This window comes from Vulpes lagopus, chromosome 7, assembly GCF_018345385.1.
Source record: "Vulpes lagopus strain Blue_001 chromosome 7, ASM1834538v1, whole genome shotgun sequence".
Classification (NCBI taxonomy): Eukaryota; Metazoa; Chordata; class Mammalia; order Carnivora; family Canidae; genus Vulpes; species Vulpes lagopus.
In genome coordinates this window covers 109818707-109888102 of record NC_054830.1, presented here as the reverse complement: position 1 = coordinate 109888102, position 69396 = coordinate 109818707, and the positions used below count along the sequence as shown (strand labels likewise).

General features: G+C 52.0%; 2 protein-coding genes across 12 annotated transcripts; one reads left to right on the top strand and one right to left on the bottom strand.

Moving 5' to 3' along the window:
* The first annotated feature begins 14496 nt into the window (after positions 1–14496).
* On the top strand, positions 14497–66762 carry JADE2 (jade family PHD finger 2). 11 transcript variants are annotated; one of them, XM_041761171.1, is made up of 13 exons: positions 14497–14621; positions 19981–20166; positions 24899–24956; positions 27368–27456; positions 38504–38661; positions 43426–43586; positions 44218–44429; positions 45614–45781; positions 47288–47404; positions 48655–49119; positions 57945–58062; positions 60671–60799; positions 61984–66762. In XM_041761171.1, exons 3-13 carry the CDS (start codon positions 24899–24901, stop codon positions 62781–62783), a joined length of 2475 nt encoding a protein of 824 aa, XP_041617105.1. In that variant the 5' UTR covers positions 14497–14621; positions 19981–20166; the 3' UTR covers positions 62784–66762. The 11 variants fall into 11 exon arrangements, with proteins under 11 accessions (XP_041617105.1, XP_041617111.1, XP_041617103.1 ...); XM_041761169.1 differs by lacking the exon at positions 14497–14621 and adding an exon at positions 14634–15314; XM_041761173.1 differs by lacking the exon at positions 14497–14621 and adding an exon at positions 14650–14669.
* Positions 16374–22340, bottom strand: LOC121495238 (Wilms tumor protein 1-interacting protein-like). The gene is made up of 4 exons (XM_041762484.1): positions 22236–22340; positions 17446–17522; positions 17152–17231; positions 16374–16914 (listed from the first exon to the last, which is right to left on the bottom strand). The coding sequence occupies exons 1-4, from the start codon at positions 22338–22340 to the stop codon at positions 16421–16423; spliced, it is 756 nt and encodes a 251-aa protein (XP_041618418.1). The 3' UTR covers positions 16374–16420.
* Positions 66763–69396: the final 2634 nt, after the last annotated feature.

The window sequence follows — 69396 nt, the reverse complement described above, 5'->3', positions numbered from 1 at the left end:
CGATCTGGCATTTGGGGCCATTGGTGCAGAAGACAGGGCTCTGCCTCCCACTGCTCAGGGATCCTCATGCTCAGTGAGAAGCCTGGGTGGTGCCAGTGTGGAGGGAATACAGAGATGGCTGAAGGCCTAGACTCAAGGCCTCTGGCTCCCTGACCCTGAGCTTGGTGTGGGGCAGGGAGGAGGTGGAAAGTGACAGACTCTGAGGCCATGGCCTGAGCATCTCAGAAATCAGAGGAAGACCGGAAGAGATGGGCCTGCCGCGTGAGACAGAAAAGTCCTCAAGACAGAGGTGCTGGGGGCAGCCCAGGTGGCTCAGCGGTTTAGCGGTTTAGCGCCGCCTTCAGCCCAGGGCGTGATCCTGGAGACCCGGAATCGAGTCCCGCGTCGGGCTCCCTGCATGGAGCCTGCTTCTCCCTCTGCCTGTGTCTCTGCCTCTCTCTCTCCCTCTCTGTGTGTCTGTCATGAATAAATAAATAAAATAAATAAAATCTTTAAAAAAAAAAAAAAGGAGGTGCTGGGAGCAAGTCTGGAGGTGGCTACCTGCCAGCAGGTGTGTGGACCAGAGAGCTGCCTGGGGGAAATGTGTATAGAGGTTGTGGGTGATGAAATGGCAAGTGGCAGAGTGCTCTGGCCCTGAGCTCCAGGCCCTTCTGAGTCTTTGCGCACTGTGACAGGTTGAATTGTGTCCCTTCAAAAAGCCCCTGACCCCTCAGTACCTGTGAATGGGACTTTATTTAGAAGCAGGGTATTTGCAGATGTACTCCAGTTAAGATGAATCATGAGAATGGGCCCTAATCCAATATGACTGATGTCCTTATGAGGAGACAGGTATTTGGACAGAGTCACAGACACACATGGAGAATGCCATGTGAAGACACACAGACACAGAAGGAAGACAGCATGGAAAGATGAAAGTAGAGATTGGAACTCGCAGCCACAAGCCAAGGAACACCAAGGAACACCTGGAGCCACCAGAAGTTACAAGAAGGATCCTCCCCTTGAGGCTTCGGAGGGAGCCTGGTTTGTTGACACCTTGATTTTGAACTTCTAGTCCCCAGAGCTGTGAAGGAACAATTTTCTATTGTTCTAAGCCACTTAGCTTGTGATACTTTGTCATGGGCACCCTGGAACTAACACACCCGACTGCTTCTGCTGCGTGGAATGCCTTCTAGCTAGCCCTGTCACTACCGTCATGCAGGCATTCAAAGGCGGCTTCCCCTCAAGCCCTGATGGTGAGCCTTTGTCCAGCAGATTGGTAAGGTCTGCAGGCCAGCCTGCTGCCTCAACTAGGTTGTGAGCTCCTTCAGGGCAGGGCCTGACCTGGTAGGGTAGGGCAGCATGGTTCCTGGTACACTGTGGGTGCTAAGTCAATGTGAGGTGAATGAAGTATTAGTTGAGGGGTAATGAGACCCTTTGAGACTGAGACATGTACCTACTCTTCCACAGACTGTTCTAGCTTGGGTGGACATAAGGGAATCCACAGAGAGGTTATAGCATCATCCCCACGGGCCATTCTTAGTTCCTCCACTGTCTAGCTCCTGCCTGGCTGTGTGAGCCTGAATAAATTGGGGAAATTCCTAACCCTCCCTTCTAATCTGGCTATTGGCTCTAGGAGTTTGCCACAACATAACTGCTCAGGTCCCTCCAACAAGGGGACTGTGTCTGTGGCTCGATGACTCATGCACACTGCTCTATCCCGCAGCCTTGGGCGGGACCCAGGGCTGGGGTAGTGCCAGCCAGGGAAGGCTAGGAGCTGGGACATCCCATTGCACCAGCCCAGCCCCCAGGAACGGAGTGTGCTCAAGGCTTCAGGACAAAAATCTGGAAGCAGGGAGGCAACACTCACCTGAACTGAGGTCTGAGTGGCAAAAAGAAGCAGAGAGAAGATACAGTGAGTTCAAAGGGCCTGAGGTAGGAATAAGCTTGGCATGATCAAGAACTGAAAAGAAGTCAGAGGAGGCTGGGGCATGCTGAAAGAGAGGTCAGTGGTAGGACATATGCTTAGACCGAGCTCACCTGGGTAATCCAGGATAATCTCTCCATTTCAAGGTACTTGATTTAATCATGTCTGCAAAGTCTCTTTTACCATGTAAGGTAACATATTCCAGGTTCTGGGGAACACAACATAAACATCTTTGGTGGAGAGACATTATTCTGCCCACCACAGTATCTCATCCTCTTATCTGCCTCTCTCATTCCGTTGCTACATTTCTATTATCTATCTACCTATTTGGATCTGACCATGGAATGGATCTACTAACCTTGTCACCTGGCAACAATTTATCTCTCTTACTCCTTTATCAAGTATCAACAAGTTATTTATCAATCTCTCATTCCTCCATGGCTTTCATCCTTCAACCTGATAACTGCATCGTCCCTCAGCCATCTGTCTAATGAACTGATTTTTAAATTCAATCTGTCATTCAATTATCCTCTGTCCATAATGAATTATCAGTCATCTAGCTCCATATTTGCATATGTGTCACACATGTGGACGTTCTTTCTCAATTCTACAAATAAATTCAATAAACATTCACCATTGCCTGCCATGTGCCCAATTCTAAGACAGCGGGTTGATGACACCTCCCAGTAGCCGTACTGGGCCTTTTTTCATCATTGCCACCATCACAGTCAATGCCATCACTGTCAGTCCGTACACACTCTCTAGCTTTGTTATCCTCATAGGGATCAGTCTTATATGGACTTACAAGCCAAATCCAGGCTGTTCTAGTCTGCCTTTTGTTCACTAGCCATCCTGTGTATAAATAATGCAGATTCATTTTAACTTGATCTCAGATAAAGTGTAGGTAGAAAACTCTATCTGCTGGGCAAGCATCTTATGCATCAAATAATAAATCCTAAAGTTAAATGGAAATTATTTTTAGGTTGTCTGAGCAATAGCACAGAGGATGGCAACTCCAGAGATGCTGCATCAGGCAATGTTTGGGCATGTGAAAACACACAATACACACATACATGTGCACCTGGGTACACACATATGCACACGTGCAAACAATCTCTCTTTCCTCTGTTCTAACATAGTGACACCTTTCTGGCTCATTCACACTCTTGCATGCATGTGTACACTCGGCTGAGGTGGACACTTTACCGCTGACTCATGCCCTACCTTGTTTCCAGTCTAGGAATCCTACCTCCCCACCTGAGCTGTGAGGTCTTCCAGGGCAAGGATGGTGCCTCCTCTTCCTTGCGCATGCCCTCCCAGCCTGGCTAGCGAGAGGACTAAACACTTAAGAACTGTTTGCCTTTCCTTGAGCTCTGAGGGCAGCTCGGGACCAAGGAGGTAAGGAGCTGGATTCCCAATGGCAGAGGCTCCCCAGGGAAGGCCCTACTGCCCAACACAACCCCCTCTGAATCTGCCTCTCTTGCTCTAGCTGGATGCCAGGGTAATGCAGGCTTTCCTTCTTCTGTAGCACTCTTCTAGAAGAACTGTGTTAGGTGGATAATTTGCCTGGAGCCGGCCTAGCTGGAGATCAGTTTGACAAGAATTCCCTTGTTTCCAAGCATCTCCATTGCACAGGCATCCAGCGCCATTTCCTGTCCAAGCCTCTCCCCAGGGCCCTGTCCGGAGATCTAGCACATTTGGAAGCAGGTTGCCACCTGCCAGAGCTGCAGGTCCTGGACGCCCACCAGTTATAGTGTCCAAGGCCACCCCAGGCTCAAAAGTCAGTCTGTCCACAGCCCTAAGGAAGGAACAGCTTGCTCACTAGTGCCTGCAGGAGGCTCCCAAGGTGGTTGCCCTGGAGCACTTCCCAGCACTGAGAGGCTGGTTAAGGCCAGGACACCATTAAAGAAGCCTTGACCTGAGTGAGGCCTCTCAGAGCCAGCTGCCCTTGCTGCTTCCGGTTCCACACTGAGGCTTGATTCCATTACATTCTTGACTCCATGCAAATCCGATGTATGCCCCTCCCTCACCCTGTGGTATCTTCAAGACAGGGACCTCATCTAACATCTCTGTAACCTGAAGCCAGCCCAGACCAACCACAGGAATTGTATGCAGAGCAGATCAGCACCTCTGCACAGCTCACACCAGCCTCTCAGGCAGTCTCCACTTTTGCTTCCCAGCCTAGAGCCTTCACTCAGTGGGTTTCATTAACTGTTTAGAACTTAGCAGGTAATGAATTGTCCCCACATTTGTTTCCTGAGGAGCCAGGCTGGGCCAGGTATCCTCAAGCCAAATGTTCTGGGAAGAATGGCTCCTCCAGGAGGCCATGTTGGTCAGAAACTTCCTTTCTCATGCTGGTTCCCAGTCCCAGCCTGGCCCATGTTCAAGTCCCAGCAGGCCAAAGACCAAGTAGAGCTTTACCATGCCTCTGCTGGAGTTCAAACTCCATGGGAAAGGCTCTGGAATGGACTTAAAATTCCAAGCTGGGCCAGCTGGAGATGCCCAGAGAGATCCTGATGCTGGGGACCAGAGAGGGCCAAACAGGACCCAGGCCACCCAGGAGTCAGCAACGGGGCTAGACTAGAGGGCAGGATTCTTGTCCCTGCCTTCCACGACTACACTGTAGCCCATTACTGGGCTAGGGAGACATGTCCTGCCACCCCCATGATGTTTCTGTCCCTAGAGAATTCTAAGCACCTGTGGGACATGCAACATAACCCAAATGCAAAGGGTTTTTGAGCTCCTTCAACAACCACAGGGTTGATTCTTCCTCTTCATCTCCATAATCCCTACCCCAATCCTTCCCAGCTTCACACCCTGCACTACAATATGGGCAATCGGTCACTGATTTGATGAGTATCTTTCCAGGTGCTTTGTTTTTTCTATGAAATTACATATATTTGTGTGTCTGTGTTCAGATTAAAATGTAACCTTTTTAAGGTATTTTTTAATATTTTAGCTATTTTTAGGTATTTCTTAGTTTTTTTATTTCTTAGGTTCTTAATTTTTTAATATGAGGTCATATTGCACATTGTACTCTGAAACTTGCATTTTGTTTTCAGGTGTACAACATAATGTTTTGATATTTGCAAATCTCGAAACTTGCTTTTCACTTAACACTCTTAAAGGGCTCTTTCTACATCAGACACACAAAACCACACAATGCTTCTTCCTTTGCTGCCTTCTTTTTTGCACTCTGGTTTATTTAGCCAGTGCTCTGGTGATGGACATTCAAGCTATTTCCAGTTTTTCTTTCTTCTTTTTTAAAGATATTTTTTAAGTCACCTCTACACCCAACATGGGGCTTAAACTCCCGACCCTAAGATCAAGAGTCTCCTGCTTTACCGACTGAGCCAGCCAGGTACCCCTATAATGACATTCTTAATTTCTTTTTTTTTTTTTTTTTTTTATGATAGTCACAGAGAGAGAGAGAGAGAGGCAGAGATACAGGCAGAGAGAGAAGCAGGCTCCATGCACCGGGAGCCCAACGTGGGATTCGATCCCGGGTCTCCAGGATCGCGCCCTGGGCCAAAGGCAGGCGCCAAACTGCTGCGCCACCCAGGGATCCCTATAATGACATTCTTAAACAGATCTTCTTGAGCTCACATCAGAGGGTCTCTCTGGGGCAGATTCCTAGATGTAGACTGCATGTTTTCATCTCCTCCTTCCAACTTGGGGCAATTGCAGGGTCTCATCTTTCATCTTCAAGCAGCTTACTAGTATATTTTCCGTACTAAGGGCAGTTTCCTCTCAGGAAGAATCCTAGGGCCAGCTATTAGCATCATGTCCTATGCCCCACTGCACGGCTGTGAACCAGACAGTCTTCATCTCTCTGGATCATCCTCCCTCCTCCCATCTCATCTAAGTTGCTATATCTTTTTTTTTTTAAGATTTTATTTATTTATTCATGAGAGACAGAGAGAGAGAGACAGGCAGAGACAGAGGCAGAGGGAGAAGCAGGCTCCATACAGGGTGCCCAATGTGGGACTCGATCTCAGGACCAGGGAATCACGCCCTGAACCAAAGGCAGATGCTCAACTGCTAAGCCACCCAGGCATCCCTATGTTGCTATATATATATGCAGGTCCACCTCCAGACCTTTCTTAAACTCTCTGGACCATTCCACCCCATGGGCTCCCAAAATTGCGTGTTTTTACCTTGACTATCTTGTATATACTTCAGGACTTGTTTCCTGAAACGGGCCAAAATCCCTTGAAGGTAGAATCTAGGCCTGGAACTCCCTGCCCTAAGATAAAGCCTTGCTTATATAGGTGCTTGCTAACTGCATGTTATTTCTAATAAAACCAGACTACCTCCAGCATGGTATGAATTGATCAGTAAACACATGGAAGGGTCTTTGTAAGACTGCCAGATGAGATTTTTTTTAAGACTTTTATTTATGCATGATATATATATATATATATATATCCAGAGTCTCCAGGATCATGCCCTAGGCTGAAGGCGGCGCTAAACCTCTGAGCCACCGGGGCTGCCCCAGATGAGGGGAGATTTGCTTCAATTTATCAGAAACCCTGGGGAGGGCAGCCCAGGTGGCTCAGCAGTTTAGTGCCACCTTCAGCCCAGGGCATGATCCTGGAGACCCGGAATCGAGTCCCATGTCAGGCTCCCTGCATGGAGCCTGCTTCTCCCTCTGCCTGTGTCTCTTCCTCTCTCTGTGTGTCTCTCATAAATAAATAAAATCTTAAAACAAAACAAAACCCTGGGGAAAAGCAAAAGGGTTTTGCTTACACTGTTCAGCTTGACTTGGAGCCAGTGCTTTTGGTTCTTGATGGTTCTTGGACTGAGTCAGACCCCTCAACTCCACTCGGGGCGTCTCACACTTTGATGAGTGTCTGGTCAAGCCGGCCCGTGACTTGGCCGGAGGTACTGCCTGCTGCCAGTTTCTGGGGAAGTGTTTAGAGGCCCCAGGGATCTTCTTTGCCTTCTGCCATCTGTGGCCACTGGGCTGGGTCTGAGAGTCTGAGAAGAGACAGGTGGCCTGGCTGGCACATCATCCAGACATCTCCTAGGGCTGGTCAGTACCATCTCTAAATCAGCTGGCAAAGACTCCAGAGGGGTGCTTCTCCCAGGCATGCATTTGTAGCACCACAGAAAGTGGCAAGACTGGATCTTGCCAGGGCAGTGTCTTAAGCCACAGATGCGGCCCTGGGCAGCTTTCCTATCCATCCCAAATCCCACCTACAGCCCCTGCCTGGAGCTTGGGAGGCAGAGCTGCTGGATTTGTCCTCTCATGAATGCCAAATTATGTGCTTTGCACAGGACTTGGCACAGGGTAGGTAGGCAGGAAATATTTACTGAATGACCAACAGAATGAATTTCTACAGAAACACGATGCTCCATTTCTATAAACATACATATTGCAGAGAACTTCTCATTTTCAGGTAAAATCTTGGAACAAATTATAACAACTCTAACTTTTCCTGCTCTCTCTTGAACCCACTTAATCAAACTTTTGTGCCTGCCACTTTGTTGACATGGCTCTTATCAATATCACCCATGACCTCAGCATGGCTGAAACTAATATCAGTTGTTAGTCTATATCTCACCTTACACAACTTGGTAGCTTTGGACATACTGCTTCCCTCCCTTCTGAAACTCTCTTACCTTGGTTTCCAGGACATTCGTATCTCTCTGGATACCACTGCTTTCTTTTTACTTTTTTCCTCCCAATTAAAAAAAATTACTATTATTTTTGAAGATTTTATTTTCAAGTAATCTCTACACCCAATGTGGGGCTCAAATTCACAATCCTGAGGTCAAGAATTGCATGTTTACTAATGAGCCCACCAGGTGCCCCTCCCCCATTTTTTATTGTCATAAAATATACATAATATAAATTTTACTATCTTAATCATTTTTTAAGATTTTATTTATTTTATTCATCACACACACACACACACACACACACACACACACACACAGAGGCAGAGACACAGGCAGAAGGAGAAGCAAGCTCCATGCAAGAAGCCCAATGTGGGACTCAATCTCACATCTCCAGGATCAGGTCCTCGCTGAAGGTGGCACTAAACCGCTAAGCCACCTAGGCTGCCCTATCTTAATCATTTTTTTAAAAATATTTTATTTATTTGTTTGACAGAGAGAGAGACAGAGAGCACAAGCAGAGGGAGCAGCAGGCAGAGGAAGAAGCAGAAGCAGTCTCCTCACTAAGCAAGGAGCCTGAAGCAGGGATGGATCCCAGGATGCGAGGACCATGGCCCGAACCAAAGGCAGATGCTTAACCAACTGAGCCACCCAGGTGCCCCATCTTAATCATTTTAAAGTGTACAGTTCAGTGATATTACTGTTGGGCAACTATCACCACCATTCATCCCTGAAACTCTTTCATCTTGCAAAACTGAAACTGTACCAATTAAACAATGAGTCCCCAGCTCCCCTCTCAACCTTAGCCCCTGGCAAACACCAGAAACTTCCTTCTGTATCTATGAATTTCACTGCGCTAGACATCTATAGTATTTGTCTTTTTGTGACTGGCTTATCTCACTCAGCACTAGGACCTAAAGGCTCATCCATGGTGTAGAATGTGTCAGAGTTTCCTTCCTTTTTAAGGCTGAATAATATTCCATTAGATGTCTATACTGAATTTTGCTTACCTATTCATCTATCAGTGGACACTTGGGTGGCTTCCACATTTTAGCTACTGAGAATAATGCTGCTATGAACACAAGTATACAAATATCTCTTCAAGACCCTGTTTTCAATTCTTTTGAGTATATATCCAGAAATGGAATTGCTAGATCATATGGTAATTCTATTTTTAGTTTTCTCAGGAATGGCCATACTGTTTTCCACAGTAGCAGTACTATTTTATATTCTCATTGACAGAGCACAAGGGTTTTAATTTCTCCACATCCTTGTCAACACGTGTTATTTTCTGTTTATCTAAGATAGTAGCCATCTTAGGGTGCCTGACTAATTCAGTTAGTATAGCATGTGACTCCTGATTTCAGGCCGTGAGTTACCACTCCATGTTGGGTGTGTAACCTACTTAAAATAAAATAAAAGGGGGCACCTAGGTGGCTCAGTCAGTTAAGCAGCTGCCTTCTGTGCAGGTCATGATCTCATGGTCCTGGATTGAGTCCTGCATGGGGCTCTGCTCTCAGTGGAAAGTCTACTTCTCCCTTTGTCTCTCCCTCTCCCCCACCACCCTCAGCTCCCGCTTGATATCTCTCTCTCAAATAAATAATAAATAAAATCCTTTTTAAAAAGATTTTATTTATTTATTCATGAGAGACACAGAGAGAGACAGACATAGGCAGAGACAAAGACAGAGGGAGCAGTGGCCTTCCTGAACGGAGCCAGATATGGGACTCGATCCCCAGACCTGGGATCACACCCTGAACTGAAGGCAGATGCTCAACTGCTGAGCATCAACACCCAGGTGTTGCAATAAAGAAAATATTTTTAAAATAAAATAAAATAGGGCAGCCCCGGTGGCACAGCGGTTTAGCACCGCCTGCAGCCCAGGGTGTGATCCTGGAGACCCGGGATCAAGTCCCACGCCGGTCTCCCTGCATGGGTCCTGCTTCTCCCTCTGCCTGTCTCTGCCTCTCCCTTGCTGTGTCTCTCATGAATAAATAAAAAAAATAAAATATTTAAAAATAATAAAATAAAATAAAATAAAATAAAATAAAATAAAATAGGGGTGCCTGGGGGGCTCAGTTAAGCATCTGACTCACGACTTTGGCTCAGGTCATGATCTCTCAGGGTCATGAGATTGAGCCCCTGGAAGGGCTTTGCACTCAGCATGGAGTCTGCTTGAGATTCTCTCTCTCTCTCTCCCTCTGCCCCTCCCCTCCTTCCCGCCCCCTCCAATAAATAAATAAATAAATAAATAAATAAATAAATAAATAAATTTTTAAACTAAATAAAATAAAAATATTTAAAAGTAGCCATCCTATTGGATGTGAGGTGGTACCTCACTACAGCTTTGGTCTGCATTTCCCTAATGATTAGCAATGTTGAGCATCTTTTCATGTGCTTATTGGCCATTTGTATCTCTTCTTTGGAGAAATGTTTGAATACTTCCTTTTTAACAATATCTTGCTGATTCCTCTTCATCTTCTAGACCTCTTAACCTTGCAGGGGCCAAGGGCACTGTCCTTGGACCTTTTCTCTTTCTACACTCACTTCCTTAGTGATCTCAGCCTTACAGCTTTATTTTTTTTTAATTTTTAAAAAAAGATTTTATTTATTTATTCACAAGAGACAGAGACAAAGAGAGAGAGGCAGAGACACAGGCAGACGGAGAAGCAGGCTCCATGCAGGGAGCCTGACATGGGACTCGATCCTGGGTGTCCAGGATCACGCCCTGGGCCGAAGGCAGGCGCTAAACTGCTGAGCCACCCAGGCATCCCATTTTTAATTTTTTAAAGATTTTATTTATTTATTCATGAGAGACACACAGAGAGACAGACATAGGCAGAGACAAAGACAGAGGGAGAAGCAGGCTCCCTGCAGGGAATCCAATGTGGGACTCAATCCTGGGACTCCAGGATCATGCCCTGATCTCACCCTCCTAACCTGTCTTACAGCTTCAGCCTTTCTGCTTTTATTCTGTTCTCCATCTGGCAGAAAAGTAACCTGTAAAAAAGTAACCTGTAAAAGCCAAAGGCAGATAGATGCTTAACCACTGAGCCACCCAGCATCCCATCAAACAGCCTCATAGCTTTAAATACCAGCCACCTGCTGACATCTCTGAAAAGATATCTTCAGCCCAAAACATGCACCTGGGCTGAGGCTGTCATCTCTAGCTGCCTACAAGAAGGCTGCTTTTGGACATCTAGTAGGTATCTTAAGCTTGCCACATGTAACACTGAGTTCCTTATTTTCCAAATCTATTCCTTTCACAGTCTCTGCATCTCTGTTAATGGCAATTCTGTTTTTCCATTGGTTCAAGACAAACCTTTTGTTGTCATCCTTGACTTCTTGTTTTCTCACACCCCATCAACAAAAGTCAGAGCTATCTTTATAATATATATGGAATTAAAAAAAATTTTTTTTTAATTTTTATTTATTTATGATAGTCACAGAGAGAGAGAGAGAGAGGCAGAGACACAGGCAGAGGGAGAAGCAGGCTCCATGCACCGGGAGCCTGACGTGGGATTCGATCCCGGGTCTCCAGGATCGCGCCCTGGGCCAAAGGCAGGCACCAAACCGCTGCGCCACCCAGGGATCCCCTATATGGAGTTTTTTAAAAATATCTTATTTATTTATTCATGAGAGACATACACACACAGAAAGAGAGAGAGAGATAGAGAGAGAGAGAGAGCGAGAGGCAGAGACACAGACAGGCAGAGGGAGAAGCAGGCTCCATGCAGGGAGCCCAACGTGGGACTTAATCCTCCGTCTCCAGGATCTGGCCCTGGGCTGAAGGCAGCACTAAACCGCTGAGCCTCCCGGGCTACCCAATATATACGGAATTTGATCACTTCCACTGCTACCACTCTAGTGAACGTTAACATAATCTCTCACCTGGTTTATTACAGTGACCTCCTAACCTGTCTTACAGCTTCAGCCTTTCTGCTTTTATTCTGTCCTCCATCTGGCAGAAAAGTAACCTGTAAAATCCAGTGTCAGATCATTTCACTTCTCTGCTCAAAACCATCTTTATTATGCCTAGCAAAAGCCAGATTCCTAACATTGCCCTATATAATCTCTTCCTTATAGTTTTATATAATAAGCACATTCCTGCCTCAGGACCTTTGCATTTGCTGATCTCTCTGTGGAGACAGTGGTTCTTTTTACTTTGTAAAAAGATGGATTTCTTTTTCATGGATTCTTTTGGCAATCTGTGCTGCCTGTGGATTCCTTCTGAGTCTAATATCTTTAAATCCATAAAATTTCATAAATTTTTTTCATAAATTGTAAAGAAAACAATTATATGGAAATTCAACTCTCAAAATATTTTTAAAATGTGTAATTCAATAATATATGTGTTTCTTATTAATTCACTAAATTATAAGAGCTAGCAGCATAATTATAAAGTAGTGATAACTGTAATGATATTTTAAGATATTTGCAACAACCATAATGTGATATGAAAATATCTGTGATTTCTACTAGCAATAGTGTCACAGGTGCTGCTACTATCACTGTGATTTGCTATCTGCATTCATAACTGAAGAAGATGCTAAATGTTAATTAGTGAAAATAAAGATATAATTTTTCCTCCATCTAAAGTCAAGACCCCCTGAATCTCTATCCACAAATCTCTGGAAGGGGCTGTCTGTGGACTCCATGTCAAGAACCTCTGGCTTAGAATGCTCTTCTCCCATAAGTCCTCACAGCTCATTTCTTCACCTCCTTTTATTCAGAAGCCACCTTCTCAGACAGCTCTTCCTGAGGACTGTATTTAAATTTCATGACCACATTCCCTATCCCCCTTTCCTACTTAATTTTTTCTGAATAGCACTTATTTTCAATATAATATTTTACTTTAAAAAAATGCATCTCTCTTTCCCCTAGAAAGTGCATTCCATGAGAGTAGGCATTTTTGTCTGGCATTTTTGTGCTGTGTCCTCGGTCCCTAGAATGGTGTGTGATATACAGGAGCCACTCAACAAATATTTGTTGAAATATTTGAAAAAAGGTGAATGATTCTGTCTCTAAGAACTTTATGTTTCTTCTCATTTTTTTCCTGTAATAAGTTAATGATTTGTAAGACTTTTACTAAAGATTAAGGAGTTATAATTAGCTCCATTGCTATGATTCTGTTAACATTTTCAAGGTTAAACTTAAACAGTAGCAGAGAGCAGTGGGAATCCAAGGATTCTAATGGAACTCCCAGTCCTAAACAAGAAGTGCCTTCCAAGGACTCCTTAGGGGACCTGGGTCTCACCCAAATTCAAGGAACCTCCTTAGAGGCAAAGTGCTGCCCCTAAGATTTTTTCTTGCTATTATAGCAATCAGGCCCCCAATCCTCAATCAAACCAATAATGCTAATACTTTTTATTTCTGGCAGGGTGGTAAAAAGGAAAACACATAGTCTTGGGGTTGTCCGGACTAGGTTCCAATTCTGCTATCACTTGCTAGCTTGTCTGACTACTGGTAATTCACTAAACCTTTCTGAACAGGTAAAATGGGATTTTTGTGAGGATGAAATGGGATGACTTGCATACTGCACAGCACAGAGCAGGTACTCTATAAGTGGTCGTCTTGTCCCTCTTCCATCTCTCTAGGACATTTTATAACTACCTGCCAAGGTTCACGGGATCCTGACGGCTGGGAAGTAGGAGCCTGTCCAGTCTTTTGGTGCATGTAAGTCCCTTGCCACTAGACCCAATCAGAGAGGTTTCTTTAGACTGTGCCATTGTAAATTGGTGCCTCCATTCCCACTTTAGGTGTGTGCTTGAGACTGCCATCTGGACCTTGACCTTGAAGTCCACCATGTATGACAGTTTCTTTCTGCACTTCTTTTTTGCCCTAACTGGGAGATCTTGTATATGTCCTCATGGAGGGCAAGACAGAAATCATTGTCCTCCAGTTTTTCAGTGTTAAGAACTTTCAGGGAGCCATTCACCTTTCCAAAATTTAAGCACCAGGGCAAGTGCTAATGTGCACCTTGCACTCTGAGCCAGGCCCTGCTTTACACATATAAGCATGTATACACACATACCCCTTCAGGAACCCTCTAGCCATCCTGTTCTGCAGAAGAAGAGATGGAGAGATGAATGCGCTTGCTCAGATCAAGTACCTTCTCAATTGAGAACCCTAGAGTAGAATCCAGGTATTTAACCATTTTGTTACACGCAAACAGCCTGTGACATGTTTTCTGGCACTGAGTTTGGGCTTGAGAAAATCCTAACAACTGACCACGCAGAGCTAGAGTCAGGTCTAACCAGAAGGTGGTACCCCAGTTCCTCAATCTTGCTAGATAAGCCTCCCCAGACTTTGTGAATGAAGGCCAAGGAAGAAGAGGTTGCAGTGACTCCCCTTGAGCTCATATTTCTTTCTTGTTGCAAAAAGTGCTTATTTCTGCATTCATCATCTCCCTCTTTGTTGTGTAGACAATCTACCCTGCCAGAGGATTTGTGCTGTTATTAGGAGTTTGTTTATTATTAGATTTATTTCTCCTATAAGCAAATGTGTTCACAACATTCCATCGGGGGATATTTTTAATTGTCACATAAATGTCATCTTACTTAAATTGAGTATTTATCTTTACATACACGGGTAGTGGGGAGGGGGAAGGAAAGAAAGAATAAACAACTTTAAGTCTTGGAGAGGGACAGGTCTCCGTTCACAACTCACCCATGTGTCTTCAAAGCCAAAGGTGAGTTGAAAAAATTATTGGATTATCTTTGAGGGGCAGCCAAAAGGGAGAGGGAAAGAAAAGTTGGCAACGATGCTTTTGGGGATGTGGACCCAGGCTCCCAAGTCTCTCTACCAAACCCAGCCTGAGACCAGACCTCCTCCTCCTCCTCAGCTGGGAGCATCCGGAGAAGGCTGCAGCTTGCCCCCCACACCTCCCCATCCAGGAGGCCAGCCCAGCTCCTTCCTCGAGAGAAGGTGAGCGCGGCGGGCGCAGCGGGTTGGGTGGGTGTGGCCCGCGGCTCCGGGAACCGACCCAAGGCCCCGCCACCGCCCGCGAGCCGCCCGACAGCCCGCCTGCCTGGCGAGCGCAAGCGCTTCTTCCAGAAACTGCGAGGATCCGAGCGCACTGTTTGTGCACCACAAGGTCAAGTCGGGAAGTGGAGCCGGAGGAGGAGGGGCGAGGAGGCGAAGGGTGGGGAGAGGGGCGCCCCGCTTCCTCGCCAAGTGCCAGCCCTTGGAAGTTGCCACCTCGGTTTTTAACCCTTTAGGGGTAATGGGAAGGTCGAGGTGGGGGGAGGAAGGGGACACCGCGGGGCAAACTCCTACAGGGACAGGGACAGGGACGAGCAGCTACCCACCCACCCATCACTGCGTTCCCCACCCCCCGGAAATGCGGGGCAGAGCTGGGAGCCCGGAGGCACCCGGGCGGGGGAGGGGGCCACGAACCCGAGAGGGACCCTCTCCACGGACCGCCCCTCCTTCTTTGAGGTCGCCCACAATTTCAAGTTTCCCCCGCCCGGGATGTTAGTTTCCATCTGCTGTGGGTGGGGGAGGAGGGCCGCGCCCCCTCCCCCAGACTCGTGCGCGCGCCCCTCCCCTCCGCTCCTGCCAGCACTTTCGGCTCACTTCTGGCGCTGCAAAGCGCCACGCGATTTATTCGATTCGCATTTTTAAACTAGCGATTCGGGAGCAGGGCCTAGGGCGAGGGTCTTCCAGCCTTGGAGCCCCGGGAGGCGGGGTGCTCAGTGCAAACCTCGTTCCCTCCGCGAGTGTCGCCTTCAGGCTGTTATTTGCAAAGAAACGTCTTTTTGACGCAGGGAGAAATGGCAAATTTTAAGTACGTCATTAATATGGCGCCAAAAGATTTTTTTAAGTATAAGCTTGCTTTTTTTTTTTTTTTTTAAGGTTGCGGGGGGCGCCGCCCGGGTCTGGGGCGCGAAGGGGGCGGAGTGTGAGCAGAAAGTGTGAGTGAGAGAGTGGAGGGGCGGGGTATCTGTGTGAGTGTGTGAAGTGTGAGCAGACCTGATGGGACTTGCACGGGCGCAGCCGCCGCTCGGGCCCGGCCCTGGGGACAGGGCGGGCTGGGGGCGCCCCAGAGCCCATGGGGAGTCTGGGCCCGAGGTGCAGGCAGACGGGCAGACCGGCAGAGCACCCTCCCCCCGAGGCCTGCAACGCTACCTGGACCCGCTGCCGGAGCCAAACAACTGGGCGGGGGTGGGGCGGGCGGCGGGGGGTGTCAGGAGTGGAGATCCGAGTGAATAAGAAAAAAGTGGCTACTCCCCCTCCCTCGCTCCTCCCGCCCGCCCCCACCCCACCCCCACCCCAACACATTTTTTTTTTTCTAAAGAGATCACAAGGAAGTCTTGGTTTAAAAAGAAACAGAAACATACACAGGGGGATTGGTGAATGGTGCCGACCGCGGCCATCGCAGTTGGAGGCTTTTTTTGGGGGGGGGCGGTGAGTAGCGTCCATGGAGTTACTTTGCGCCCATTTCTAGCGGCAAGGGCTTAGGTCCAGCGGGCTGACCGTCCCCAGCAGGGGTGCGGGGCCGGGGACGCCACGGGCCCGGCCGCCTCCCTCGCCGCGACCCCGGATGGATGCGCGCCCCCCGCCCGCCCGCGCCGGCCCCAGGAGCTCCGGGTTTCGGGAGCATCCTTCCCGCGCCGGCCCCCGCCGCGGCGCGTAGTCCAGGGCAGCGCCCCTCGGAAGGGCACCGCGGAGGAAGGTAAGATCCAGCCCCCAGCGATGGGCCCTGCGCATCTCCACGGCGTTATTTTGTGTTTTTGCAACAGATCTGCCAGCGCTCCTCGCTCCCTCGCTCTCGCTCGCTCTCTCTCTCTTGCTCGCTCGCTCCCTCTCTCTCCTGCTGGCTGCCTGTTCTAGGAAGCCAGGGCGCGGAGGGGGGGGATGCACAGCACAGGGGAGAGAGATTGCGCATGTTGGTCAGTCCTGTTTTAAAGAGTACATTGCGGGGAGGCTGAGAGGGGCGCATGCAACAACAACTTTTGGAAGGGTGAGCTTGGCGACCTTCTTTATTAATGACTGCGGCAAAGCGCCCCCGGGCCGGTGAGGGGGCGCGGGCGGGCGGGGGCGCGCCAGGGCTGCAACTTGCCCCGCGGGCTCCGGCCGCGCGGAGGGGCTGCGGCGGGAGACAGCAGTGGTGGGGAGGTCGTTCTGCCGGGGACGGGGGTTCGGAGGACCTGGAGCTATCTGCCCTCCTGTCGCCCTGAGTTTCATTTTGTTGATACGCAGCACGTCCGGCCTCCGAACCGGGCTGAGCCGGTGCACATGACTCCGCGCTGGGCTCACGTGCAGCGGGTCCGGTCCCAGACACCTTCCGGGGGCCACCGCCTCCGCCCTGTCGCCCCCTCTCTGGGCTGGGTGCACGCGGGCGCTGCACGCGGGGGCAGCATGCTCAGCTCTCGGGCGCGGAGGCTCTGCACAAATTAAACAGTGTTTTGGAGGGGCGGGGGACACCCTTTCCAGGTGAGTGTGCCGGGTGTGCAGCTCCGGCGTACGGGGCGGGGGCTGGGGTCGGGGGCGGCCCCCCCCTGCGGGGCTGCGCGGGAGTCCGGCGGGGGAGAAGCGCCGGGAGAGTGGAAATGTACCGGCTGTGGCCGGAGCGGCGGGTGCGCGCCCGCGGGGCGACGGCAGGGGGCGTGGCCCTTGTTTACCTTCTCCCAACTCTGCCGGTTCGCGTCCCGCTTCGGGGACGGTACTGCAGTCCCCTGTCCTCCGCCTCCGTCCCTGCGCCCTGGGTGGTACCGGGGAGATGTAGGCAAGTGGTAGTCCCAGCCTGGGACATACACACCTGACCCTCAAATAAGTGACATTGCAGCCCCAGCCCCCACCGAGCACCGCTGCAGTCCTTCTCCCGGATCCCCAGCCGCGCCCCGCCCCCGGCAGTGGCATCTTCCCGGCCTCACCTCCTTCCTCCCTCTTTCCCTCCCTCCTTCCCACCCACTCGCCTGCGCCTGCGGAGCGGCTCCCTCCCGCTTCCTCCCCGCCTGGGTGCAGACTTGTGGCTCCCTCCGGTCCTTCCCGCCTATCCCTGGGCCCGAGACACTCTTCTCCAGGCCAAGGGATGAGAAGGGGTCAGCTTGGCGATTCGTAGCCGTTACATCAGAAGATGGGGATGTCTGCGAGACAGGCAGGAAGGCTTGGCGGTGGCTTCCAGAGGCCCAGGACACCCCCCGCACACCCGGTCTCCCGCCCCACGCAGCTGCCCACTTCACTGCCCCGGAGGCCCAGTTCCTCTACCCGCCTCACCCAAGCACCCCGCCCCCCCGCCCTCGGCGTCTAGCCCGCCGCCCGGGCCGCACCGCGTCTTGCCCTTCCTTCGCCTGGGCCGGAGCCCCCCGCGGCCACCTCCGGCTCCTCCTCCCGGCTCCCGCGGTCGGAATCACGCCGGCGCGCCTCCAGCCTGCGCTCCCGCCGACCGCCTCCAGGGGCAGGCTGGAGGCGCGCCACCCCCTCCCAGTCCTCTCAGCCTCCGCCGCGGGCTGGGACGGTTTTTTTTTTTTTTTTTTTTCCCCTTTTCTTTTTTTTTTTTTTTTTCTTTTTGTAACCACCTTGTCTGCAGGTCTCGTGCCCGGGGCTGGTGGGGGCGGGAGGGGCCGTGTTTCCCTTTGCCCCGAGCCAAGGGCGCGCTGCACCCGTCGACTCTGGTCTCTGCGGATTTCCAAACCTTGCTCGCGCGCTTAGCACCTCTCGCTCATCCACTGCGGGCACAAAGTTTTTACCCAGGGGCTGAGTTTGCAGGGGGTCGTCGGGAGGCTTCCCGTCTGCGCTCGGGAGCGGCGCTAAGGGGGACTGGGGAGCGGCGAGAGGGCACGACTGGCCTGCCGCCCTGCCTTTGTTGGAAGGGGGAGGAGCCCCGAGCTTTGAGCCCTGACTCGCCGGCAGGACGTCCCCTTAACATTTTATGTTTGCAAACTGAATCAGGGGCCCAGGTGGTGGTATGGCCGCCTGGCCCCTCCTCCGGCAGTGGCATTAACTCCCTCCCTTCACTGGTAGTATTCCCAGTAGGACATTTGGCAAAAGGGCCGTGCAAGGAGCTGCCAACCGGACCTGGCCCTGTTTCCTGGGTTCCCAGGGTGCTGGCTTCTCCCCTACCCTGACTTCCTCTCTCACCTTCGGGCCCCAAGTGAACGCACCATCCCTCCAGTCTCTTCTTCCTCAGGCGGGTTGGGACTTGCAGAGCGATGTAACAAGCAGAGGAGAAAAATAACAACAGAATAACTGTAAGGGGAAGGAATGAGTAATAAAGCCGACCCAGGCAGGGAGGATGGCTTTCATGTTTAAGAGATGCTATTTGCTTTTTAGGTCACAGGCTGCAAAACAGGCTTTGATCCGAAGTGGGCGAATAATTTATTGAGAAAGTTTGCATGGTAGGGGGGAGAAAGGGGGTGTTTGTTTGATCTGGAGTCCTCTCAGTTGTCCCAAGTGCTGTTTGTTGGGTGTTGTTTGGAGTGGAAAAGCATTTGGTTCTACAGCAAGTCCCTAGAAAAGGGAAGTCCTCACCCCAGGCAGCAGGACTGCAGTGAATGTTGGTTTTGAAACTGTTTGGCCAAAGGTCTCTCCAGCACTTTTGGAGATGAAGTGTTTAAGGACAGAGTTGTTTGGACTTGGGATGCAGCAAATGTTTTCAGAACATTTCCCATCCAGCATGCTTCTCCTTTGGTTAAATTGTATGGCTAAATGGCCAGTAACACTAGTTCAAGAGAGCTTCCTCCTGGCTTTTATTGACACCTGACGTGGGACTGCTGGTCCCAGCCCCCAAGGTGCACCCCAGAATCCTGAGGGTAGACCTGACTACCACATCCTTGAGGTGCGGTGGGGTGGGGTGGGGGATGGGTAGAGTGTTCTGGTTAACTGGAGTTCCAAGTAATGGGGAGGTAGTTGTCTTATATCCGAGACCAGATTCAGTGACTTCCGGTCCAAATTCTTCACGACTCATCCAGCATACTCTTTTGCAGACTTCACAGTTAGTTCTGCCCTAAAGTGTTTGAGAGGAAAGGCCAGGATTGTGAGGAGGGGGTACCCCTGGCCTGCTTTGTCCTCTGTCCACATAGGACGTGTGTGTGTGTGTGTGTGTGTGTGTGTGTGTGTGTCTCACACAGTTTAGGAACCCAGGAAGGTTCTCAGATAACCCATAGGAATCTGGAGTACCCCAGCCACACTCTGGGGTTATAGGCCTGTGCATGGTAGCCCAGTGGGGGGCAGGGTACCCCCACCTAGAGTCAGGTAGCCTGGGTTTGAATGCTAGCTATGCATTCGCCAGCTGTGACAGTTGCTTTGTGCCTTACTTTATTCATTTGCAAGTGGGGTTACTAGCAGTACCTTGCCATGATGGGTAGCTGGATTAAGCAGTATATTGCATAAAGGTTAAACCCAAAACTAGGCATGTGGTAAGCATGTGATTAGTATTGGTGATTTCTATTATTATTAATGATGTGGAGAGGGCCCAAATGCAGCTTTGACCTTTGATCTCTCCCCTTTAGGCTAGGCCAGAGAGCCAGCTCCCTTCTCTGAAGAAGGGATTGGAAGGACCCTGCAGTTGCCAATGGTCATCCTTCTCTGGGAGCGAGCGGAGTGAGCTTTGCCCTCTTCTGAGGTGGAGGGTAGGGTGAGAAGTTGCCAAAGGACAAAATAGACAAAGCCCCATTCATTCTTCCAGGACCCCCTAGGTATGTCCCCAAAACTGGGTTTGGGGTGCTGGGTGTGGGCAGTATGTTCCAGGGGAGCTGGGTACCCTCTGGGACACTTGGAATTGCAGGTGGGCAACGGTGAGTGTCGGAGGAGGGCTTAGGCACCCTGTGCCTGGAGAAGCAAGTTTCAGGACCTGTATGTACAAAATCATTTTTGTAATGGCAATTACCGTCCCCGGAAAGGCATTAAAGTTAATGAGAGATAGGAAAGAGTGGGGCTCTGACCCCCACTTAAAGCGGTTTAAGAGCGTGCAGCTCTTGTTTTCTGAATGTCTGGCCTTCCCGACACAAGGAGGCTCTGAGGACAGGTTTTCCAGCCGAAATATCATTAAATTGTATTAGCATCTTATTACACACACGCCTAAGCGGTCTGCCTCAGACAGGGAGAGTTTTTGTTTCTCTTTGAAAGATTGTGTCTGGAATGGTAAATTGCCTGCTTGAAAGCTGTTCCCCCCACCTCCTTTTTTTAAGGAGGAAGACGGAGTCCTGCTGTGTGTGGTGGCGGGCAGGGCAGGCCTGGTGGCCCCCAGAGAGGAGAGGCCGGAGGCCAGGTTGGGATGTTTTAACTGCCCAGGGAGCGGCTGCGCTAGCAGACCTGAAAGGCCCACTGTTCCCAGGGTCAGCTGGAAGAGCGTTAATGGAAGCCTAGGGTGTTTATTTGAGTTTATTTGCGGAGAGGTCTTTAAAGGGGGCTGGCATTGGGCATTGGTGTTTCAAGTCCAGACCCAAGGCCCCCACTAAGACCAATGGCTAGTGCTGCCAAGAAAACATCTGCCACCAAATTGCTGCCCTATTACTGAGTTGACATTGATCATTAGCCAGGAGCCCAACCAAATAAAGCCTCCTGGAAAATGTGTGAGGTTAAGATGGGGAAAGCAGGCTGTGAAAACAGGACGAAATGTTGGCCTGGGGTGTTTGTTCCTGCAAGCTGCAGGCAGGCCAGCTGGGCTGTGCGCTCCCCACACTACTCCAGGGAGGGGACAAGAACATACTCGGCACTCCCTGTATATATCAAGCCCCTATTGTGTGCTGGGCATGACATGATGGAGCCTTGGGGCTCCAGCCGAGATCCAGACAGATGCACTCCTTACTGTCCTCTCCAAAGGAGAAAGACATTCAACAAGTTGATCTATAGACGGTAATTGCGGTGGATGCTCTGAAGATGTTGAATAACGATGTTGTGGGCTTTCTTTAGATAAGGTAACTGGCATAGACTTCCTTGACATTTAAGCTGAAATGTGAAAGATAAAAAGTCAGACATGCACAGACTACACAGAACCTTCCAGGCAGAGAGCACACCCTGTGCACAGGTCCTGAAGCATGGAATATTTGACTTATTTCAGGAGATGAAAGAAGACCAGTGTAGCTAGAAAGTGGTGAGGAAGGGTATAGTGGTCCGTGTGAACTGGTTGAGGTGGGGAGGGGCCAGATCATGTAGGATATTGTGGCCAAGAGGTTGATTTTTGTCCTTTGATCAGCAGGAAGCCTTTGAAAGATTTTAGAAAGGGGTATGACATGATCTGATTTATGTTTTTTTAAAGGTCATTCTGGCTGCTGTGTGGATTCTAGATGGTGGGAGCTGGGAGATAAATGGGAAATCCAGGCAAGAGATGGGACTGGTTTAGGCCAGGGTGGTAGCAGTAGGGACACAGGGAAAAGCGATGGCTTCACTATACATTTTGGAGGGAGAGTCCACTGGATTTGCCACAGGTTGGCTTTGGGGCAGAAATTGCACAGAAAGGCTGTGGGCTGCTTCTCTAAAGGAACTCTAGGACACCCACGCACCCAGAGGAGAGCTTCTTCTCTTTGCCTCCATGCTGGGGATGGTGTGGGAGGTGCAAAGGGAAGGAAGGGGGGTGTCTTTCTTTCCTAGACTCTCTTTTACAGGGAGTGCCTCAGAAGCACTCCTGTCCCCCCCCCCCAAAGTAAGTGCCTTATGACACTGGGGTGTTCTCCCAGTGGAAACCTTGCTTTGGGAGAGATTGAAGGGATGGGGGAAAGAGAAAACCAGAGGTCAAGACCCAGTTGTCAGTACCCACCAACCCAACCTGGATTTCTGCTTTGGTGAAGGAGTCCTCCAAGTCTCCTAGCTCAGTTGGAAGGAAGTGGTTCAAGGGACAAAGGGCTTTTCCATAGGAGAGCCCAGGCCTCATTTGGAGCTTTCTTAGCCACCACCAGCGGAGGCTTACCTGCGGCGAGAAGGTCTTTGGAACAGACTTGGTTCAAAGGAAAGAAGCTTCACTCACAAAACAGTAGCTTCCCTCTAAAGCCTAGTTATTATTCCAATTAAGCCACATGAAATCTGCTCCCTTAATAACAGCCTACCCAGGAGAACTCTGGAGTGTTTCCACAGAGGGCAGGTTGGACAGGGAGCCGACTGAGGGTGGGGTGCAGGTCTGCACACTGACAGGTCTCTTGGGACAGGGCCCTAGGCAGCAGGAAACCGCATTACCAGAAGGGCATTAGCAGTCAAGGAGTCCTGTTCCTGGTGGCCTTACCTACTGTACAGGAGCCCCTTGTAGGTGCTGGTGGGAGGTCTCCTCACCTCGCCCAAGATTATCATGGTATAACTAGCACCCGTAAGGAGAGCCAGCCACTGTGCATAGGGCTTTATGCTGCTTGCGTTTATTCTCACCAGCTGATGTGTTTAGTTGGCCCTCTCAAAGTGTTTTAAAAATTCTGAGTCAGTTGCCAACATTGGAAGTTCAGGAGACTTCTGTAAAAATCCAGAACAAATTCTTGTCCTGTGGAGGTATGTCTTTTCCAAGGTCCCTGGTCTTTTGCGAGGTAGAGCTAGGATTTGAACTCAACACCCCTGAATCCAGAGCTCCTGCTTTTCTCCTTTGGGAGATGCTGGCTTGGAGGTACCCTCTTTGTTGGAATTGGAGACACGTGGGATCCATGGGCAGGATTGCAGGAAAAAACAAGTGGCTGTGTTTATAGCACTTGTCTTCCTCCTCCTCTGTCTGCCACCTGTGAGAGTGCTGGGCTGGTAAGATGCAGGCCAGCGTCAGGGCCCTATCATAGTCCTCTTTGTCACACTCAGACCCTGGGGAAAGCAAGGATGCCAGCTGTGGGTGCCAGAGCGCTATTGCCCCATTCCGTCCATGACCTGGGCCACAGGGCTGCTCGTACTCTGCTGCACAGAGCCAGAGTAGTCTAAAGGTCAAGGGCATATGTTCCTGAGCCAGATACACTTCTTACAAGCCCTGTGATCTCAGGCAAGTCACTTAACTTCTGTATTTCCTTTTCCTCGTCTGCAAAAGGGAAGCAGCCATCATGCCCACTGGCAAAGAAGGGCTGTTCTGGGGGCTCCCTGAGATCCCTGTGTACTAGGGCATCCTGCTTCTGCCACAATGAGTGTTTAGCAATTGAACTTCCTGGCACCCGTGCAACTGGTGTCCTCAGGGTTCCACCTGCCCCTTTGGAGCTGGCTGCGAGCAGCCCTGGTGACTCTTTCTGCCATCCTGATCCTGCTGTTAGGGGACCCCGGAGTGGGGAGGAGCTCTTGGCTGAAGTCAGGTCTGAGTGAGGCAGGAGGGTCCTGGTTTGTTCAGAGGTCAGGATAGTCACGCCCCACCTTAGAGAGCTAATGTTCTCTTGTCTCTGCAGGGCCACAGGAAGATAAAGGGAAACCCAGGGCTTGGCACCAATAGGCTTGGAGTGGGTGGCAGTGGCAGGCGGCCCGTGTGAGCCCAAGCAGAGATGGGGAACCTGGTTGGCCTGTAGCTGGGCTGGGCAGTGGGACTTTCTCTTTGCTGACACTGGCTCTTTGCCCTTTGTCACGGGCAGTGAGGCAGCCCAGGTTCCAGACTAACAGGGACGAGGTAGAAAATGCTTCAGGTCCCGAATCCCAGATCTGTTCTCACACTGGGACTCTGCCACTGTGAGAGCCCAGGCAGCTGAACAAGCCACTTGGAGTATGCTTCCCCTCCAAGAGGAGACCGAAGCAGGCGCTGCCACCCCAGACTCTGTAGGATCCGAGGAAATACTGGGTGAGAGAGCCCTCCCCACAGGCAAGAGCTCACAGGACACAAAGGCAGCTCAGCGTGGGCTCAGGGATAAGACCATGTGGATTCAAAGCTCAGTTCAGACAGTGACTAGCCGGACAAAGTCTTGCACGTCGCTAGTAAGGGAAGCCAATAGCTCACAACTTCCAAGGTTGTTAGGAACATGAGCTGAGCCAGTGTTGGCAGCAGAAGGAGCTCAGTGTGGAGAGCTGCCTTTCTTACCTTGAAATACTATAAAATACTATAGTTAAGATAAAGTTGGTTTGTAGTCGTATTAGGAGAAGGACATTACAGGAGGGAGGACAGCCCAGCCTAGGGCCAGTCACCCTGGGCCTGGTGCGTCTCAGGGATCCAGCTTAGAGCCTCCCTGTCCTTACTCGTTTTCCACACTCCTCTGCCCACCACCCTCAGGATGTGCCCTCAGTGCTGTCTGAGCTGGCTGGTCTCTAAACTCAGATGGCACAGTCCCTCTGGAAGAATCAATCTTGCTTCCCCTTTCTGGCCCACTCCCAGGGCTCCCGTGGGTGGGTAGAGAGAGAGTGTGAGGCTGGCTGGGGAGAAGGTTAGGGCAATGCCTTGTTCTCATTCTTCCATTGCACCAGGGTGAGTATGGGGAGGTAGGTTATTGGGCAATTTTTTCTGAGAGACTCAGGATTTCCCAAGCCTCCCAGAAGTATAATGGGGCCTGCCTTTTGTTGCAGATGGAAGAGAAGAGGCGAAAATACTCCATCAGCAGCGACAACTCTGACACCACTGACAGTAAGGCCTTCCATTTGGGGTTCCTACAGGGAAAGCATTTGAATAATTCTCAGGCCCACAGGCCCGGATGGGGGGAGGCTGACCCATGGTCTCAATGTTGATGAAAGCATAAATCAGGCCAGGCCATTATGCTCCTAAGATGGTCCCCACACTTCCGTGGTCTCCAGAGCCTTGCTGTGTTCTTTACCCCCTAGGTCTCAATCCCATGTGTTTTGTTCTGGTTGGAAAAGATCATATCCCCTTTGGGTCTTTGCATTTGCTGCTCCAGGCTGCAAGAAACACATCCCTCTCTCTCTGGCCCTTATTTTAAATCAGGATCCTATAGAAATTCTCTACACAAGAGACAGAAAAACTATTAAGTTTTTTTTATAATTACCTAATAGAAATATCATTTCCTAATTAGCAGAAAGCTCCTTGATAAGAGGGGTTATGTCTAACTCATTGCTGTGTCCCCAACTAAATCAGGTATATAATAGATGTTCAGTAAATGTTTGTCAGAGGCAATAGAATCTTAGAGGTAGACTTGTAAGTGGGCCAGGTGAGGAAGCCGGACATCTTCTGAGGGTCGCAGGGATTGTGGAGGAGAAAAAAGGGTTTAAAGAGCCTCTTCTCAAATTTGGGGGGAGATAAGGGAGGTGATAAGGAGATAAGGTGAGAGCTTTTCTCATACAGCTCTTCCCAGATGCCCCAGGAACCTGGGCCTGTGTGAGCTGGTTGAGTAAGGAATTCCATTCTGCCCTACCTGTGGAGGCGAGGTACACTGCCAAGAGGATCCCACCTAGCACTGCACCCTGTGGGGAGCCCACACTGCCAGGGAGGCTGGGCCTGGAGCCCTGCAGCTCTGCACCTCAGTTTGTTCACACAGGTGGTGAGCAGCTGGGATCTGGGAAATCTCCAAGGCTGCTTAGAGCTCTTAGAGTCCCATAGCTGCTCCCTCAGCCCCCAAGAGTCTGAGGACAGATGTACCAAGGATGGCCTGCCATTCCCAGCCCCTTCCCTACCTCCGGGTCTCATTTCACTGTCCTTTGGGGTCTGTGTGCTCAGCTTGGCTCTGGTGTCTAACCTGGCCATCCCTTCCTCCCTGTGGCAGGAGATCACAGCATCCGGCCCGGCCCTCTGTGGCCGCAACCACACTGGCTGTGGCTTGTCTCGGTAGAGCCAAGAGGAACTGCATCCTCTGCTACTAACTTCGCTGCAGGCAGAGGAACCCCTGAGGGTCAGGCACCCACAAGAGCAGGTGTCTGGGCAGCTGCAGCAGAGCTGCGCCAGGCTGCAGCATTCTCCCTTCCCTCCAGCCACTGCCAACCCCCCACCAGCATACCTACCCGGGGCTGCTGCTCCTTGGATCCACAGGTAGAGGCTGCAGTCCTATAGTCCAGCAAGGGCCTCAGAGTCCAGCAATACTAGCTAATGTTCCTTGAGGCTGCACTCGGTGCTGGGGACTCCGCTAAGCCTTTACAGGCATGGCATCACTTAATTCTCACAACTTTTTGCCCCCAGAGGGGTTAAGTCATTTGCCTGGGGAGACAAGCTAGTAAATGGGTTTATCTTATTTTACTTTTATTTTTTTTAATTTATTTTATTATTATTATTATTTATTTATGATAGTCACAGAGAGAGAGAGAGAGGCAGAGACACAGGCAGAGGGAGAAGCAGGCTCCATGCACCGGGAGCCCGATGCGGGATTCGATCCTGGGTCTCCAGGATCGCGCCCTGGGCCAAAGGCAGGCGCCAAACCGCTGCGCCACCCAGGGATCCCCTTATTTTACTTTTAAAATCTTTCTTTATTTTTTTTAGATTTTATTTATTTATTTATTTATTTATTTATTTATTTATGAGAGACACAGAGAGAGGGAGAGGCAGAGACACAGGCAGAGGGAGAAGCAGGCTCCACGTTGGACTTCATCCCAGGTCTCCAGGATCACACTCTGGGCTGAAGGTGGTGCTAAACTGCTGAGCCATCCGGGCTGCCCAAATGGGTTTATTTTAGAGCAGCATTCTTGCCACTGGCCTTTTGTGCCTCTGTATATTCACTGGGCATCGTCCCGGAGTATCTCCACTTGGGGCAGGAATAAGCGTGGCCACAGAAGGCCTTCTTCACCAAGGAAAAAGCAGAGGACCAGAGAGGGCAAGGGACTTGTCGAAGGTCACATAGTAAGTGGATCCTGAGTCCTGGTTACTGCCGTTTTATCTTCTAAGCCCCTATGCTTGGTGAGTGGAGGAAGGTACTCCTGTCCGCACTGATCCCTGGAGAGGTCCAGAGCAGGGACAGGCGCTCGCAGAGGTTTCCACCTTCTAAACATTCGAACCAGAGCCTGCCTTACAGGTTTCCTGTCCTTGGAGATGGATCGGTGGGTGGGTGGTGTTCCTGGCCTTCCAGGGGCCCCTCATGGGCTGTGTTCTCTCTGCAGGTCACGCTACATCTGCATCAAGATGCTCCAAACTGCCCAGCAGCACCAAGTCGGGCTGGCCCCGGCAGAACGAAAAAAAGCCCTCAGAGGTGGGTAGTGACAAGTGTCTGGGAAAAGCTGAAGCCGTGGTGGGGAAGCCACAGGAGTGGAGCCCTGTGGAGACCAAGGGAGTGCGCCCTGCAGGTGTCTGGGGGTGAGCATTCCTGGCAGAGGGCGCAGGTGTGGCTAAGTGAGACGAATGGGAGGAGGGGGTGTGGATGCCAGTTCCCCCAGCCGTGTAGGTTGTAGTAAAGATGTTCCAGTTGGGCTACACGAGAGGAGCAGCCTTTCAAGGATTGTAAGCGGGGTAATAACAGAGCCTGACGTTTTAATAAAAGGAGGATTTAAAGAAGTGGCCCTGGCCGCCTTGAGGAGAAGGGACCATGCTGGCAAGGGCGGGAGCAGGGAGGACTCCTGCGGTTGTCCAGGGGAGAAGCAGTGGTGGCTGAATGCCGAGTAGTGGCAGTGGAGGAAGAAGCAGTCAGATTTGGGGGAGGCTAAGCCAAGGGCACTGGGATATGTTGATACACGGGCGATGGCTGGGGCTCTCAGGATCATCCAGTTAAGTTATCCGCTCCTTATGCCCGTGTCACAAGCATCCACATTCTAAATCTTCCTTACTTAGACCTGGGATGTTTCTTGTGGCAGGTTGAGGTGTTTGTGACTTCTCGAGCCGTAGAGAAGAGTGCCAGGAGTGGGTAGTGTTGAGCACAAATGGACATCATGATCCTGCTTTTTTGTGGCCCCTGAAAAATCACCTCTAGGGGCCATATCACTCCTTCTTAGGTCCTCAAAGCATTGCACCGAGCACAGAAGAGGCCCTTTGCACAGAAGCTGCAAGAGCACCCAAGAAGCTCAGGGGGTTTGAATCTGGCCCTGAACAAGGTTCAGCCTACAGAGGAGCCAGTAGCTGGGCTGGGCGCTTCACTTTTTTAAATCCTTCTCAATCCTTGTTACAATGGAAATTAAGGATCCCGGGGTAATATAGCCAACACAAGAGGCTCTTGAAACCAACATTGCCAAGGGTGGGAAGGCCCAGAATCTTGAGGCAGAGTCCTTGACATGGGATGGGGGAGGGTACCTTTGTTCTGAGCCTGGAGCCCTCCCTGCTAACCACAGGGGCAGCCATGGCTGTGGGGGCAATCCTGAGCAGCAGTAGTTAGCCAGCCCCTTGGGGACAGTGGGGGCATCTTTTGCAGAATCTTGCATTTGAAAAAAAAATCCCCACATCCTCCTTCCTTGAGCTGGCCTACCCTAGGACTCTCCTTTTGTGTGTGGGTGTGTGTGGTGAGGGTTGAGACCTGATGCCTCGTATCCCCATCCCCCAACCTAGTGTCCTCCTTTGGCCCCATGGGGGAAGGGTAGAGATAGAAGGAGATACCTCTGGAAATGCAGTAAGGACTGGAATAAAAGTTGGGTATTAGGTGGACACGGGATGCTGTTTTGAGGTTCCTGGCACCACCCTCTTGGACTAACCCTGCTCAGTGGGAAGATGGATGTGCTCAAGAGCGCTGGGATGCGGGAGGCCTAGTGTGCTGTAGAGCTCTGGGCGCCTCTGGGACTCCTCTCTGCTCCTCCACCCTCACTCCCCTCTTGCCTTCCTACCCCCTTCTTGAGAGCCACTGGGGCTCTCCAGTTGCTATGGTTGCATTAGTAAAACAATAGCCACCTTTATGTGCCTGCCCCGTACCCAGGAGACAGGAATTCTCTGCCCATTTTGGAGATGAGAAACCTGTCTCAGAATCCTGCCTGCCCCTTCTTTCAGTGGCTGCTCAGGTTGGAGAAGAGTGGGGCCATTCTGGGGGAGCTCCTGGGGCTGGCTGGTTCCCCCCACTCTGCCTGCCCTGCTTTTTCCAAGCACCAGGAGAAGGTGGAGCCGTTTCTCAAGGTAGAGATCCCAGGGGCAGGATTGCCATCTGTACTCTGGATAGGCCAGGGGCTGGGAGGAAACAGGTGTTGGTGAAGGCCAAGAGGAAATAATGATTTGCATGGGGCTGAAAGCTCCACTCCCTCTTGGGTTTTCCAGCACAGAGCCTTTGAACCTTTCTTCACCTAAAAATAGAGTCACATCATTGTAGGGGTGCTGATGCCAAGCCCTGTTGGGGACTGGTTGTGCATGGCCCCGGGTTCGAGCCCAGAGCCCTCTGCAGGCAGCCCTGAGGCCTAACAGAAGACACCATCCCTCAAGTCCTGGGCTCCAGGAGGGCTGAAGAAGCCCTCCCTGCCTTGAACAGTCGCCAAGGACAAGCTTTTCCTTCCACAGCAGGCTGGAATGCAGCCTGTGAGGTTTCCCTCGTCCCCTAAGTGAGGAGGCTGAGCCATAGCCAGCGTAAATTCCAAGTGATCGTGGGGCCGAGAGGAAACCATCAATGAAAGCTTCCAAATTATTTGGCTCATGAGAAGGCAGAGATGAAAAGCAAGGATTTGGCTGCAGATAATGTTTGCACTAAATCTCCTCACTGGGCTGTTCCCCTCTCTTTCTGTGAAGGGGTTGGTGAGGAGGGCCTTTATAGTCTGCTGGGCCTGAGGGCAGAGGGCTTTGGTCACCCTGGTGAAAGGGGATCTGGGAACCCCACCTATCCAGTCCCCAGGAAGTAAGACATCTGTGGGGTGGTTGCCAGGCCGGTCACAGCGTGCTCCCAGTCTGACCCAGGGTCCCAGCCAGAGTACTTGTAAATTGATGTGCATGGTGCAGTCCCCTCCCTGGTGGAGAGCCCCTGGTTCCCTTAGTCTCTTCATTTCTCCATGTGGACAGTGATGGCGGGATTTGATGGCCAGGAGTACTTAGCATAGCAGCAACACCAGTGTGTAGTTCAGCCAAAAGCCACAGTAAGGACTGGGCTTGGGTTTATGCCAAACTGGGCAGCTGCCCCTGTGATGACCTGCCAGGAGATGCCCTTCTCAATGAGTCTAGGGGCTCCCTCCACATGGGAGTGAGGTGCTGTGGGGCAGGAAAAAAAAAGTGCTCTGACCAGGAGTCAGGACCCTGGACAGGGCTGACGCCTTGAGGCCCAGCTTCACTTCTGGCCCCTAACCAGTGGGTGGCCTCCCTCCGCCAGAGTGAAAGTGGGGGTGGGGGGAATACAGGCTCTGTATCACAGCTGAAGGGACAGGCCCAGGGTTCCTGGGAGGCTGGGTTTCTGGTGAAAGTGCACCAAGTCTGAGGTCAGTAGCATCCTTTTGGCAGTAGAGGAAAAAGGTAGAGTTGACCCCAAGGACACGGACTGCTCCCTTCTGCTCTGCCTGCCTGTGGGATCCCAACAAAGCCGAGGTCTGTTCCTTAAGGCTTAAACCAGCAGGCCAATCCCTAAGGAAAGGAAGGCATCAGCCTGCCCTGGGAAGGCGATGCTGGGATATAAAGCATGCCGAGGCCATGGGTTTCTGGCCTGGCTTGTCTGACCAGACAGCATAACCATCCTCGGTGCTTACTGTGAGTCCTATCTCTGAGAATATGATGGAATCATGAAGGTTATTCTTTTTTTTTTTTTTTTTTTTTTTGAAGATTTTGTGTATTTATTCGTGAGAGAGAGAGAGAGGCAGAGACACAGGCAGAAGGAGAACCAGGTTTTCTATAGGGAGCCTGATGCAGGACTCAATCCCAGGACCCCAGGATCATGTTCTGAGACAAAGGCAGACGTTCAACTACTGAGCTACTCAGGTGCTCTGAAAGTTATTCTTTAAATACTAATACCAAGCCCCCGTCCCACCTCCCCCCCAGAAATTCTGACTTAAATGGGCTGAAGTGGGGCCTCAGGTACCTCTACTTTATTTAAAGCCCTTTTGTTGGAAGCCAGGTTTAAGAACTACTGCTACAGTCCTTTCTCCTTAGTTTGCTAAGACAGGAGGTCCTAGTTTGGTCTTTCCTGGAAGGGGGGCCCTGAGGTCAGGGAGGAAGGGGAGGATTTCCAGTCTGGTTCAATGACCTAAGCAAAGGCAGGGAGTGTGGGTGAGGGCAGTCTTCCAGCTGATCCCTCTCTGCCCCCGGTAGCCGAGGACTGAATGTTTCTACCAAGCTGTCAGCCTAGCCGGGGTACGAAGGACAGTTCAGGAGGAGACTGGAGGCCAGCCCTGTGGGTTGGAGGCTGCCATTTGAGGCCGTGTCTTCCTCAGGGCTGGGACAGAGGCAGACTGAAGAGCAGGCCGAGCAGGGCCTGTCTCCTGGGCAGGGTTTTCAGGAAGTCTGAGAGTCCCTGGAAATCAGCCAGTGGGCAGAGCCCTGGGTCTCAAGGACCCGAGAGCTACTGACAGTGATTAAACTCAGCAAGCACTTGAGAACACCCAACAGGCCCAGCTGGGTGCAAGGGAAGAGGGCAGAAAAGGCAGGCCCTGTCCGTGGGGAGCTGGTCCTTTGACTGGTAGCAGGATGCAGGTGCTACACAGGAAAGTGTCTGTTATGAGCGGTGCAGCCAGCTCTGCCACGGAGGAGCTCTGTGACTTTCTCCCTGAGCCTCCAGGTCATCATCTGTAGAGCCCTGCCCTGTCCCCTGCCATGGACTTTCTGTTTGGTGCGAGTCACTATCTTTCCTGAGGCCTGGGGAGCTTGAAGGTGGAGGAAGTGAGTGTAGGTAAAGCTGGCCTCCTAGGGATGGAAGGACGCCTTGATGGTGGGTAGGAGTTGGGATCCAACCGCAAGTTTCCTTTGTAGGCCCTGGTGACAAATAAGTATATTCCTAGACGAGAGAAGAGGGCCTCTCTGCAGTTTCCACAGGGCCCTTTACCAAGTCTCAGCTTCTTCCCCTTGGGAACAGGACCTGAGAGAGAAAGGTGATCCTTGCGCATGAATAGTCTCTGTCAACACCAGGGTGTCCCCCAGACCCACGGTCCATGAAAGTTCCTATAGAAGTCCCCCACCCTGAAAAGGCAGCTAGTGAAGAGTGAGGATGCAGCTTATTGGCTTGACCCATTGTTTTTAAGAGTGGGGGCCTTCTACCCTGGGTGAAGGCATGGGTGGCCAGAATGTGTTACGGTGCAAAGCCACAGGATAAATTTGATGTCTTCCTCGAGGAGCACAGGTGCCATCCAGATGTTTAAAATAATGTATTTTATATTAAAACAGTGATAGCATATGTTGTAGTAAAAGGCAAAATGCCGACAAGCTTGAGAGATAAAACAGAAATCCAAAAAGATTTCATGCTCGTCCTGTGGTTTCAAGCCGTGTTTGCAGCCAGCAGTTCCCCCATCGCCCTGTGGGGCAGGAAGGCAGGCAGTGAGGGGGAGCCCTTCCACTGGGCCCAGTGCCTGCTTTCTTAGATTCCTGCTGCCTTCCTCTGGGGTGGGGGCCGAATCCACTTCTAGTAGTTAGAAACGTTGCTGCTCCCGCCAGCTGGAAAATCCTCCTGGCCTCTGGGGCTTGTCTTGCAAAAGAAGTGTGTGTAATATATTCTTTTAAAGAGCAGGAAGTGCTGTTATCCTTGTGAAAGAGAAAGGGTGTGTGTTTGAGAGAGAGAGAGAGAGAGACACAGAGAGAGAGAGGTCTGACCAAATTAGCCCCGCGGTAGCTTGAATGGGACTGGGCAGAGGGTGGCTATGACACCCCTTCTCTGGTGTTTTATGACTAATTTAAGTAAGTTTGCTCTTGGCTGAGATACTCTTTTTTTTTTTTTTTTAAGATTTATTATTAGCAAGGGGGAGAGGGAGAGAGAATCCCATGCAGACTCCACACTGAGCAGAGCCTGACAAGGGCCTCGACCTAAGGATCCTGAGAACATGACCTGAGGTGAAATCAAGAGTCTATCGCTTAACCAGCTGCAACGGACTCCACCACCCAGGCGCCCCTGGCTGAGATACTCTTTATCAGCTTCTAGCCCAGGAGAGATTTCTTTAAAAAAGCAATACCTGGCTGGTTCCCAGGCAAGACTGCAGGGGTTAAAATATAGCGCAGATCTCAACTAAGTGGTTTGCTTCTTTGAGTCGCAGTTTCACTATCTGTAAAATGGGGATAATAGGGATTAGGTGGGGTTATATGTATATATACAAAGCTTGTAGCATAGGGCCTGATTTAATAGGACAAGTACTTTTTTTTTGAGATTTTATTTATTTATTCATGAGTATATTATTCATATACTCACATAGAGAGAGGCAGAGACACAGGCAGAGGGAGTAGCAGGCTCCATGTAGGGAGCCCGATGTGGGACTCGATCCTGGGACTCTAGGATCACTTCCTGGGCCAAAGGCAGACGCTCAAGTGCTGAGCCACCCAGGTGTCCCAACAATTTTTAAAATCAACTGTAGTTTCTAATGAGATGAAGTGTTCAGGGAAAGCAGTTGTGATTTAAAATGAGTTATGCAGTCTCATTTCACTTGGCTCTTTCAGGATAGACTACTCCAAATATCCTTTGGGGGATTTGGAGGAGGGTGCCACTCCTAGCTTTACGTTGGGGCTCCAAGTGTGGACAGAGGTCAAGCAAAGGCCAATCTTAGCCAAAACTGTTTTCATTGACTTTGGGACCTAAGCAAAGGCAGGGAGAATGGGTGAAGACCAGTTTCTGAAGAGCACCTGGAAGACTCTTTGGGGTCAGTCCCCCTGCCTCCACTCTCCCTACTAGGAGGAACAGGAAATTTTAGAGTTTAGTCCTGCTTCAAAGCCTGGGGTTCATTCATTCATTCATTCATTCATTCACTGCACAGCATTTCTTGAGCACTTGCTGTGTGCCAGACACCGTGCCACAGCCAGCTACGGCGATAGACAGAAGACATGTAGCCTCTGCTCTTCTCAGCTGAATTTACTGGAGGAGATGGACATCAAACAAATAATGACACAAATAATCCTATTTTGTAATTATATTAAGTGGTGGAGCCTTTCCTTAAGTAACTGAACTTCCTCTCAGTCTCTCTTGGTCTGAAATACACTATGATACAATAATTCACTCTTGAGGAAAGGAAGCAGAGACCAAGGTCCCAGAATGAAATGTTCCAACAGCATCCACGGATCTCATGGTCCCAGGCAAGAACTCTGCTCACGGGACAGTCTCGAGGCCATGCATGTGCAGTGTCCCTACATCTGAACCGAGCATGGTCTTCGGCTCCCCTCCGGAGCTACGATGGCTCCTTGGCACTTAGACTGGTTTTTAATGTTTGAGTTTTAGACCTTTAAACATTCTTCATACTGTTTGAAGAAGCTACAATTAACATCTCCCAAGCAGCTCAGCAGAACTTGGTTGCTAGGCAGCAGACCTTTAAAGACAATTTGTCAATTTCTGCCATAAGAGAGAAAAAATAGTAAACATTCACGTCCTCAGAAAATTACTTGTCTTCCAACTTTCTGGCCATGGCAAGGTCTCTGGTTCTTCGGTGTCCATTCTGTTCTCTTATTTAGTTTTCATAAATATTTCAGAGGCGTTTTAGGAGAATAATTGAGCCTTTTTCAAGCTTAACCTCTGGCAGTTCAAAGCAAAAAGGATGTTTGGGTGACAGTTAGGTTGCCATATTTAAGGACAGGTTTTATATAAATGTCCAGAGGCTCTTTGGGAAGGTACAGAGTACCCAGCTCTGCCCAGCCATATGTAGCTTTGGGCAGCAACCCAAGATCTGGTGGCAGACTGTGAAGGGTCTCAAGCCATTCAGCTTTGTTTAGCACCTCACATGTTCAGCCTGTGGCCCAGCCAGCCCTCACTGAACTCACCACCTTCTCATGGGGGTTTAGTAGGAAGAAACCAGGAGATTCCAGTATAGGGGCTGTGGGAGTTCAGAGGAAGCCCAAAACTCTGTCTGGGATCAGGAAGGTTTCCCAGAGCAGATGTGGACCAGACAGAGCCCTCCAAGATGAAACCGGCCAGCACCACTTTAGCAAGAGGGCAGAGTGTCCCAGTAGGGTGCTCCTATGTGCCAAGGGTAAAAAGTACTCCACACACTGCTGTGTATCTGTGTGGCCACAGGACCTGGTAGGCCCTACAGCTCAGCCTGAGGGAAGACTGTGCAAAACCACTGAATGGCTTGGAATTTGCAAAAGCCACCATCTGATTTGCACATTCCAGCCTTTTGGGAAGCTGTCTCATTTGGCTTGGAGAGGGGGCATTGAGCACGTGGCCAAAGGGGGCAGGGCAATCTGTCCAGGAGTGCTGGCTGGCCCCAGAGTTCAGGGCCTGGGATCCCTCACCCCTTCCAACACGTAGGACCTTGCATAGGTCATTTAACCCAACTGAGTCCCAGGATAGGGATGATTGGAACATCTACCTCACAGAGTTGGTGTAGGGACTACTATTAAATGAATTCAAGAACATCCCTCAAACTGGTACTGGGTACACAGTGCTCTTTAAGTGTTGGCTGCTCCCATTATGACAGTGCTTCCCACACTTTCATCAGTCCCCTGCCTGAAAGGGCCACTTGTGTCCAGTCTGCCACTTGCTCCCTGAGTGACCTAGGATGAAACATAGAACTCTCTTGGGGCTAGACTCTTTCTTCCCTTTCCTTTTCTCTCCCCCCCCCCACCCCCGCCTTCCTGAATCTCTCTGATTCAGTTGAGCCTGGGATCCTTTCCTTCCTGCTGAGTTGTCAGTGCCATGCCTATCCCTAGTTCAGGGTCCCCTCTCCCCAGCTGGTGTGGCTTGGCCTTCTGGTCTCTCGAGCTCCAGCTTTAAGCCCTGCAGACCAGAGGCTGTGTGTTGCTTTATTAAAGTCCCTGTGCTCGAGGACTTCAGCTCTACATAGACACACAAGGTATCTTACCTTGCCAGTGTGTAAAAAGCACTGCTGAGGAGCCAGCTGGGGGCTCAGACTCATCAGGGAATTTCCCAGAGAGGCCTTTTCATTCATTAATTTATTCATTCATTTGTTCATTCACTGAGTCACTATTTTCTGTGCAGCTACGATGTGGTAGTCGTCAGGCCCAGCACTGAGCACATAGCAGACAATGGGACTGCGGGGCGGGGGGGGGGGGGGGGTGTGCCATGGCGGTGGGGGCCAGGGGGGATGGCAAAAAACAAGCAACAAGAGTATACAAGTTAGTTATTGGGAGTGTAAGTGCTGGGTGGGAGGCGAGGAGGGATGTGGGAGTGGGAAGTGGCTCTATCGGATAGTTGGTGCTCCCTGAGTCAGGGCGGTCAAGAAAGGAGTCCTGAAGGAGATGGTACTTATATGACAGCCCAGGATGAGGAAATAGCAGAAGCTTTCAGACATACCTATGTGTCTCTGGAGGGGCACTTGGTGACAGTAGTGAAGGGTTGATTTCTGGGGCAAGATGATGGGCTGGCCCAGATGCAAGATTCCCCATGGCATCAGAGCGACATGGCTCTGGCCTGTACCACTTGGTTTACCTGATCAGTAGAACTTGAAGGCCATGATGAATCTACTGTGGGTTCAGTTCACCCTACCAGGTCCTGCCCTGGGGCCCGGAAGGAAAAAATCCAGCCCCCAGTCCTGCTGGGCTGGGCATAGGCCTCAGCTAGGAAAGGCCCAAGCTAGCAGAGGGGGACTTCTGAAGGGCAGCACAGAAGCACCCACTACTTGAGTTAGTGTTCTTGTATCAGGCATCTTATTGCTTGCTAATAAGATATGCAAATTATCAGGGCTGTGAAATCTTTGCCACATTTCATCTTCTGCTTAATTAGCATTTAATCGTAATTTCATTTTAATTTTTTCACACTGGCACCCTAATTAAATGTTAGGGTGTTAGTTTTAACAATTAAATTATATTGGCAAATAGAGTCTTCAGGAAACTTGACCTTTTCCAAGCCAGAGCCCTCTCCAGCTAGATGCAAATGTTAATTAGATTTCTGCAAGATGCTGCCTTGAGTCCCCTTGGTGTACCCATTTCAGTGGTTTCCTTGTTGTGGCCCCAGATTCAAATGAGACACACACACAGCTGGTGAATTGGCCCCTGGCAGGCAGAGGTTACCACTGAATGGGTTGGTCATGGGCTTCTGGAAGGCCAGTGATACTGGTGTTTTTTGTTTTTTGTTTTTAATATTTTATTTATTCATGAGAGACACAGAGAGAGGCAGAGACATAGGCAGAGGGAGAAGCAGGCTCCCTGCGGGGAGCCCAGTGCAGAATTCGATCCCAGGACTCCGGGATCACGCCCTGAGCCAAAGGCAGACGCAGACTCTCAACCACTGAGTCACCCAGGTGCCTGATACTGGTGTTTCTGGGGAAGAGTAGATTTAGGGTTTGCTCTGAGGCCTACAGTGTTTCCAGAAGTGGTTTCTCAACTTGTGATTTTCATTTGGTGATCACTGGGAAAGTTGGTGCCTAAGCAAGTCACGTAGTAATCTAGAGCTGCCACCAAGTCTTGAACAGCCCTTTGTGGGAGGCCACAGTGAGGTCAGACAACGGGGAGGGAGAGGCATTGCCAGTGGCAGCTGGGGATGGCCTTTAAGATTGTTCTGGGGTGGGAAGGCGGGCGTGACAGACAGAACATTGGGAAGAGAGGGTTCTCCTTGAATTAGTTGTTGCCCAGAAGAAAACCAGAGCATGGAGGTGGAGGCATTCATGGCCTGGCTCTGAGATTTGGATGGGCTTGATTGGGAAGGAAAGCAGCCCTGTCCTCCTCTGTCACACATACACAGGATGGCTCCATGTTGCCCTGGCTGAGCAGGGGACACAGTGAGTGTCCTTGTTATTGAGGGACATTGGAGACCCTGACCCATAGGAAGCCATTCCGTAAGCTGTGGCGGGGCCTGGCCTCTCCCTCAGCTGTTTATATAAGATCCTGGTGTTTCCTGCATCTGGAGTTGGTGCCCTACACTCCTTAGCACCTCCACTCATACCTCTGGTAGCAGTAGAAACATAATTCTAAACCTTCTGTAGAAATGCCTCAAGCAGTCAGTCCCTTAATGGTAGCAGTGCCTTCGCAGAAAGCCTTTCTACTGTCTGATTTTTCAGTCAAGAAGTTTTTCCCCTTCCCTCTGAGGTCCACTCCCATCTCTCATTCAGACTCTGTCCTTGAACAGATCAGAACACAGGTAAATTGAGTTCAACACATTTACTGAACATTTACTGTGTGCAGAGCCTGTACTGAGTTCAGAGAAGATGGGTCATTGTAATTGTTGCTTTTGAGTTGGTTTCTTACTTGTAAGCCCGCTTGAATTCCATTTACCTTTTCCTGCCCTGGCTGTGGAGCAGACCACTCTGAGGCCCTCTTTCCACTCCTGCTCCTGACAGGTTTTCCGGACAGACCTAATCACAGCCATGAAGATCCCAGACTCCTGCCAACTCAGCCCGGATGACTACTACATTCTGGCGGACCCGTGGCGGCAGGAATGGGAGAAGGGCGTGCAGGTGCCCGCTGGCGCAGAGGCCATCCCAGAGCCCGTGGTGAGGTAAGCCAGGCAGTCCGGGCGCGGGGGCCCTAGGCAGGGGAGGCTGGGGCAAGCGACCTTTGTAGCCTGTCTCTATTCCATCTTAGATTCTTTAGTCCCATGAACCACTGAAGAATTAAAAAAATACTGGCAGTTTATCTTTGAGGCTGAGGGCCCGGGATTGAGCTCAGCTCTAGAGCCAGATGGCTTAGGTTCAAATTGCCACTCACATTCAGTGTGACCTTGAATGTTATCTCCTGAGCCTCAATTTCCTTGTCTGTGAAATGGGAATGGTAGTAATATCACCTGTTTCATCCAGTGGTCAAGATGACGTAAGGTAATGATGCATGGAAGACACTTTACACAGGACCTGACACACACACAAACGCTCAGTAGAAACTGGCCATGGATTAGCCTGATGTTACTCCAAATGGGGTCCCATAAGCAGATCTTACCAGGGAAATCTCCAGGCTTTTAAATAGTCTTTAAGACAGGGCTAAGCCACGCTCTTGACTTCTGAAACAATTTCAAGGAGTTTTGAATTGGAAGGAGTTGAATGCTGGCACACAGCAGATGTTCAGGAAGTAGTTTCTGTGACCATCCTCAGGAGGATTCCCTACCAGGGCTAGGTTGGGGCTGGGTCAGGGCTGTCAGGGATACATCTTCTCCAGGCTATGTAGCCTTCTGGTGTTGTGGGTTGGAAAGACCACTGGTGCATCTTGGCTGTGGCCCCTGCCTCCAGTGACAGAGGTCAGCAAAGTGTGGCTTTTGCACCTTGAGAAACCCTCTAAGTCTTGTCTCTGGGTTGAGAAACCTGATGTTCTGGCCTACCCACCACACTACTTGGCCTTGGCAGCCCCATGCCTCTTTTTAGGCCCATTTTGACCAGGCTTGGGGGCAAAGATTGCAGTCTTCATCGTCCTTGACATTGGCACTGTCGCATCCTGGCAGCCACACCTATGAGTGGCCCACAGACCCCCAGTGCACAATTGGTGCCAGGCCTATGCTGGGCATGGGATTACAGAGGCAGATCAGACTCTGAAGCCTGCTTAGGTGCTCCTGTGAAGATTGGCTGCTGGGCAGGGTTCTTCCTGTGGTTCCTGAGGGCTAAGTGCCTGCCAACACTTGGTGTCAGGCCTCTGAGAATCATGGTACTTCTAGGTACCATTCTCTGGACCATTCTAGGTACCATTCTCTGTTATCCTCTGGAAGGAGAATATCTGGGATTTGTGCAGGGAATGTATACTTACATCTCCTACCCAGGGCCAGAAACATGGGTTAAGTCCCTAGCCAGTTTCACACTTTCATGTCTGCAGACTAAAGTACTATTATTAACCTATTTGGACCAGTTTTCCCTTCTGTACAATCAGGCTAATAACAGTAGCTGCCTAATGGTGTGGTGGGGATGAAATGAGAATGCACATGGCAAGGGCCCAGGGCAGTGAAGGGGAGGGGCAGGCCACCCAACTGAGCAGAGAGGTGAGTCCTGATTAGGCTTGGCCCAGCTGTCTGTCCTCCCTCCTTGATGTCAGTGTCAGGTGGTTCCAGAAACATCCAGTGGCCTCGGTAATTAATTACAGATGCTTCCACACCAGTAACGTGGCTTCTGTCTGCCTGTGCAGTGCTTTATCTGTTGACCTCAAGAGGAGAGCACGTGTTCAGACAGCTCTGGCTCAACTAGGTGCATTCCCCACATATGCACGGCTGCTCTAAGCTGACAGGAGCCAGACATTCCTGGCCTGTCCATGCTCTTTGGAGAAGACCAACTAGAGGCAGGGAGGGCTGTTCTCTTGGAGAAGTCTCACCTGTCTCCCACCAACCCAGTCCTTACATCTTCCTTGGCACCTCCCACTGCAAGGCCCTTCTCTGGAAGCCAGCCCAGCCACCACGGTCAGAATTGTTACAGCAGCTCTTCCTAAGAATTTCCTGGGCTGAGCCTGTTACATTCATCTTCTCATTTAATTATCACATCTGCCCTAAAAGTACATCTTACTGTCCCAATTTGATAGATGAGGAAGCTGGGAAATTCTGGGGAATTCCCTGCATGATCGTCAGGGCCTGTGGGGCTGGGCCAGGAAATCACAAGCCACGGAAACCAGCCCCAGGTTGCCCCTGTGAGGCCCAGAGACAGCGTGTGCCCCGATCACACTGGCATGCTGGCTCTGACTGCCCTCCCTCCTGCTGCTACCCTGGCCCCCTCAGCCTCCCACTTTGTGTCCAGTCCTCCCTGGCCTTTGGGCAGGTCTGTGCACCTCATGGTCTGAAATTTATCTGGGTAATGTGAACCTGTCTTACCCCCTGATCACGAATTGAGTGATAGCCTATGCTGCTCCCTTAATGTGGTCAAAAGACTCAATCCAGGCCACGACCAACCTCTGGTGTAGGTGTCATCTTTTGGAGTAAAGATGCTCCCCAACATCCCAGCCCCGCCATCTGCTTCTTCCAGCTGACCTTTGTCCTGCTGCCTACAGTTAAAATTCAGTCTTTGGCCTAGGGTCAGGTCAGTCCACACCTGGGAGGATAGCTTTTGCCAGAGCCAGAAGAGGCTGAACAGATGAAGATGAGAGCCCTGGGAAGCACAGGAAAAGCCTTTTCTTTTCTTTTCTTTTCTTTTTTTTTTTTTTTTGATTTTATTTATTCATGAGAGACACACAGAGAAAGAGGCAGAGACACAGGCAGAGGGAGAAGCAGGCTCCATGCAGAGAGCCTGATGTGGGACTCGATCCTGGGACTCCAGGATCACGCCCTGAGCTGAAGGCAGATGCTCAACCACTGAACCACTCAAGCGTCCCGGAAATGCCTTTTATTGTGTGAGCCCCTGGACCCTAGATTCTCTGAGGAAGAAAGGAACGTGATCTTGGCCCCAAGAGGTCTGGCCAGGTGGCAGCTAGCAGAGCACACAAGTGTAGGATGTTAGGCCCCTAGGTGGTAGGGCAAAGGTTAAATCCAAAACCTGATTGAGCATATGCTGGAGGCACAAACAAAGCAGAATCAAGACAAAAGTAGTCTGTGTTTTTAAAAGACTGTATTAATTCCAATAAGATCCTCAGGAGATTTTGTAGGACTGAGAGTATCAGTACTGCATCCATTCGGAATGATCTGTTTTACAGGATGGAGGAAGTGTTGCCACTAGTCATTACCTGAGACGTACCTGAATCTGGGCCTCTCATGTGGGAAAGGATGGCACTGAGCAATTTTCCTTGCTCCTTGCACCCCTCAACCTCCTCTGACCCTCCCTCCTGGTCTGGAGGCCATTTCCACTTCCCTGCCTTCTTCTTCCTTCCTGTCCCTGTGGGTGACACCTGGGCCACCTCCTGGAGCCCCTGAGCCCTCCCCAGAAGAGCTCAACCATGTGACTGCCACCCTGTCCTCCACTCCCAAGTCTGCGCTGAGCCACAACCCCGGGCAGCCCTGCCTTCAACCCCAGGAGGCCTCTTGGGCAAGTGAGGGGCCTCTCAGCCCTGGCAGGGCTGGCCAGATGGAAGCCAGGCTCTGCAGCAATAACCATGGCAACCGGTGGGGGGGGTGGGAAGAGCTGGCATTTTGAACTGGCATCAGGAACTCGGGCAGCACACAGCTGAGCCAAGAGGGGAAACTGTGCCCTCCCAAGGCAAAAAGCCCTCCTAGTCCATTTCAGAAGGAATAAAGTGATATCCAGAGGACTTAAAATACGCACTCACACACCTGTAGTGCTTACTGTGTGCCAGGCACTGTTATAAGAGGCTTAAATATATTCATCCATTTAACCTTCGCCAACCGTAGAAGGTAAGTACTATTATTACTGTTAGCTCATTTTTTTGGATAAGGTCAGGGGCACAGAGAAGTGAACCAGATTGCACACTGAGTGGTAGATCATGGGCAACTGGGCTGGCTCCATCAGAAGAGCGTGCCACTCTAGATCTTGGGGTTGGGAGTTTGAGCCCCACGTTGGGGATGGAGTTTACTTTAAAAAAAAATGTGGATCAGGACTTTGAGTCCACATTTTGCAGCCAGGACCCTTCCAAGCTGTCTCAGGAGAGCTGTGGCACAAGGGAGGGCTGCCCTGGGGTATGATCCTGGCACTGTTGTAGGCATATCTTTATATCCGGGGCGGGAGTCACCACAGTGAGAAACTGTTCAGGTTATATCGTATCTGGGGAATGATCAGGTGTGTTGGGAGACACTGTGTCCTCTGAAGAGGGAGACCTTTTCCATGGAAAGGTCCATCCTGGGCTGCAGCACTGTACTCAGGCCCCTTCTTACTCTAAAGGAGGCCTGGCCTTACTTCTCCCTGCGGGACACGGGGACAATCTCTGGCCACCTCCTAGCCTTGAGGGATGTAATGAAGGACCTGAAGCCTCACTGGTTCTATCCCACTTGTCCCAGAGTGGCTGGTCCTGGGCACTGCCCAGGAGAACACGTGGACTGCCTCCTATATAGGCCCAGGCAGGGCCGATCTACATCAGGGAGCTTAGGCTAAGCCCAGATGCCCTCATGGGAGGACCAGTAGAGGTGTGCTTTGGGCAGGATGAATGTTCATGGGATGTTAAGACAGTGGGTCAGCACCCACACCCAACCCACACTCTGCCCTTTGTTCTCCTTTCCTGCCTAGCCACAGTCCTTTGAGTTTCTGCAGCCTCCTTTAAAGGGAGGAGGTAGTGTCAGGAGATAACCTCCAGGCTTCACATCTCACTTGCCCACCAGTTCCTCGGCTGGGCTGGTCAATGTCACTGGAGACGCCCAGACCCAATGAGGGTGGCAGGCTGAGAGTCCCTACCCTTACGATACTCTCTCTTGATTTCCTAGGATCCTCCCGCCGTTAGAAGGCCCCCCTACCCAGGTATCCCCTAGCAGCTCTGAACTTGGCGAGGGCTCTCAGCCTGATTGGCCTGGGGGCAGCCGCTATGACCTGGACGAGATTGATGCATACTGGCTGGAACTCATCAACTCGGAGCTCAAGGAGATGGGTAGGTGACCTCCCAGGCTGAGTGTGGGATCAGGCAGTTTTCTTCTGAATGCCAGCATCCTCACCATCAGAAGGGCAGTGGCCGCGACGGGGCTCTGGTGCCACATGGCTGTGGGAGAAAGTCCCTCCTGCGTTACTGATTGGAGAATCTATTTGATGTCTCTGTGCCTTGTTTTCTGCAGCTATCAGCCGAGGGCAATAATAGCATGTGATTTGCAGAGTTCTTGAGGAGTAAGCCTATTAGGCTAAGGGCAAGTGAGCGCAGAAGTGAAGCTAGGATAACAAATGGGGTGGAGTCAGTTAGTATGGGCCTCCTGGCTAGAGCCTGCCAACGTGTCCTAGGAAGGTCCGCCCTTGCATACAGCTTCATCCCAGAGAGATTTCCTTGTTACCTCCATGAACATGTGTGAGTGGTCACAAGCCAGCCATCTGAAGTCACAGCACAGTGACCGGCCCCAGGGGTCTGTGAGACTGAATGAATGGTTCAGCCTATCCTGTGTCCAGATGATGAAACTGAGGCCCCTGACAGTGGGTGCATTTTCCCAGGTCACATAGCAGACGAGTGGAGACCCCTCCATCTATCTGTCCTGACAAGCTGGGCTCCTAACCCCCTCCCCCTGCTGTCCTCACAGAGAGGCCAGAGCTGGATGAGCTGACGCTAGAGCGTGTGCTGGAGGAGCTGGAGACCCTGTGCCACCAGAATATGGTGCGGGCCATCGAGACTCAGGAGGGGTTGGGCATTGAGTATGATGAGGATGTCGTCTGTGACGTATGCCGCTCTCCTGAGGGCGAAGATGGCAACGAGATGGTCTTCTGTGACAAATGCAACGTCTGCGTGCACCAGGTGGGCAGCCCATCAGTAACCACTCTCCACCCCTGGCCTTATCTGCTGCCTGGCCAGGCTGCTGCCTGCAGCTGGTCCTCCTGGCTATAGGCATGCAGTAGCACTGTGGCCACAGGATCCTGAGAAGAAGGACAAGGGAGGAGGTAGGGAATGGAGAGAGTGCCCCATGCCTCAACCCTGTCACCTAGACTTGAATAAATGCCCAATGCGTAGTCTTTCCATCCTTTTCCTGTAGGCTTCCCTCAGACTCTCCCTGCTGAACATCCTTCCTTCTTTGTCCTCCTCCTCCTTTCTCATCTGAACTTGGAGGCCGCTCAGTGCTGCGATGGAGAGCAAAGCCTGGAGTCAGGCTGCCTGATTACAGATTGTGGCCCTGTCCTTTACAATCTGTGGGACTTTGTCTTAACCTCCTTGGGCCTCTATTCCCTTAACTCTAAATAAAAGTAAGCTGTTGGGAGGATTCAGTTACTTCCTACGAGTTATTTGCTTAGAAGAGTATAGTACAGGCTGTAAGTATTTACCACTCCTAATCTTCTCAACCAGGTGTGTTGCCTAACATGCTCCCCTCTTGATCTTGGGCCCCAAAACTCCCAGGTTTGGGGCATCCCTGGGCCTTATTTGCAGAAGACTTGCCTGGAACCCAGTGGACCCACTCTGGCCCTGACTTTGAGCACATACAACAACTCCTTAGCCTCTGCTGCTGGAATAACCCCTGGGGAGCCCAGAGGGGCTTCACCACCTGTCAGTCAGGTGGGTAGGCAGTGTACCCTTTATTCATTCATATCCCTTATGCCAGTAGCTCTAGGCATGACCAGGAGACCCCTTCACACCTCTGTGAAAAAAGAAAGAAAGCTCAGGGCTTCATCTTCAGACAGCATACAGACCCAAGTTTGTGTCCAGCTTCTAGGAGTTCATGGATGCTTCTGAAGTCCGACATTAATAAATGGTGGAATAATAAGGAACCTCTGGCTAAAGTGACTGTCCTCCAACAGAGGGCAGAGCTGAGCCCTTCCTCAGAGAACCAGAGTCTTTGCTTTAAGATCTCTGTGGAGGCCAGAGCCTGCTAGCAGTAGGGCTCCGGAGCACCTAGCTCGGGCCAGGACCGGTACCATTTGCAGCTGAATTCTGACCAGATGTAGATGGTCCAAAGCACCTGACTGGTGACCACCCTGCTTTCTCCCTAGGCATGCTACGGGATCCTCAAGGTGCCCACGGGCAGCTGGCTATGCCGGACATGTGCCCTGGGTGTCCAGCCAAAGTGCCTGCTCTGCCCTAAGCGAGGAGGAGCCTTGAAGCCCACCAGAAGCGGGACCAAGTGGGTGCACGTCAGCTGCGCTCTGTGGATTCCCGAGGTGGGCACATGGCGGGCAGGGAGGAGCAGCCCTGGGGAAGTGGGTCCGCATGGAGCTCAGAACTCCGCAGAAGAGCACTGGGAAAGAAGGTGACAGGCCTCCATAAAAAGGGGTATCTCGTGTGTGGCACCTGAGAAGAACTGAGGCAACAAGCCACAGGTGGACTTGGATAGAATTCAGGTGGTATTTCCATGGGTAGATGGGATTATGGGCCACTGGGGAATCCAGGTGGTAGGTCTGAGAGCTGGGCAGAAGTTAGGCAGCAGAGTAGAGAGGGAAGCATGTTGTGGGTCCTTCCAAATCCAGGCAGTGGTTCTAACCAAGGTCAAGGCTCCCTGTTTCAAAAAAAATAAGCCTACTGACCTAAAAGGAAATCAGGCAGAGAGCTAATGAGAAGCGAATGGTGGGTCTGTTGTGATGGCTGTGGGTGGGATAGAGGGTCTGAGTCTGGGTGGGTGGGGGGAACCATGGGTGACAGGCTAGGCCTACAGTGAGTTAGGGAGTTGGGGCACTGGGCTCCTGGAAAGTCATCCTGTTTTATTTGAAAACGAAATGGTGACATTCCCCAGAGTTTCTGCCACAGCCCCGTTGTGTGTACCAACTCGAGTGTGTTGCCCCACCCCATGCTGCCTGTGCCTGCAAGTAAGCCAGGTGGCCCTGTCAGCGTGTGCCCCTCCCCTTCATGGGCTTCCAGCCTGAAGGTTCTTGCAGGGACCCACCTTGTGGGCTTCTGTGGTGATAGAGGGTGTTTTGACAGCGGTAACATGCTCCCAGAGCAGCATCTTGAAAGTAAGGACTACCTCTGAGCTGTGCCTTGGGCTGGGCACAGCAGAGACAGAACCAGCAAGCACCCTTCCATCCCCTGGGAGCCCTTTGGTTCAGGACCTGGAAAGGAGCCCTCCTTCCATCTTCAGGCATGAGCAATGGGGAGGTAGATGTACCCTCGGGGGCTGAGGGGTGGGCTGTGCTCAGCAGACTTAGGTATGGTTGTTGGCTTATCCCTGTAGGAGGAATGGGAAGAATCAGACAAAGGCATCCCCATTGGCCAGGCAAGCCCTGGAGGCCCCCAAGAAGAGGTGCTGCCTTGGAGTCTTTACTTGCTCCCCAGAAATATGAACTATATAAGTAATGTTCTGATAAGAATTCTGAAGGTGCTGTTAACAAAGGGGTGAGGTACAGAAGACACCGGGATGCTGTGTGTACTAACGTGTGTGCGTGTGTGCATGTCTGCATGCACAAACACACTCTGGAGCCTCTCTGCCTTGAGGCCCACCCCACCACAGGCGCGCACACACAGTTAGTTACACAGACTGATGTGCGCTCTCATACACAGTCACAAACAATTTAAGACTTGTCACAGGTGAGCCAACACTAGCACACTCTCTTAGTGGTCAGCTTTGGAGTTAGGAAGGTCTTGGGATTCAGGGGCTCTCCCCCTGGCCTGTGTGCCCACTGCCTGGTTTCAGCAGACAAGAGGCCTGATGCAGCTCCCTGTCTCCTGCCCAGGTCAGCATTGGGTGCCCCGAGAAGATGGAGCCCATCACCAAGATCTCGCATATCCCAGCCAGCCGCTGGGCTCTGTCCTGCAACCTCTGTAAGGAGTGCACAGGCACCTGCATCCAGGTACAAGGTCCTTCACCCCGCACCTGCCCGGGAACTCATGCTGAGGTCAACTGTGTAGAGGGGCACATCGTGAACGTTCCGGAAAATGGGCAGCTGCCGCCACCCTCCCCTTGTCCTCATGGTGCTACAGACAGAACCATAGATGGGCCATGGAGGCCTGAGACCAGAGCCAGACCCAGAACCCCACCTGAGGGGCCTTCCTCCATCACCACTTCTCGAGGCATGGGGCATAGGCCCTGGGAGCAAAAGCTCACCACACTGTTGTAGTACTCAAGACCCTGGCTTTCCCCAAGAGCAACTATCTTTGGGATTACTAAATATGTTGACCTCACTTCTAATCTCAGACTTAACATGTGGGAGGAATAGGAAACACTTTTCCTGCAGATGAGCTAACAGGCTTTCCCTGTACAGGGCAGGGCTGCACCAGTCTTTCCATGGCAGTGGTTCCCAAATTCTGGTGTGCGTCAGTATTACCTGGAGGGCTTGTTAAAACAGATTGCTGGGCCTATCCTCAGAAGGCCTGATTCAGTAGACCTGGAATGGGCTGGGAATTTGATCCTCCAGCAAGTTCCCAGATGATGTGATGCTGCTGGTCTTTGGGTTGAAAAGTAGGGGTTCATTCTTTGTCTTCCTCATTTTTCTAGCAACAGTTGTCATTGCAAACACTAGATGTGCCTCCACCCATTTTTAAGACTTTCAAATGTGAGTGCAGCATAAACGTTTATTAATAGTTGGGTGGGGTATTGCTGAAACATTTATCAACTGCCCATAGCCATCATCCAAGGCTGGGAGGGAGGAGCAGGTCCTGAGTTGGCCCCAGCTGCCTGGGCAAGAGAAGGAAGGGGCCCATGTCTTCCCAGAGGACAAAGGAGGTGCATGACTCCCCATCTTAGATCGTCTTGCAGAAAGGAGGCAGTGACCCATCACCATCCTCTTTCTTTTGATGCCTCTTGTTCCAAAGTGATTTTGCCCACACAGTAATGCAGCTTATTCCCAACGGTTGTCAAACACCTGACTTCATTTTCCTGGGATATATATGGTGCTGAACCTCATTTCCTTTCAGGCTCCCCCAGTTCCCCTTCAACTTGCAAGAGCTTCCATACCCACAGGATGTTGGGGGTCCATGCCATTTTATGTCGGGTCTCGCCAGCATCCTGGATTCTCGGTGGAACCCTGGGGGATGTCCCACATCCTCTTCGCTCCTAGCAGGGCTCCCTTCATGCCTGACACTTCCCCTCCTCTCCCTCCAGTGTTCCATGCCTTCCTGTGTCACAGCATTCCACGTCACATGCGCCTTTGACCACGGCCTGGAAATGCGGACTATATTAGCAGACAACGACGAGGTCAAGTTCAAATCGTTCTGCCAGGAGCACAGTGATGGGGGCCCTCGGGGTGAGCCTACCTCCGACCCCGTGGAGCCCAGCCCAGCCAGCGAGGACCTGGAGAAAGTGACCGTGCGCAAGCAGCGGCTGCAGCAGCTGGAGGAAGACTTCTACGAGCTGGTGGAGCCAGCCGAGGTGGCTGAGCGGCTGGAGCTGGCTGAGGCGCTGGTCGACTTCATCTACCAGTACTGGAAGCTGAAGAGGAAAGCCAACGCCAACCAGCCTCTGCTCACCCCCAAGACCGACGAGGTGGACAACCTGGCCCAGCAGGAGCAGGACGTCCTGTACCGCCGCCTCAAGCTCTTCACACACCTGCGGCAGGACTTGGAGAGGGTGAGTGCCCTTACTGTCGTCTCGTCTGCAGGCCTTGCCTGGTGGGCATCCTGGGAGGCCTTTCTGTCCCACGCACACTGTCCCCTAGCAGCCATGGCTCTCCAGGACTCAGATGATATGCTCTGGCCAAGGAAGGGGCCGTGAGCCTACAGTTCTCTGACAGCGTGGGGGCTACAATAGGGAAGCATCTAGCCCTTGAGTCTCTGAGCCCCTCTTAGTCCCAGTGCTTTTGTTAGGCCTGAAGGGTGGGGGTCCTGCTAGGGTCCTGAGGCTATAGGGCATCAGAGCTGGGGCACAACCCAGACTTCCAGCGTCTACTGCCCTCTGTCCCTGTCTGTGGCCTCTCTGGGCCGTGCGTGTTCCCAACACATGTGCTAGACCAGGGCAGGAAAGACAGGTGTTAACATAGGGCGTGAGGGCATACGGGTAGGCCAGAGACACAGTGGCCTGTATGGAGTAGAAGGATGGAGCTCAGTGGGTGGGCCAGAATGTATGTGGAAACTGCTGAATGTTTTAAGTAGGGACTGTCCCTCTGTAGCTGCAACTTCCAAACATTCCCCCTGGAGAGGGAATCAGGGGGCCTGCAGTGGGTGGGTTGGCCCAATGGCCCCATCCCCTCAAGACTAGGTGCTAGGAAACAGAAGGTCTTGGCTTGGTCCAAGGTGGTAGTTCAGGGAGCTGAGTGCTGTTCTGGCCTCTCCTCTTTGGGACATTCAGTTCTAGAGTTCCAGAGCACATGGGGTCATGTCACAGTGTCTTCCACACATGGCACAGGCACATGTGCCTCCCCTTCCCCCGGGCCTTATTAGGAAATAGCCCTGAGTGGAAACGTAGAGGGGCCTCTATGTGGCTGGAGACAGCTGCCTATTTTAGGGCCATTTCTGTTGGCAAGTCTGTAAAATGGGTAGAACAGTTGGGCAGGTGTTGTGCTATGTTGGGGGGAACGTGAGGTGGAGGCGCTGAAACTGGACCTGGCTTGCCCGATCTCCTTTAGCCTACTCCTCTCCCCTGAGACCTGGTCAAGGGAAAACAACCCCACTGGCCTGGGAGGGAGCTTACTGCCTGCCAGCAGGGTCAAAAGGGGAAGGTGGAGAGTGGGGACAGCAGATGCCCCTTGCTCCAGCCAGGCCAGAGGGCAAGGCCGTCTACATTGCAGCCACCACTTCCTGGGCAGCCCAGCGTCCTGTCTCGTGGCAGTGGCATCAGGTACATGAGGACATGGAGTACTTTCAGTGACGAGAGCTGCTACCAGAGTTGTCCTCAGGCCACCCCTGAGTCTGTACTCTCCATGTCTCCAGCACAAACACCCTGCTTTTACTCCTGCTATTTCCCAAGTGACCCCTCAGGTCAGATCTCCCAGGGATCTCTGCTGGTCGGCACATGGTCTGGCGCTGGCTAGGCAGTGTTGGGAGGCCAGGGTACAGGGTGACTTATTTAATCATCATCCTAGGAAAATAGACAGAGTAGCTCCTCCTGGCCCTAATGAGCTGATGAGAATACTAGGGCTTCAGAAGATGAATGACAGGAAACCTAAGAGGAATGTGTGTTTTCTAGAGTTTGACTTGAATTTGGACCTGAATGGGGAGGCAGGGTTTGTCATCAGGATAGTTGTTGGCCTAACCTCCTATTCTTTTTTTTTTTTAAGATTTGATTTATTTTTCACAAGAGACCACAGAGAAAGAGGCAGAGACACAGGCAAAGGGAGAAGCAGGCTCCATGCAGGGAGCCCACTGTGGGACTCAATCCCGCGACTCCGTGATCACACCCTGAGCCAAAGGCAGACGCTCAACCACTGAGCCACCCAGGCGTCCCCTTAACCTCCTATTCTGTACATTTCCTGTGCAAAAGCATCCCCTTATCAGCCTCACAACCTCTCTACCTCATTGTCAGCTGGTACAGGTGTGGCCAGGGACCAAGGTCAAGGGCTAAGATGCCGCAGGTTCCCAGGCAACCAGAGCTGCCATGCAGATTTCTCCAGTAGAGGGACAGAGCCCTCCAAAGTCAGGTGTGAACCAGCCTACTTTTCCTCCAGGAAGAGGAGGCAGGGCCAACTTTCCAGGGCGTTGGAGGGCCCTGTCAGCATGCTGCTTCTCCAGCAGCCCCCGAGCTGGACTGGCAGGCACCAGCTGAGAGCAAGGCGAGGGAGCGCGCAGTCCTGGCAGGCGGAGGAGAGGAAAGTTAGAGTACCATGCGTGCCAGCTTGCCCCCCTGCGAGTCTATCCTCAGGGCCTTTCACAGCCACGCGTTGGTGGCTTGTGTGAGCGAGCAGGGCTGAGAGCTCTGCCACAGGGGAGGCTTTCTGCAACGACCCATGACTGCTGGTGGCCCGGCCATGGCCCAGTGCCAGTGACCGAGAGGATCCAGCCTCTCACTGGGCACTAGGCCAGCTTGGGCTGAATCCATCAGGGAGGCAGGGTTGGAGTTGAGACTGAAGCCTTGGGCGGCCTGGGTTTGCATCCAGTTCTAATGCTCCTCAGTGCAATGCCTTCTGAGTTTCACTTCTCACTCCTCTTGAGTTTCAGTTTCCTTTCTGTTAAATGGGAGTAATGAGGTAGCTGACCTTGGAGTCCCCGTGGAGGTGGAAGCACAGTGACCTCTGCTGTTAGCCATGGTTATTGTTGTCTGGTGCTGCCTGGATACGGGCTCCAGGGAGGATCAGGAGCGCAGGCCCGTGCTAGGACCTGGGAATGAATCAATCACAGGGCATCCTCCCCATCCCTGTGTCGTCATCCCCCATCCCCCAAGGCCCAGCAGGGTTTTTGCTGAGAGAAGCAGAAGCCAGGACCACACTGCTGCCACTTCAGCATGAAGTCCCATTTTATGGTCAGCTTAGAAGATGCTATTTCCTAAAATTTCAGCCGCAAACCTTGGCCCCGGCAGGCAGCTCAGGAAGGTATGGCCACTGCTGGCTCCCAGAGTTATTCGCAGCTGACACAAAAATTGCAGCTCTGATGAGCAGCCTGTCAATGCCAACTGGTGTCCCCTAGCAACCGTGCTGGCAGTTGGGCTTGCGCAGGGCTTGGTGCCCAAGGCTCTGGGTCTGGTTACCATGAGTTTACTCGGGAGCATGACCTGGCTTGAGAGGGTGGGGGCAGCGCTCAGAAATACAGCCCTCTCCCTGAAGATAGACCTGTGGATCTCCCCTAGGCCATGTGTCAGATAGTCCCATGGAGCAGACTCTGTCCTCCCACACACTTGCCACCCACCTGCTTCCTTGTCAGGTTGGCCATACCCTGTATCCTCTGTCTTCAGTGCCTGAATTGGCCTCCCACCGAAGCCAGCCTCATCCCCAGTAGCCTTGGCCTCCAGAGCTATGGCCCCCTCAACCCCTGTGTCTCCCATCTCTAGGTTGCTGCCCACCCATTAGGGCCTCCACCCCCACTGAAACCTGGCCCCACTTCCCCTGCTGCTTTGTCAGTCACCTGCAATCTCAAGTGCCCCTCCTCCCCCACGGCCTCCTGTCTCCCTCCTCCTCCCTCCCGCAGGCTCCCTGCACATGTGGCTGTGCTTGTGCCTATGTGAGGGCCACATACCTGGCGAGCCTCCCCTGGTAGCAATCCCGTGGTCCTGGGCGGGCCAGCCCCACCGAGATTCCTGTCAGCCGGCCTTGTTCTGGGATGTCTGGGGCTCCCCAGCCTAATCCCTGTCTGCACCCCTGCTTCCCCTCGCTCAGGGCTCCCCCTCCTTAGCCCTCAACTTCGCTTCCTATTCCTCGGACCAGATCCCTCCAACTTCTGGGCCGTCAAGCCTGTCAAGCCTGTCAAGCCTGTCGAGCATCTCTATCGGTTCTCTGCCCTTTCTCCCGTCCCACTGCCCCCAGAACACACTGTGCCGCATGGGAATTGTCCCGCTCAGTCTCCAGGATTTGACTCTGTTTCACTTTCTCCCATCTCCAAAAGCACATCCTCCCTCCCTGTGTCCTTCCAGTCATGGCGCTCTCCCAACCCCATCCCCAGCTCTCCTTTCCTCTGCCACTGCTCACTCTTCCTTGCTTCTTCCTGCTCTGGCCAGGCTCCTGCCACCACCTTGTTCCAGGACTATCTGCCAGGGTTACCAACAGCCTCCATCTCCCTACATCTGGTGGCCACTTCTCCATCTTCATCCTCTGGCCTTCTCAGCAGTGGTGGCCACCCTCAGACATGCGTTCGGTCTTAAAATACGTTTCTTGTGGACACTCAGACCACACATCCTCCCTTAATACCCCAGCTCTCCTGCTCCCTCTGTGAATATTCCTTGGCCCTCGTGATTGTCAGTTCACCACACTTGGGCTGACCTCTCAGTGGTCTGCTCCACAGCTCTGCTCCGTATCAGGAGGCTGGTCCAGCCCACACTTCCCTTCTGACTTCCAGCATCTCATGCCCAACACAACCACAGGCCCAGGCCTGCTCCCCCCACAGGCTCCCTGGTCTCCACAAATGCCTCAACACCAGGCAGTCTAGCCTAAGATAACTGGCCAGGAGCCCTCCTTGCTCTCCTCCCCTCTCCTCACCCACATTCAAGTTCACTCTAAAATTTACTTATACCAAAGCAACTTCATCAAAATATAAAACCTGCTTTCATGACCGATCCCTAGTTTGAGGCAACTTTGTTACTTGATTCATTCTTTCACTCTGATTTTTTTTTAAGAGAACTTTTTATGTTTATAATCAGAAAAAACAATAATGACAGTGTCAGGAACCTGATAGCCTGGGAAAGCTTTCTAAGGTGGTATCAGTACTAAGTGTCCACAAGCCATCACAGAAGAGGAATTCTACAACATTCAGTAACATGTAACTCTATTAACCAACGGTCTTGAGAGAAATCAGAGAATTGTGGATGATTCCAGGGTGAGATGGGAACAAGGGGGGTCACATCGTGGCCAGTGTATCAACCACAGTATGTTGGCATTGTTGGGATTCTCACAGAAAGAACCATTCCTATCTTCCATAGCAAGAGCCTCCAGACACTACTGATTGTGTCATGTACCTTACAAGGGAAAAAATTGAGCACTTACCTGCACTATATTGTATTTTTCATGTCTCATTCATCTATCACTGCATATTATGAAACAGACATAATCAGAATTTCTAACAGGATCAAAGAGCATACCAGTAGAGGGGTACTTGGCTGGCTCAGTCAGTAGAGCTTGCAATTCTTGACCTCGGGGTTGTAAGTTGGAGCCCCATGTTGGGTGTGGAGGTCACTTAAAAATAAAAACTTTAAAAAAATATCTGTATAGATATGGATATATATCCATGTATGCAGTGCTATATAAAACGTACATTTGAGGATTCAGCCCCTAGAGACTTGACTATTCCCCCAAGCCTGGGAATCTCTGTGGGTTTTTGTTTGTAAGTAGGCCCCACATCCAGTATGGAGCCCAATGTAAGGCTTGAACTCACAACCCTGAGGCCAACACCTGAACTGAGATCAAGAGTCAGATACTTAACTAGCTGAGCCACCCAGACACCCCACTGTGTTTTTAACCAGCCACGCAAGGGATCTCAATGCCAGTAATCCAGCTGGGTTTGCCTTAAGAAAATTTTTTGTAAAGTTTCAGATGATTTTGGATTTTAATAGGAAGTGATTATCTTTGAGAGGGACATCTACAACTGTGAGCCTCATCCTATCTTTAGAGATTAGTGTTAAGAGTAAGTTTGAGGATAGCATGTTTGGAAAATTTTTATTTTATTTTTTTTAAGATTTATTTATTTATTCATGAGAGACACAGACTGAGAGAGAGAGGCAGACACAGGCAGAGGGAGAAGCAGACTCCTCACAGGGAGACCAATGTGGGACTTGATCCTGGATCCAAGGATCATGACCCGAGCCGAAGGCAGGCGCCCAACTGGTGAGCCACCCAGGCATCCCTGGGAAATTTTTATTTTTTATTTTTTTATTTTTTTTTTTAAGAAGTTTTTTCAAATATTTTTTTTAATTTTTTTTATTTATTTATGATAGTCACACACAGAGAGAGAGGCAGAGACATAGGCAGAGGGAGAAGCAGGCTCCATGCACCGGGAGCCTGACGTGGGATTCGATCCCGGGTCTCTAGGATCGCGCCCTGGGCCAAAGGCAGGCGCCAAACCACTGCGCCACCCAGGGATCCCTGGGAAATTTTTAAAAGCCAGACCTTGACTGATCTGTTTTTAGGCTGGACACGTTGACTGGTTTGTTTTGAGGCCTCCAAAGATTCCATCTGTCTTCACCCCCACTGTCTCCATGCACACCAGGCCACATGGCTGCCAGGAAGGAAACAGACCAGGATACAGGAGAATAATGTTGGGCTGGTTGGATACAGTAGACAGGGAAGCCCTTTTACAAGGTAATGTTTGAACCAAGGACTAAGTCCAGCCTTGGGAAGAACCTTGACTATATACCAAGGCCCTGAGGCAGAAATAGGTTAAACACAAAAAGGATGAGACTGGAGGGCAGTGTAGCTGGAGCCTAGAAGGCCATGGGACATGGGCTGAGAGGTGCCAGTGGGAGGCCATATTGGGCAAGGCTTTGAACTGGGCTCTGATTTCTTTTTTTAAGTGTGATAGGAAGGAAGCTATGTTAGTTTCCTAGGCCTTCTGTAACAAAGCATTACAAATTCAAAGACTTATATACAGCAGAAGTGCATTTTCTTACAGTTCTAGAGGCCAGAAGCCTAGGATCAAGGTGTCGGCAAGGTTGATTCTGTCTAGAGCCTCTGAGGGAGGATCTGATGGCTTCCAGGCCTCTCTCCTAGCTTCTGATTGCTGGCAACCCTTAACATTTCTTGATTCATAGACTCCTGATTCCATCTCTGCCTCCATCATCACATGGCTCCTATATGTCTTTACATGGCCTTTTATAGTGATACCAGTCATTGGATTTAGGGCTCATTCATACCCGGTAAGACCTTATCTTAACTGATTATATCTGAGGTTCCAGACAGACCTGAAATTTGGTAGGGGGCACTGTTTAGTCCAGTAGGAAAACCAGCAGAGGTGTTGAGGGAAGAGGATTTACATTTCAAGATGATGGTTGGGGATCACAGCGGGGTCAGAATGCCTGCCTCTCCGGTGGGGCGGGCAGATGCAGGGGACTAGGCAGTGGAGGGAGCTGATGGGAATGAGTTCCATTCACCAGGGACTGATGGGACTCGGGTAGGCTGGCTCTGGGGGCGAGTGAGGAGGACCTGGGTCCTGAGGGTGACTCCAGGGTCTCAGCACGTACACCCCACCCTGCCCCCAGCAAAGTCCCTCCCAGATTCCCCTGCCTGGCCTTATTCTGAATCCTCATCCCCAGCCTGTGCCCCTCTGTGTGATCAGCTCCCACTCAGCCTGGCTGCCCCTTCTCCAGGAAGCCTTCTCACCACCCTCAAGTCTGGGTCAGGGCTGCCTGGTCCTGTCAGTACTTGCTCTACATCTCTCTGCCCTGCTAGGTAGGAAGCCCTCAGGAGAAAAGGACCTCCCCGACTGTATTGCCCACTACTGAGCCCAAGGCCCAACACCACATGAGTTCCCAGAGCCACAGCTTGTACTTAGGGATGTGTGGCTACGAGGAGGTCCTGAGGACATCCAGGATTTGAAAGGAAGCAAAGACCCCTAGGCTGGGCCAGGTTGCTGCCCCTGGGTAGGGTCTCGGATGGCCTGTGTCTTTGGTGTAAGCTGGGTGCAGACAGCAGTGTAGAGTGCTGCTGAGCCAGTGTTCTGAGATTTCTTTCACTACTAGGTTCAGGAAGGAAGGGAAGGATGCCCGTGTCTGCAGAAAGATATAATCACAGCTGCCCCCCAGGCCTGGAGAAATGGAGGTCATGTTGATAGGCAGGGGCTCTAGAACCCACAGGTCTCCCCTAGGTAGCTTAAGGACGTGAAGCCTGAACTCAGCTTTGAAGATGGAACCCAGCCACAGACAGAGGTACTAACCTGGTGGGACCCAGAATTCCGGCTCACAGCTTCTGGCCAGCTGTCTCAGCTTTGGAGACTCCAACCTGAGCTGATGATGATGCCAGACCAAGGAAATGTCTTGAGGGAGGGGGCCTGGTCTTAGCTCCAGCAGTGTGATATATTCTGAGAGCAGCAGTGAGGGGATGGCACACTGGGGCAGGGTGCCAGGTGGACGGGGAGCAGCATGCCCCAGGCTACAAGTGCTTCCTGAACAGCTGCAGAGTGGGTCTGTGTCCCATGAGCTAAGCAAACTGGTCTCCCAGGCACTAGATACTACTCTTCCTAGGGAGTCGGAGAACCCCCTGCCCTTCCCCTTAAGGACTTCTGTCTTGGCCAGAGCAGGTGTGGGCTTGGCTCGGGTCCTACTGCAGCGGGTGGACATGGGTCGGCCTCAGCAGGACCCAGGTGGGTCAGAATCTCTTCTGCTTTGTGTAGCATGGCCATTTGTGTCTCGGAACAGGAATTGGGTTTGCCATAGTGCTTATGGCTATGGAATATCTTTGATGGAAAAGGCCTCGGACAGAGGGCAGAAGGATGGACTTGGTGACCTTGCCAGGCCCCCGCGAGCCTTGGGGCGCTGTGTGTATAGCGGAGGGCACAGCCACATTGGAAGGGCCTTGAAGAGGGCAGCATGGCAGACTGGGCCGGGAAGTTAAGGCCAAGAGGAGAGGCAGGTGGGGTCACCAGCCTGAGCTCACTAGACACTTTGCCCTGCCTGCTCTGTCTCTGTGGGTGCCACAGGGTCAAGGCTATGCTTAGCCTGTGTTTTGGACCAGAAAACGGTGACTCAGGGCTGAGGACACACTCAGGGCTTAGGAATTGATTCCCAAACATCCCAGGTGGGTTAAACAGTGGTAGCCCCCCAAAGTTGGGAGGTCAAAGGTAGCTGCCCTGTGAGTAAAGTGGGAAGTTTCTCTCCTATCTCCTCAGGTGAGAAATCTGTGCTACATGGTGACACGGCGTGAGAGAACAAAACATGCCATCTGCAAACTCCAGGAGCAGATATTCCACCTGCAGATGAAGCTGATTGAACAGGACCTGTGTCGAGGTAGGCACCTTCCCTGCCCACCACCAGCCCCTGCTCAGTGCACACACTCTCAAGGGGCTGTGTCCCAAGCGGGGGCGGGCGGGCGGTGGAGGGGAGGGCTGTCTTCAGGGCCTGGTGGGGGCACACATATGAAGCCAGGGGCCCCTGGCCCATCCAGGGACCCTTCATAACCAACTAATAGGCCAACCAAGATGGGACTTCCCAGGGTCCTGGGTGTGTGTTGGTGACAAGGAGCCAGACATGGGACTGTGGGCATCAGTCTGTCCTAATGGGCCTTTCTGGTCCACTAGGGACACCTGGGTGGTTCCAGGGCCATAGTGGTTCAGGAGTAGATGCATGTGAACGGTGTGGCTCTAGGCTGCTCTTGGGACAGGAAGGACCGGAAGTGGTGAGCTTCCCTGAACTGTGCCTCCATGTTGATCCTGAATCGGGCAGCTGCCCCAGAGATGGAAGAGGACCTATGTGTTCTTTATCTCTGACCTCATCTCATATAATTTAGATGTTGTACGAACAGGGATTTTTTTTGTTTATTTTTGTCTTAAACTCCTGTTGTCACAAACACTGAAGAGATCTGTAAATCAAAGGCCAAAGAAGCTTCAGCATTGCTGTTATCTATTAGTTGTGTGGATAATACCAGACACAGGGCCCTTCCCAGAGTGTTTACATGTGAAAAGGGCATCACTTAACTCAAAAAATGGTGCTCTGATATTGAAGTACATGTAGCTGGATGGAGAGAGATGATAAGTCAGGAGCTGCCATGGCCAGTTCAGCCTCTGGGTCAGGCTGGGCCCGGAGTGGAGAGGAACCAGAGCTGCTGGACCAACCCCAGAACGAATGCCTGAGGACCTGATGCCACCCCACTTTGGCCCAAGCCAAGCTACCTCGTGTGCACTTTGGGATCACTACTCACTCTGGCCTAAGAAACCAGCACTGCCAAATACAGGTGTTGGTTCAGAGCGGATCATGTCCACACAGAAGGCAGAGTTTACCATGCATCCCCAGGACTGGCAGCTTCCTGGCCGCCACGGTTATGCAGACTCCCTCTTACCTGGTGATTTTTTTAGTGAGCATGACCTGAGTGTAGACGGCATGCCAGGCCCTGCTGCAGGGCACATTGCCATGGGCTGAATGGATAGAGCTCCGGTCCTTGTAGAGCTCACCATCTGGGAAAATAAAGGCAGGTGGTACCCTAGGGGCTGCAGTGGTGATTTTGGAGCAACAGGTCAGGCTTCCTGGGACCTCACTGTGGCCACGCATCCAGCTACAGAAGGAGAGCTGCCCACAATCAGGGCGACAGAAAGTGGCAGGGCACATAGTACCCTCGGGAAGCATGGTCAAGAGCCGGATCTCTACCCCCGTATTGAGTCTGGGAATGTTTGTAGCTCCTAGACCTGAGTGGCAGCTACAGGTAGCCCTTTGTTCAGGGCAGGTCATTTGGAGTGAAAACTGGTTTGCCTCTGCCTGAAGTCGATGCCCTCGGTGTTAGGACACTTGGCCCCCGGGATGGGACATGGCTACGAGCATATTGTTGAGGACCGGCCAGACAACTGGAGAAGGCTTCCCAGGGCAGTGATATTTATGCCATGAGCTGAACCAGGTAGTAGAGGGCAGGACGATCTGAAATTGTAGAAGCTAGAGCCTGTCTTTTTAGAGAAACTGGAAGGAGGCTGGTATCACAGCAACGGGGGCCAAAGGACATTGTCTCAGGTAAGGTTTGGGGGGTTGATGGGGTCAAACATACAAGGTCTTGTGGCCTCAGAGAACTCAGACTTTCCTGAGGACAGTGGGGGAATCTTAGAATTCTAGTCTCCCTCCAAAGTATGTAGGCACTGGTCCCGTGTCAGAGATGAGGCTTCTGAGACTCGGCCTGAGGTTGCACAGGGGATTAGCTGCAGAGCTGAGGAGATCCCATTTCTCTCAACCTCCTTGTAAACCTTTATCTGGGAAGCACGCCAGCTTCTGGCTGAAAAGCTAGATTTCTGGCAGCTGGGCCTCTCCCTACAGATGTCCTCCCCTGCTCCAGTGTTCTCTGCCTCCCTACACCTATGTGGTCATGGGCCAAAGGGATATGGGGGCCAGGTGTGCACCTCGAGTTGGCCATCTACTGTGTGACCCCAAGAGTAGAACAGGAGATTTGCTCAAGGGACTGACCACTGTGGCAAAACTAGAACCCATGTCTCTCAACTCCTCAGATAGTGTTCTGTCCATCTTTGAGTCTGGCTCCTCAGCCTAGCATTGATGGCCCTGTCCTGGCCACTCACCTCCACCACCCTTCCCACCCACCAGTAAGGGGTCCCCCCAACACCTAGAGGCCATGTAGATCAGACTGCATTCCAGGTCCTACAGGGTGTCCTCCACCCTCTCCAGGCCACTCAAGGGCAGCAGTAGGCGGTGCCTCCTCTCTTCCCCACCTGCTGTCCCTGACTCACAGGAGCCCCACTTATCCCAGGTGCCCATGGCTCTGCTCCCGGGGCCTGTTGGCAGTGCAAGGGGACCTAAAAGGGGAGGCACAGGAGAGAGGACTCCTAGGATGGCCTGCAGTGATCGTGGTTTTGGTTGAGCTGCTTGGGGTAACCACCTCCTTCCTGCTCTGTCTTCCCTGGCACAGAGGGATCTGGGAGGAGAGCAAAGGGCAAGAAGAGCGACTCGAAAAGGAAAGGCCGCGAGGGCCCAAAGGGCAGCCCCGAGAAGAAAGAGAAAATGAAGGCGGGGCCCGACTCAGTCCTGGGGCAGCTGGGTGAGTGAGTGGCCACACTGGCCTGGCAGACATGGCCAGCTTCACAGAGTCCCTCCACGGGCAGCTCCCAACTTAAGACCAGCGGGGTCTACCGGCACCTCCGTCGCACAGAGTAGGAAGCCCAAAGGGCTAACTAACCAGGCCTTTCCGTGCCCAGGCGCTCACACCTTTTAGCTGTAAAGGAAACCAGGTAGGGTCTCAGAGTCCTGCCTGGCATCCCAAGAAATACCCTTTTTGTAGACTTGGAGACCCCAGCCTGGGGCTCAGGAGCTTACACACATTCCTCTAGCCAGAGTCCTGGATGCCAGATTTTTCTGGAGGCCCTCAAGGGACCTGTAGACCTTCTAGGCCCTTGCAGAACGCAGCCATCATCTGCCAGAATTCTCCATCTTGCTCCCACCCTGCTGGCATTTCTCCAGTAAGCCCTCCCTTCAGCATTTAGGCCCCCAGCTCTGGGTTGTCTCCCAGCCATCCTGCTTCCCCTAAAGCACTTCTCAGGGATGACTGTGGAGTCTTCCAAACCTCACCTCCAGCAGGGAAGCCTCAGGTCATCAGTCTCAAGAAGGGGACCACTAGTAGCAAAAGGAAAGCCCAGGATTAACCTCTGGCCCTGACACCCCAGAGGGAATTTCTGCCAAGAAGCACTTCGCTACCCTGTTGATGCCTGACACGCCTACCTAACATCTCTGCTTTGGAAGCAGCTCTCATAAAAACCCAGTGCCCCCTGGTGGCACTGAAGGGCCTTTCCCTTCATTCCTCCATCCCCTGCATCCCTAGGATGGGGTGGTGGGCAGAGCTGGCTTCATGGGTGTGTACTTAGGCAACCTCAAAACTCTCTTGCTCAGTTCAGTGCCATACTCATTACCTTGAAATATCTTAATAATTTTTGAACAAGTTGCACACCTGTTCACTTTGCATTCTGCTCCACCAGTCATGAAGCCGGTTCTGGGAGTGGGTTGTCCTGGGGGAGAGGGGAATATGGTGTGAACCCTCCTCTTTGGTGTCATTGGCAGGAAGGATCAGCAAATCAGGATGTCTCAGTTGGGTCTGTCACAGAGGGAGGAAGGGAGGGAGGGAGGGAGGGGCCCAGTGGCTCCCTGGGGACAGTCTGAGAGGGCTTCCTGAGAGAGGGTGGGACTCACACCTGTAAGCATCTCACTTGCCTCCTCTCTCACCTCGGCCAGGCCTGTCCACCTCCTTCCCCATCGATGGCACCTTTTTCAACAGTTGGCTAGCTCAGTCAGTGCAGATCACAGCAGAGAACATGGCCATGAGCGAGTGGTCACTGAACAACGGCCACCGTGAAGACCCCGCTCCGGGGCTGCTGTCGGAGGAGCTGCTGCAAGACGAGGAGACACTGCTGAGCTTCATGCGGGACCCCTCACTGCGGCCCGGGGACCCTGCCAGGAAGGCCCGGGGCCGCAGCCGCCTGCCTGCCAAGAAGAAGCCACCGCAGGATGGGCCTGGCTCACGGACGACTCCAGACAAATCTCCCAAGAAACCCTGGGGCCAGGAGGCAGGCAAGGCAGGGCAAGGGCCAGTGGCCCGGAAACCAACGCGGCGAACGCCCTCCCACCTGCCATCTAGCCCTGCAGCTGGGGACTGTCCTGTTCCAGCGACCCCCGAGAGCCCTCCTCCTCTGGCCCCCGAGACCCCGGACGAGACAGCCCCAATGGCTGCCGACTCGAATGTCCAAGTGCCTGGCCCTACAGTGAGCCCCAAGCCCTTGGGCCGGCTCCGGCTGCCCCGCGACAAGGGAACCCAGAGATCGCCAGGTGCCAGGCCTGATGCTGGGACAGGACCGCCCTCCACTGTCGCCGAGAGGCCCAAGGTCAGCCTACACTTTGACACTGAGACTGATGGCTACTTCTCTGATGGGGAGATGAGCGACTCAGATGTGGAAGCTGAGGACAGTGGGGTGCAGCGGGCCCCCCGGGAAGCAGGGGCTGAGGAGGTGGTCCGCATGGGGGTCCTGGCCTCCTAAGTCACCCCTACCCCATCCCGGGCCCTGCCCTGGTCCTCTCGTGAGGCCTCAGCCCAGTCACAACTGCCATTTCCAATCTCTGCTGAGTGTCTCAGACCCTTGAGACTGCCACTCTGTCGTGGTTTTATTTTTAATATAGAGAGTTTTGAATTCCACACTGTTGTCTTTCCTCTGTGCTGGCCTAGGACAGTAGGATTCCTTCCACGGCTCTGGCCGCAGGGACCATTGCAGGTCCCATGCACCATCCCTGCCGTGGTAGCGCCCCGTCCCGGTCCTGGCCCCGGCCCGTGCGGCATCACTGGGCTCCTGGCTAGATGCACGCAAGGCGAAGAAGTGCTCAGGACTCCAGCCCGCTGCCACTGGGTGACAGACCGTCGTTTGGGCATTATTTCGTGGCCCAGGGCCTGCCCCGCCTTGCCCCCAGAATCCCACTGGGGTCCATCTGGGGGGTCCTGCTGCACTCCACTGATCCCCAAGGAAGTATACTAAGTGATACCCAGCCAGAGTCTACTCACTGTCACAAGCACAACGAGCTTATATAAGAAAGCACTGAGCGGGGGGGGGGGCGCAGAGGGCCCGCTGGTTCCAGAGGAACCGCAGCTGTTCCTGATCAACCCGCATCATCCGAGGCCTGCCCGCCCACCCCGCGACCCTCCACTCCCTTGCTGCTCCGGCCCTGCCAGTGCCCAGCCCGGCAGCTCTGAGAAAGGGTTCCTAGAATCCTTCCTGAGCTGTGCCATTTACTCAGGGGACTCCCAAACAGCCAGCCGCCACTGCCGGTGGAGGCTGCAAGGGAGGGCCAGTGCCCAGACAGGGGCGTGGGGCTTAGACTCACCCACTTAGAGAATTGCTCTGCAGCTCCAACTTCCTTCCTTCCTTTGGGGCCAGTCTCGGCCGAAGTCTGGTCACTCCCAGACAGCTGACCTGACCAGACCAGACCATTTGCCTTTTCAAAATTTCCAGTCCTGCTATGAGACGAGCTTCTTCCTCGGTTTCCTTTTGGAAACTCCTCCTTCCAATGAGCAGTGGGATCCCGGGGCCTGTGATGGGCCGTGTTGGCCTGCTATGGCTATTTCAAGTCTTGCTGGATGATCCTGGTTCCTCCGTCCCTGTGAGCCCTTAACTCCTCTCCTGGCTGTGCCCTCCCCACCCCACCACACATACACACACCCTCCCTGTCACCACCACCCACCCACCTTTTCCGTCCCACCCTCTAGGTCCCAGGTAGTTGCTCTGAAGAGTTTCAGTGGAGTGGCCCCAGGGTGATAGCTCAGGGAACAAACAAAAAAGGAATTTAGTGAAAACGTGGGTTTTTTTCTTTTATTAATTACTCCTGGGTCACTTCCACCACTGGGGAAGCCAGAACTTCTCCAACAACAACCTTGCAAAAGTCCAGTGAATCAGTCGAATCATTCTATGGATGCCAAAGAATATTTTGACCATAATACAGCACAGCCTGGACCTGACAACTTGTCACTTGGACTTTTTTTTTTTTTTTTAATGGAGTTCTTTAGCAACAAAGTGTAGAGACATGTTCATTGCACACACCCAAGGAGACTGAGCCCAAGCTCTTGGAAGAGGATGCCGTTCTGCTGCTGAACTGTTGGAATCGGGAAGCGGGAACCAGCTGTTGGATTTCGGATCCTGGGCTGGGCCCACTGTGAGCTTTCCTAAACTCCGAGACTCTTGGGGGGTGGGGAAGAGTACTGACCGCAAAACCAGCATGGCAAAAGTTTTTACCATGTGGTTCCCCACTCCCACCCCCCACCCCCCCAGTACACAACACTCAAATCAGCGGGATGGGGAGCAGCTTGACCACCCACCCCCCGACTCCAGAACTTTCAAGGTACGACAGTGGCATTGTCATTGACACTCGGTTTCATGTGAATTTTAGCAAAACAGGAAGCAAAGATAGGACTATGTTCAGAAGATCGGGCAAATTCGTCCAGTGGGAATGGACTCGGGACGGGCTGCAAGGATTCTGGGCGTTGGGATGGCACAAGCTACCATGTAGAGTTTAGTCCGCCTGCCTCCTTGGTAGTAATGGCCAGTGCAGTGTCCGCACCAGCGGCCCAACCCTCTTCTCTGTTTACTGCCTTTGAACAGCCCTCCTTCCTTCCCTATGCTTTGGGTCACAATCTTGTTTGTGCTGGGTTGCCCGGTCTGACCTCGCAGGAAGCAAAGGGACAAGCTTAAAGAACAACCAAACTGCCAGGGGTGGGGTGCCAGGAATGGCTCAGGCCCAATAGACTCCACACTTGCCCCCTCACCCTTTAATGCATCTTGAGGCAGAGTCTGGGCTCCCTGGGGGTGGAGAGAACTGGGGAGGGAATGTAGCCTGGCTGGTGAGGGTCTGGTCTGGGTGGGCCAGACGGGGCAGTCAGCACTCTTTGGGGGGCCTTTGCCCAAGCTGGCCTCTGGATTCTCTTCTGTGTTGGCTCTTGGCTTTGGACTGGACTCTCTCTGGAGCCATGTACTTACACTGGGCCCAGGTCTGTTTGGCTAGCTGGTGAGAGAAGTGGGGAGCCCCCTCACTCCCTAGCTAGGCCCTAAAGCTGTTCTTGCCAGGCAGCTGTTCACCTCTAGGATGTCCAGCAAGGCTACACAGAGTACAAGGATGCTGGTCCCCACCACTCATTTCCTCCATTAGCTACGGCCTCTTCACTCTTTTTCTGGTCTGTGTCCACCATGTATGTATACAGCTTTGCTACCTCCTGGCATTGAGGTTGGAAGTAGGGAAGAAGGCAGGAGGCCTTTTGCAGGCCAGAAGCTGAAACCGCTTCTGCGTGACCACACCTGCCCCCACTCACTGGCCCTCTTCTGGGAGAGAGAAGCTGCTCTGTTCCTCGTTCTGTCATCCCCATTTTCAGTCCTGGCTGCACAGCTCATCCTTCCCCCTCATCACAGCAAGAAAGGATAAGGTGCAAGGAAAGTATTTTTATGGATCAGAAATGTATTTTAAAGTGAGTAAGAAGAAAGGTAGAAGGGTTTATTTTATTAAATGAGCTCTCTGACTTTGTGACCGTGTGTGAGCATTTCTAACTTAAGGGTCTCAATTTCCTTAGAGAAGCCACTGAGGTTTCCAGATGTGGATGCTGGGCTCTAGGTGTGTGAGCATGTGCCAGGGCACATCCCTTGTGTCCATGTGCATGCATGTCTGTGTGTTGTGTATGGGCATACTGGGGGGCTTGCTGGGGCAGATTCTAGAGAATCAGCTGCCCAATACTAACACATTGGCAGCAACTGGACTTGGCGTTTCCTTGCTCACTGCCAATGTAGCCATCTTCTGCCCATGCCTGGAGCTCTGCAGAATGGGTCTGGATGCCTGCAGCAAGGCCCTGGGGGAGGCCACCTCCCTTGTCCCTGGCCCAGCTGGCCACATTGGCCAAAGAGCCAGGGCTGGAGTCTGGAGTATTTTATATTCTGCCTCTGGTTGTTCTTTAAGGCACTTCCTGCCACCTTGTCCCTCAGACGCACAACACTCTGTGCTCCACAAACGACTTGGGGTTGGGGAGTGATATGAATGTCACAGGAGGAGACACCTTCTGTCCTTGTTTCAAAGAAAGTGATGTGCCATTTGTTAATATACAAGAGAAATATTGAAAATATATTGAAAAGAGCAATTTTAAATTATTTTTGGCTTATGTTGCAATATTTATTTTCTTGTATTAGAAAAGATTCCTTTGTAGAGAAAAAATGTATTTTTCATTAATGCAAAGACCTATTTCTCCTTTTTGTACATCGTCCACGTTCGCGACCCTTAATGAGCAATAGAATGTACGGCCGCGTCGCTGTGGCCAGTGCCCGCTGTGCCCTGCATGATTCTGTGTGGCCGCTGCCGCCTAGTTCCAGCCCCATCCTGTCCTGCTCACTCATGGGGGTTTCTAGACCCCGGCCCCCAGCCGGGCCCGGGGCTCCAGGAGCCCTTTGCACTCCTCGTGTGTTGGCAAACGCAGTTAATAAAGCAATGTTTTCTGTGCTGGCTGGTGTGAGGCTTTGTTGCGGAGGGGAGAGGGCTCCTCCCCAGTGGCAGGCTTCCCGAATTGGGACCCAGTGCTACCTCCAAAGGCCCCCTGATAGGGACGGTCCTGGTGAGCGCTCAGTGTGCCCTGGAGGCTGTGCTCAAGGGCAGTATTTTGTTTGCTCCTCACTGACAGCATCCACCAGGAAGGAATCCCAGTGGGTGAGGGAGGCACCCGGAGCCACATGCTGATAAAGACGTGAAATTCAGCATCACAGGCAAGACTGCTGGACTCTTCCCCCCTGCCGTGAGCCACCTACCAGGGACAGTGGGAAGGCTTGCAGAGAACCTTGGGCATCCGTCCCTACATCAGGCGAGGTGCTGGCCCAGGTTTGTCCTCATTCGTGATTTCCCTGGCACCTGCTCAGTGCTGGGTTCTGGAAGGTGTTAGGAATGTAGCCACCATCCCTGCCCCAAGGCAGCTCACAGTCCAGCAGGGACACAGACTGTGAGGGAACAGGGAGTTATGGAGGCCTGGGCTGATTTGGGGATGGGACACTTTCAGGAAGGGCTTCCCTGAGGACAGTCTACAGTTCATTCATCTGTTCATTTGTTCTTTCGCCAAGGAATCTCATGACCACGTACCTCATCCTGCCAGCACGCTGGGTTGTATACCAAACGTCACCAGGATCCTGCCATCCTAGAGCTTCCAGGCAGTGGAGACCTGAAGAATAAATAGTTGCTTGGTCAAGGGTCAGGTGGATAGAAGGAGGGCTGACAAGCATTCCTGAAAGGGCTCGCACGTGCCAAGATGCATCAAACTGCATCTTGATCCTCCTCTAAGAGCCCCAGGGGAGACAGTTTGGGAAGAGGGTAGAATTGAGACTGAAAGAATCTGCTTCTGGTGCAACTGCGTTAATTGTTTACCAGTTGTTTACCCCATCTGTCACTGGTGCAGTAGGCATTAGCCCCCAGGGGTGCATCCAGATCCAAGGTTCTGGGACCACAATGCAGAAGGCATGGGGAGTGAACCTGGCTCCTGATTGGCCAGCCCACCTGTCCAGTGGGCCAGCTGCCCTGGGCTCGCACCCCAGCCTCTCCGTCCTCACTCCCCCAGCACCACACCATGCCCACTTGGCCACGTTGGTCTAGAAGAGTGACACAGGGACCCTGCTGCAAGACCCACACCTGAAAGCTGACCTAGCTGCTAGATGTGGGGTAGGAGAGGTCAAAGCACCTGTGGATCAAAAGCCACAGTGCTCGGGATCCCTGGGTGGCGCAGTGGTTTGGCGCCTGCCTTTGGCCCAGGGCGCGATCCTGGAGACCCCGGATCGAATCCCACGTCAGACTCCCGGTGCATGGAGCCTGCTTCTCCCTCTGCCTATGTCTCTGCCTCTCTCTCTCTCTCTCTCTATCATAAATAAATAAAAATTAAAAAAAAAAAAAAGCCACAGTGCTCAATGGAAATCAGGTCCACGCACACATGTAATTCTAAAAGTAAAAATAAACACGTAAAATAGAATTTTAGCAATTGTATTTAACCTATCAGACCCAAATATAATCACTTAAACATGTAATTAATACAAAACCATTACCAATGAGATATTTTATATTCTGTGTGTGTTATATTTTTAGCACATCTCAGTATGAACTAGTCACTTTTCAAGCTCAATGGCTATATGGCTAGTACCCACTCTATTGGGCACTGTAGCCCTAGAAGTCATTGGCTGTCTCCTGGGTTGCTTTGGATTGACCCAGGCTTGTGCAGAGCAAGGGACAGACAGCCACGAGGAGTCCTTGGCCCTTTCCATAGGCAAAGGCGGAGAAGTAGACCTCCCAGCCAAGTTCCTCTGCACCCACTTGAGTCCAGGTGACTGCTTCAAGGCAGAGGTCTCCCAGCTGCTGGCTGCTCCTAGGCCTTTGCCTCTGTTGCTGCCTCTGCTGTCTCTGCCCCTGAACACAGGACAGGATGAGCGTGGACCAACCTGTTCACAGCTCCCTCGTGGAGGGACAGTTCTCTCCCAGCATCTCCCAGGAGGGGTGCGACTTTCATCCACCTTCTATCTTGCCTGCATTGATTGCACACTCACTGAGCACCTGCTACTGGGCCCCGAGGACATTAGAATGTCCATGCACCCCTATGGAGAGACCAGGCCAGCGTGGGAGACACACTTTAATTGTGTAATCCCCGAGCAGTGTGAGCAGTGTCAATTACTCACAAAGACCACAGTGTGAGGGGAAAGCTGGGTCGGAAGAGGTCTCTGAGAACTTCCTTGTTCTCACCAAATTTCTGCGAGGGTAGGGTATGGGGCGCCATCTGCTGTCCATCAGGCCCCGGCCCACATGCCTCCAGCTCCAAGTCAAGGCCCACTGGGTGGGGGGGCCAACCCTGCAGTCCCTTCTCTCAGAATTCCAGACACCCTTGTCCCCAAGATACCCATGCCCTACCATCCACAACCCTTCGTGAGCCAGCACAGAGAAGGATCTTCTTTATCAGCCTTCAGGAACAGGGTGTCTGTTAAGGGACAAGAGGCCTCCTGAGAAGATAAGGCATTGCAGGGTGCCCATCAGGCAAGGTGCCCACCCTGAGTTGGGTCGGTGGACTGCAGGGTGCCCATCCTGGGTTGGGTGGGTGGACTGAGGATTTCCCTG

Coding starts and splice junctions, on each gene's coding strand:
- LOC121495238 (XM_041762484.1), bottom strand. CDS start 22,340: ATGAGGCCTGGGCTCTCCTATGGAAAAGCCCTTTGTCCCTTGAACCAC. Junction 17,523..22,235: donor TCACCAAAGCAGAAATCCAG/GTTGGGTTGGTG, acceptor GCCCAGGGATAG/GCGGGAAGGACCGGAGGGAG. Junction 16,915..17,151: donor ACCGGCAGAGTTGGGAGAAG/GTAAACAAGGGC, acceptor TAATTTGTGCAG/AGCCTCCGCGCCCGAGAGCT.
- JADE2 (XM_041761171.1), top strand. CDS start 24,899: ATGGAAGAGAAGAGGCGAAAATACTCCATCAGCAGCGACAACTCTGAC. Junction 43,587..44,217: donor CTCGGAGCTCAAGGAGATGG/GTAGGTGACCTC, acceptor CTGTCCTCACAG/AGAGGCCAGAGCTGGATGAG. Junction 45,782..47,287: donor GCGCTCTGTGGATTCCCGAG/GTGGGCACATGG, acceptor TCTCCTGCCCAG/GTCAGCATTGGGTGCCCCGA.